This window comes from Canis lupus, chromosome 2 (genome assembly GCF_048164855.1).
Source record: "Canis lupus baileyi chromosome 2, mCanLup2.hap1, whole genome shotgun sequence".
Taxonomy (NCBI): domain Eukaryota; kingdom Metazoa; phylum Chordata; class Mammalia; order Carnivora; family Canidae; genus Canis; species Canis lupus.
This window is the reverse complement of record NC_132839.1, coordinates 11,071,057-11,143,145: the sequence shown is the minus strand read 5'-3', so window position 1 is coordinate 11,143,145 and position 72,089 is coordinate 11,071,057. Positions and strand designations below refer to the sequence as shown.

General features: G+C 35.7%; 1 protein-coding gene across 3 annotated transcripts; it reads left to right on the top strand.

Annotated features, from left to right (window-relative positions):
* Positions 1–31,457: 31,457 nt before the first annotated feature.
* FAM174A (family with sequence similarity 174 member A) lies at positions 31,458–67,063 on the top strand. 3 transcript variants are annotated; one of them, XM_072789532.1, is made up of 3 exons: positions 31,458–32,634; positions 37,584–37,623; positions 54,047–54,185. In XM_072789532.1, exons 1-2 carry the CDS (start codon positions 31,918–31,920, stop codon positions 37,596–37,598), a joined length of 732 nt encoding a protein of 243 aa, XP_072645633.1. In that variant the 5' UTR covers positions 31,458–31,917; the 3' UTR covers positions 37,599–37,623; positions 54,047–54,185. The 3 variants fall into 3 exon arrangements, with proteins under 3 accessions (XP_072645633.1, XP_072645652.1, XP_072645641.1); XM_072789540.1 differs by lacking the exon at positions 37,584–37,623 and adding an exon at positions 66,460–67,063 and having other exon boundaries at positions 32,083–32,634; positions 54,047–54,181; XM_072789551.1 differs by lacking the exon at positions 37,584–37,623 and having other exon boundaries at positions 32,068–32,634.
* The last annotated feature ends 5,026 nt before the right edge of the window (positions 67,064–72,089 follow it).

The following is a 72,089-nucleotide window of genomic DNA, read 5'->3' as shown; positions in this document are numbered from 1 at the left end:
AGTAGGATTCTCATTCTTTTAGGTTAACCCTTGATGCTTCCATTACAGCACAATACGTGGCTGAGAAGAAGTGGTTTATAGTAGACCTCTACAGTATGCTCTTTAGATAAGCTATGCCCAAGGCTTGGGCTTCGACTCATCCAGTAAACACAGATTCAAATCAATATTCCTTAGATTGCAATGTAGATCGTAGAGTCTTACTTAGGACATAAAAAGAAAAATCAATTCCTTTCTGTAGTCTTTTCCCATTCATCAGTACATCCTACCACAATACAGTAAGATAGTCAGTAACCCATTCATCCCAAACGCAACAAAGGAGAAGTACCTATTGTTAACTTACTACAAATCAAGCTTAAGACTAAAAGAAATCAAAATAGGGACCATATAAATGACTGCAATTTTACTGCAATTTTACAATCTTAGCCGTACACGTACATATACAAAATATACTGGTGTGCACTAAAATACTTCTCAAGGCAGAAACTCATAATTATGTTTATAAGTATAAGACATAGCACATAATTTCTAAGTAATATATTCAATTTTGTCAGATTATCTGAATTAGCAAATGTAAAATAGCACATTTACCAAAAACATTGATGCCTAAATATGTTTTTAAACTTAACGGGGAAAAAAAGAGCTTCCCCACTCCACCATTCAAGTTAAAATACTTTGTATTCATTCTTCAGTGTTGGCCCTTTTTTCTTACTACTATATTAAGGATACATTAGTAGCTTTTTAACCTAAATAATAAATATTTACAACAAAAAACTATAAAAGCATGTTGTTACAGAAACCATTTCTGAAAGCATTTCAAAACGATAGACCGCGTGATAGACCGCGTGAAAAAAATGTATTAAACAAACAAAATGATTTATATGCTGCCCAATCACTATTGTTATTTATTTATTCATTTATATTTGTACTCTCGGTGCTTTTGGAAATGATTTAGGGCAACTTATAAAAGTAAATGGTACAACAAAATGCATGAGATAAAGAAGTGAAGAATTTGTGGCAAAGGTGAATCAAGGTAGAAACAAAAGAATAAATGCAAAAGTTATACAAAATACATGCCCTAGAGTACAACAGATAACATCAAGCCTCTAATTTGGCAGTGGAGGAAAAACAATAGATCTTTACAAAAGAGGCAGCGGTGGGGTGCTGGGGTGCGTAGAGACAGAGAGAGACATGGAGAGAATACAAATGACACACACACACAAAATGCCTAATTTCAACAAACAGTTCCTGGGGTCTCCACAAGGCTATTCGGAAATCATACCACTGAATGAACACATAAATAGTGAAAGCTTTAAGGTATGTAGCAAAAATGATAGCAATAATATAATTCTAGAAAAGATGTCAGTTCATTTTAGTCATATTTTTTTATTTTTCAAAAAATTGTGTATCCATGTGCTTAATTCTTCAGAAAAGCACCCACAAATATTTAATGATAAAAGATCATAGTATATATTCCAATAAACATGTCGTTGCTGGATTCAAAGCAGTAAACTGTTGGAAGACATGTACCAAAAGGCAATGTATGCCTTTGGTTTTAGAAGAGCTGATGTGAATTCATTTCTTCTGACATGAATTATCTAATCAATTCAGTTGGCTCCAAATTTAAGAAAATAGATTTCTGTCATTTGCACAGAAGGGAAATGTGTTCTATTCTATCTGTTAAGAACATGCTCAAAAGTGGCAGCAAGTCATGATTTTTCCTAGAAAACACATTTTTATAAAAATGTATTAAACTATGAGTTCTATATAAAAATTAGTAATGAGGTATCTACATTAATTCCAAATAGCTCTCATTTAATTATTGTATAAGTATGAGACAAATTTAGAGATTATGCTGATAAAAACAGACAATAAACCTATCAATTCCTTTTTTTATTACACTATTAAACTGTTCACCTCAACCTAATAGTATGGATACATTATAGCCATACTTGACTCTAAGTCATTGAAATAAAGGACAAGTAAGGTCAACAAAAGTTCCACATTATTTAAAATTCTTGTCAACAGAAATTTCCACAGTGAGGAATAATATAGAGTTCCATAATGAAATAGTTACACTTTAAGCTAGCCTACTCTTCAAATAAAGAAGTTGACATAAAAAGCCCAGACTACAAATTGTGAAGAACAGAGTTTAGTTAATATTTTATATGGAATATCTATGAATAGAACCATAATATACTGAAAGCAGAAGCTTGCTTTAAGAAATGGATAAGTTTGCTAATTCTTTCAAGCAAACTTACTCTGCTTTCCCTTGTTATTGCTACTCATCTTTCTGGTCTATACTTAAATTTCTCTTTTTCAGAAACCTTTCCTTCAACTGACAAAGTAAATCAGGGTGCTGTCATGATTTCTAGTTTTACCTTATACTTTTATATAGCTTTTTACTTTGAATTAAATTTCTGGGGATCCCTGGGTGGCGCAGCGGTTTGGCGCCTGCCTTTGGCTCAGGGCGCGATCCTGGAGACCCGGGATCGAATCCCACATCGGGCTCCCGGTGCATGGAGCCTGCTTCTCCCTCTGCCTGTGTCTCTGCCTCTCTCTCTCTCTCTGTGACTATCATAAATTAAAAAAAAAAAAAAAATTGAATTAAATTTCTGTACCTTTATAGAATCGTTTAACAGCGGCATTCCTCATCCCTAGAAATTGAATCTTGTGAGTGTTGGTTTCTTCTTTCTCTCTTCTTATTAGTTCACCCTTGTGCTTACTCACACTCTCGCTCCCTCTCTTGCTGTCTCTCACTCATGTTGGCTCATGCTTGCTCTCTATCTCTGTCTCATTTGCTCTCTATCTCTGTCTCATGTTTGTTTCCATCATATTCCCAGCATCCAATACAATGTCTGTAACTTGAAGATACTAAATCAATATTTGTTAAATTGATGAATGAATGAATAAATAACTGGACGGAAGAATGGGTAGCTGGTTTAGCATCTATGCACTATCTTCTCCCATTCTGTATGTTGCCTTTTTGTTTTGTTGATTGTTTCCTTCACTGTGCATAAGATTTTTATCTTGATGAAGTCCCACTAGTTCATTCTTGCTTTTGATTCCTTTGCCTCAGGAGATGTGTCTAGTAAGAAGTTGCCATGGCCCATGTTGAAAAGGTTGCTGCCTGTATTCTTCTAGGATTTTGATGGTTTCCTATCTCACCTTAGGTCTTTCATTTTTTTTTTTTTTTAGGTCTTTCATTCAATTTGAATTTAATTTTATGTTCGGTATAAGAAAGTGATCCAGTTTCATTCTTCTGCTGTCCAGTTTTCCCAACACCATTTGTTGAAGAGACTCTCTTTTTTTCCATTGGATATTTTTTCCTGCTTTATGGAAGATTAGTTGACTGTAGAGTTGAGGGCCCATTTCTGGGTTTTCTATTCTGTTGCATTAATCTGTGTGTCTGTTTTTGTTCCAGTACCCTACTGTCTTGATGACTACAGCTTTGTAATATAGCTTGAAATCCAGAATTGTGATGCCTCCACTTTTGATTTCCTTTATCAGAATTGCTTTGGCTATTAAGGGTGTATTGTGGTTCCCTAAAAATTTTGCAACTGTTTTCTCTAGCTCTGTGAAAAATGCTGGTAGTATTTTTTTTGTTTTGTTTTGTTTTTTTTTGCTGGTAGTATTTTGATAGGAATTGGTAAACATGTGTAGTTGCTTTGGGTAGTATAGACATTTTAACAGTGTTTGTTATTTCAATTCATGAGCATGGAATGTTTTTCCATTTCTTTGTGTCCTCTTCAATTTCTTTCATAAGTGTTCTAGCTTTTCAGAGCACAGATATTTAACTTCTTTAGTTAGATTTATTCCTAGGTATCTTATTGTTTTTGGCACAATTGCAAATGGGACTGATTCCTTTATTTCTTTTTCTGCTGCTCTGTTATTGATGTATAGAAATGCAACTGATTTCTGCACATTGATTTCATATCCTATAACTTGCTGAATTGATATTATGATTTATAGCAAATTTTTGGTGGAGTTTTCTGGGTTTTCTACATAGAGTATCATTTCTGCAAAAAGTGAACGTTTGACTTCTTTCTTGCCAATTTAGATGCCTTTATTTTTTTTTTTTATTGTCTGATTGCTGAGGTTAAGCCTTCCAGTACTATATCTTGTCTAATAAGGGAAGAAGATATTTGCAAATGACATACCTGATAAAGGACTGGTATCTGAAATCTGTAAAGAACTTATCAAACTCAACAAACCCCCCCACCCCCACCAAATAATACAGTTAAGAAATGGATAGAAGACATGAATAGATATTTTTCCAAAGACATCCTGGTGGCTAACAGACACATGATAAGATAATCAACATCACTTATCATCAGGGAAATACAAATCTCAACCATATGAGAAACCACCTCACACATGTCAGAATAGCTAAAATTAGCAGCACAGGCAACAAGAGATTTTGGTGAGGATGCAGAGAAAGGGCAACTTCCTGCATTGTCAGTGGGAATGCAAACTGGCACAGTTACTCTGGAGAACAGTTTGAAAGTTCCTCATAAAGTTAAAAATAGAACTACACTACGATCCAGGAATTGCACTACTAGGTATTTGCCCAACGGATACAAAAATACTGATTCGAATGGATACATGCATCCCAAAGTTTACAGCAGAATTATCAACAATAGCCAAACTATGGAGAGACCCCAAATGTCCATGGACTGATGAATGGATAAAGAAGGATAGTGCACATATACTCAGCCATCAAAAAGAATGAAATCTTACCATTTGCAATGATATGATGAAGCTAGAGTGAATTATGCTAAGTGAAGTCAGTCAGAGAAAGTTAAATACTATATGGTCACACTCATATGTGGAATTTAAGAAAGTAAGCGGGTGGACAAATGGGAAATGGGAAAGGAAAAAAAAAGGAGAGAGAGAAACAAGCCGTAAGAGACTCTTAACAGTAGAGAACAAACTGAGGGTTGATGGAGGGAGGTGGGTGGGATATAGGCTAGATGGGTGATGGGTATTAAGGAAGGCACTTATTAGTTCAAGCACTGGGTGTGCTTCAATGAATCAGTGAATTCTACTCCAGAAATCAATATTTCATTGTATGCTAACTACTTAATACTTAAATTAATAATAATAAAAATAATATCCATGCACTGAAAAAATACATATTAATAATTATTTCTCAGTCCCAGGTCCAGAGCCCTGCATTATCAAAATCAAAATCAAAATCAAAATCAAAATCAAGCAATGGTTAAACGGTTTCATTGAATCTTACTGTATACATAACACAAAGCAGGGGTTTATAGATTAGGTGCTTTCAACAAGTCAACTGCTACAGATCACTTTTTTTTTTTTTTTTGTAGACTACATTTTTCCTGTTGTTTGCTCCTAGGCAAATCCTTAAATTTCAGTAGCAAGGAACAAGGTCTGAACTCCCTGGGAGTAAATTACTTGCCAGTCTTATCATTTGTTGAATATAAAATAGAAAGGGAAAATTGCATAGAATTGCTTAGGATTGATGTTGGAGGGATGGGAATAACATTGAGTGTATGCTGTGTGCCAGGCATATTTTATAGTTTCACAATAAATTAGGAGGTGGGGGGAACCCTGGGTGGTGCAGCAGTTTAGCGCCTGCCTTTGGCCCAGGGCGCGATCCTGGAGACCTGGGATCGAATCCCACGTCGGGCTCCCGGTGCATGGAGCCTGCTTCTCCCTCTGCCTGTGTCTCTGCCTCTCTCTCTCTCTCTCTGTGACTATCATAAATAAATAAAAAAAATTAAAAAATAAATTAGGAGGTGGGATTTGTTATCTCCATTTGGTAGAAGAAACCTAATTTAATGTTTAAATAACTCACCCAAATAACTAATCACTAGTTAGTCTGTGTAATTATAGAATGGTGCACAACATTTGTATGTCTAAAAATGCATATATGTATGTGTGTGTGTGTGTGTATATAGCAAAGTTTAAAAATTATGTAAAATTATCTTTATCAGAAATATGTAAGAAATATAAATAGATGTGAGAGGTTTTAGGGGAGGCCAAAAAAATGTGTATTATGTAAAAATGAGTGAAAATTTATAGAGTTACAGAGAAAGACAAACTCTTTTATGAATCTATTTAATAAGTTTATCCAAATAATGTAGTACGCAACACAACAAAAAAAAAGACAAATAGAGTTTCAATAATAGACATGCACATTATCAACTAAGGGAAGGTATGTGTGAGGAGGCAAAGGGAAGAGGCAATGCATCTCTCTCCTCTCTCTGCTATGAAGGCATCCTCAGCCAGACATCTCCTCTATAGCTCTAGCTCCAACCAATCTCTCCCTCCACAATTCCATTTTTTTCCAGGCAAACTGACTAATGTGCACAAATAACAATATCTCAGCCCTTTGTGTTCACCTTAGAAGTGAGAGCAGCTTCCCTCAGTAGCTAATCTCTGGTTGTTTTACCTACCTCTATTTGCCTTTTTAATTCTCTAAAAATTCTCTAAGTAGTTCTCTACTAAGTTCTTTCTATTTAATTTCTTGACATTACATCTGTTTTCTGACTGGATGCTAACTGATGCTCACATCATTTTGTTATCTTAACATCTCTGAAATTGGAATGAATCATATCATTTTTCTTGATGAGCCAGCAAAACTCACTTATCTGCAATTGTCTGTATGTGCATCAAAACTTATATAATGAATGTCAGTGGCTTAAAGGGAGAGCTAAGAGAAAATAATAGAACATTCCTTTAAAATGTTTTTAAAAGATTTTATTTATTAGAACATGCTAACGGAGAAAGGGACACAGAGAAGAGGGAAAGAAAATCTCAGGCAGACTCCCCACTGAGCATGGAGCCCAACACAGGGCTGGATCCCACCACCCTGCAATCACGACCTGAGCCAAAATCAAGAGGCGGAGGTTTAACCAACTGAGCCACTCAGGTGCCCCAAAAGAAATATTTACTTTTCTTAAAGAAATATTTACTTACTTTCTTAAGAAATATTGCATCATATGCCCTTATAGTCCAACGGATATTATGGGTAAAAGTATGTACATGGACCACTCTGAAACAAAAAATGATTCAACAGAATTTGTATTTCACATAAAGACAATTTAGGAGTATCTTAACCAATTTGCTTCACACCTATTTTCTTCCTTCTGCATATACAAGTGTCATCTGTGACTAAAGTTATTTGCTAAATTGCCAAAAAAGACTTTTCAATACATGGAAGTAAAAATGCTATGTCATAGACAAGCATTTTATCATAGTTTTAATTGGAAGCATATCCTTTTTCTTTCTTAGTGGTTCATAACATAATGGAACATCTTAAAATTGATAGTTATCTTTTATTTTTGGAATTTTATGTCTTTTATTTAATTTTTTAAAAAATTTTTATTTATGATAGTCACAGAGAGAGAGAGAGAGAGAGAGAGGCAGAGACACAGGCAGAGGGAGAAGCAGGCTCCATGCAGGAAGCCTGACGTGGGACTCGATCCTGGGTCTCCAGGATCACGCCCTGGGCTGCAGGCGGCGCTAAACCGCTGTGCCACCGGGGCTGCCCTTGACAGTTATCTTAGATGAAATACGTATAGGGCAAGCAACTGGAGAGATTAATTCCAAGTTCAGTTTAGGGACTTTTAGTTCCTTTATAACTTTGTTTCCTTAATTTCTAAGTTATTATGTTAAAATATTTTTTTAAAATAAGAAAAATCTATACTTTTCAGTAAGGATATATGTCAAAATCAGTATTACAGGGATCCCTGGATGGCTCAGCGGTTTAGTGCCTGCCTTCAACCCAGGGTGTGATCCTGGAGACCTGGGATCAAGTCCCACATCAGGCTCCCTGCATGGAGCCTGCTTCTCTCACTGCCTGTGTCTCTGCCTCTCATTCTCTCTCTCTGTGTCTCTCATGAATAAATAAATAAAATCTGTTTAAAAAAATCAGTATTATAGCTACATTCTGGACTCTGTGCTTAGGCGGCTGAGTCTGAATTCAAACCTAGTTTCCTAATATTTCTCTGTTACTCTCTTAGGTTAACTGACACTGTAGAGCTTAAATCAACTGGTGATTCCCTTTCTTATTAAAGGGACAATGATTATTGCCATTTCCTTGTAATGTTAAACTGAGATGAACTCTCATTTAAAATTTGAATATTTAAATTTAAATTTGAATATTATCCGACAAATTCAAATTTAGTAGCAAATCCAACAAATTGATCCTGGCATAAGGATGGACCCCAAATCTGGAGTGTTAAAGTACTCTCTCAAGAAACACGAAGATCTTGATAATGCAGAAGAATACATTCTAGGACAACAAACTCTGGATGAGAAATGAGTATCACAGGCTGAGATTTTCCTAATAATATGTCTGTTTGTCAGGATGATGAGATGGAGATAACACAAGAATGTGCACATATATAGTAATTATGAAATTTCAGGCACTGTTTGAAGTACTTTACATATATTACTCATTTTATCTAACTATCCAGTACTATTATCATCCTCAACTTATACATATAGTACATATAGTACAAGAAGCCAGAATTACCTGGAGAAAGGAAAATAAAAATATTTAATAGCAGAAGATAAACCTTTACAGTTTTTACAGAGATTGACCCTAATCTTAGTGCCTGCTATGTATCCTAGACACCATGAACTAAATAAGATTATCAAAATTATGGAAAGAAGAATAGGACCTTTTTTCTTTTAAATTTCCTGGATCATAGTTACTGAAAGGGTATAGTCCCACTCTATGAATGACAAACATAAAATGAAAGAATATTTGTCATCATTTATTTTAAAGAAATCATTTCATAAAGGAAAAGCTTACGTTCCATTGTAGATGAAAACAACCAGGGTATCGAACTACTGCTGCATAAACAAATTACTGCAAAATTTAGTGGCGTAAGACAAGAAACTTGATAACGTCACAGTTTCAGAAGGTCAGGAATCCAGAAATAGCTCAGCCATGTGTTTATGGCTCAGGGTATCTCATGAGACTGCAATCAAGTTGTTGGCTGATCTGCATCTCTATGAATGGAACTGGAGGATCTGTGTCCTAGCCCACTCATGTGGCTAAAAAGAGGTTTCAGTTCCTCACCATGTGGGCCTCTATCGGGCTTTCCCCAAATGGAATGATGTGAGAGAGAAATCAAAAGACTGACAGAACAAAGAAGTTGGTGGCTGTCATCTCTTATAATTTAAACTCAGAAGTGACATACCATCCCTTTTGCCATATTTGATTCACCAAACAGATCCACTCTAGTACAATTCAGGCCAGGAGGCATTAGGGGCCATCTTTAAGGCTGGCTATGCAAAGCCTTTGCTTTGGAATCCAAAGATTCAATAGAATCATTTGGGTAGTAGGGGAGGATGAAACCTCTTCTCCTATCTTCCCCCAAATGTCTATTATTAGAAAAGATGACCCTTGCTCTTCCCTTAGAGGTCCTGGATATACTGCTGATTTTGTCTAATCCTTGGGAGACAGAGTGTATTTGATAAATGAAGTGTTGCACTTAATGCTCTCCAAAAATCTTGAATTCCAATTTTTATGCATTCTCTAGTTAAAGTAATGAATTTACTAGAGATTGTTAATCAGAAGGGGGAAGCAGTTTTCTTAATGGGAGCAACTGAACAGAATAACAAAGCAATTGCACCTTTGAGATGCTATATTCTTCATTCTTGTCAAAGTTCCCATCTATCCTCGTGGCATCCACAAAATAGTTTTTAGCTCTTTGAGGACTTATGAATTCCTCTTTGATGTTTGCCTGAAAAGTTTTCTATATGCTTCAAGACGGAACACTGAATTAAGTTAGCCTCAAGGTGAACCTACACTCTAGGCTGAGAATTCACAGTCTGTTCTTTATTCAGTCTTAATTAGGCTAGTAGGAGTGATGTAGTCTAGAATGACAATAAGGTGTATGGCTTACCATTGTATAGAGAGGGTTTTATAAATGTAACCTTGCTTAAGTTTGCCTCTTTAAACAGAATTTTTAATAAGACATACATTTTTCAACGTAATATCAGGTATGCCAATGTATGCAATTTTAGATTCACAATCAAGAAGAATTAGGAAGGCAACAAGTATTTTTGGGCTAAGCTTCATTGCTCAGAGTGACTACTTCCATGGAACAAATGTAGTTCAAACATCAGCCTGTCTCTTCTTCATTCATTTTAAGAGAGAGGCTCTTTTTTCCCCTTATTGATTTTTCTCTGCTCATTACGGATCATTTCATCTCCCTTTGATTTGTTTCTCTTACCGATTTGGTACTTCTGTAGGTGCTTCACTTCTCACTAATGGCAATTGCTGCCAATTGACCAAATATGACAGGACTACTGAATCGAAACTTTTTACATCATTATAGCTCAATACTGGTAAATGCAGTTTTATATGCTCCAAATTAGCAATTACAATACTATTAAAAAATGTAGAGGTCACCAAGGACAAAATCATAATAAAAATGTCCAACAATGAAATCAGTTTAGATTTATCCTGATACTGTAAGATAAAATAAGTTTGCCTATCTAGAATCAGGTAAAGAAGATTCCACAAACTCCCCTGTACTTACTGAATATCTATGTTCATTCACTGGGATTTTTATTCCATATGGTAACAGAACAGCAAAAATTAAATTATTCCTATATGGTAATTATTTGGCTGTTGAATGAATGAATGAATGAATGAATGAATAAATCACTGATTTTTTTTTTCTTTTTTAGATGCTGCATTTGACAAATCCAACTTTCTCAAAGTCCATAATTGCTAACTTAGCCATCTTGTCAGTATGGAGTGATAGAAAACAGATGATTACACCCACTGTTTTCTAACCTGTTTCTATGGCTTATCAGAATTGCTGACTCTTCACTTTTTCCCAAAGTTGCATTTGTAATGTAACATTCTACAGAATATGTGCCTGTAGCAGAAAATGGAAATACATTCCTTTGAGATACGTGCATGTTTTGGAAACACAGAGAGTCAGATATAGGAAGGATGAAGCATAAGAAATGGTAAGAGGGAAGAAACTAAAAAACTAAAAAATGAAATGGTATCGTGTGTTTTTTGCCATACTTATGAGGGCCCTAGAAATGACACATACATCTTTTAATAGGACACACTAATAGAAACTGAAGAAAATATAAGATGCAGAGCTGTGTGAGATTTTATTTGAACTCTTTTTTGAACACTGACCTTTTTCTTTTTCTACTTGAGCGTAAAAGTACATGATCATTTATATGAATGAGGTAAGTCAACACCTTCTTATTGACTTCTTTTCCCATTCTTCTCACTTATTTTGCTGTACTTTTCTACTCTCCTTGAATCCTTAGCCTGCTTCTTAATTGACACTCTCATGCTGGCTGCAATATGTTCAGTCCTTTCCATTCCTTCCAAAAAAATGGACAAAATTATCAATGTATTTCAGCTTCCACTTCTTTCTCTTTTTCTGACATAGGCTCTCAAGAGGGATCTACATCCACTTTTTTTTTTTTTTTTCATTCTTCTGCCTCTCAGTGAGGCTTGAATTCATTGCACTGTTTTTGTTTTTGTTTTTGTTTTTGTTTGTTTGTTTTCCCTACCACTCCACTGAAACACCTGAAATTGACTCCTGGATTGTGAAATAGACTTCACTTTTCACCTGCTTTGTTTTCCTTTGTGATATCTATCTTCCTAGATATTCTCTCCTCTTTTAGCTTGACGGGCAGTACTATTTGATTTTCCTTTTTAACACTTAAAATTATTTATCTGGCTGGCTTAGCATTAGTTTTTCATCTGCTCTCTTGCTCATAGATGACCATTTTTGTTCCTGTTATGGTTTTATACAGTCCCTTCCATGATGTACACTATATAAAATTTTTTCTCCAGTATTAAACTTTCTCCTGAATACAAGGCTCATTTTAGTTGACCTACTAAACTCTGAACATCTATACAGTTCTCCAATAAAAATCTCAAGTATATTATGTACAAAAATAGTAATATTAGTATTATATTGTTATGATAGAAATAGTAATACATTTCATATACAATATCTGTTTTAATTTATATAATAATCCATTCAAAGTAATTACTCTACATCTTTTATCATGAACAAAACTAAGAATGATTAAGTAATGTACACAATGTCAAAAACCAGTAAAAGCAAGTGCAGTGATTTGAAATTCGCTATTTCATTAGAATTTGATCGCTAAATTCTACTGCATACCAAAATAATTTTATTGAAACCTGCTTGACCATCTTGTTTAAAGCTCAGTTAATAGCTGTATCATCCAACAATCATTCATATGTGAAATTTAATTTTTATTTATTTATGATAGTCACAGAGAGAGAGAGAGAGAGAGAGAGGCAGAGACACAGGCAGAGGGAGAAGCAGGCTCCATGCACCAGGAGCCCGACGTGGGATTCGATCCCGGGTCTCCAAGATCGCACCCTGGGCCAAAGGCAGGCGCCAAACCGCTGCGCCACCCAGGGATCCCCCATATGTGAAATTTAAGAGATAATTCTGACCACTGTATCTCCAATAATACCCACATGCAATTTATATATGAATTTTGATAAACTGGTGCCAAAAATGTCTTTACATTAAGTTATCTTTTTCTTCCCTAACCTTGTTCACAGACTTTCTATCTCAGTTCTAAGTCATTTTCCACTCATTACCTGAATTATTCTTAAACTTAAGGCTTTTCATATCATTTCCTTGAACAAAAGCTTTCAATTATTCTAATTGCATACAGTTTAAAGTTCATACTCCCAACCCTCATATTCGCATATCCATTATCATTTTTAGTTAGATCCCATGCCACTCAGTCCCATGCCTTTTTGCATTTAGATTCACTCTATCATTGTTTAGTGGGTGAACATGCCAATCATTTCACAACTTCTTATTCTTTTGCTAAGTTCTTCCTTCTGTCCTTATTTTCTTCCCTGACACAAGTTCATCTCTATTCATTACTGATATATTTGGATTTGAATAAGTTGGTCATATATGTATCTTCCAAAATAAACTGACAAGTTTTCAGGGCAAGAGTCAGCTATTCATTTTCATAGATCCGTTCTTTTTCCTCTAGAGACTCCATTGTCTAGAATTTCTTGGACATAAAAGCTCAGACTGAAATCACTGTTTCACAGCTACAGTGGGATAATAAGAAAAAGTTTCAACATTCATATATGAAGTTTTGAGACCCTAGGAAGAATATAAAAGTGCGAATAATCATAACTTTTCAATAAATTACAATGTGACAATGATATATGCAAAAATCTCACCATTACATGGGAACATTTCAGAACAGTTATAACATGGAATTAATCTTTGAACATTTTTTAAATAGAAAAACAGATTATACATAATGGAGATAAGGGAAGCATCACAATTCTTGAAATCTATCTATCATCTATCTATCTATCTATCTATCTATCTATCTATCTATCTATTTTTTTTTTTTTTTGAGAGAGAGAGAGAAAAAAAAAAGCATGAGCAGGGGAAAGGTTAAAGAGAGAGGGAGAGAGAGAATATTAAGCAGGTTCCATGCTCAGTGCAGAACCATTGCAGGGCTCAATCTCAAGAGTCTGATGCCTAACTGACTGAGCTACACAGGTGTTGCACTATAATTTTTTTTTTTAATTAAGGATACCCCCTACAAAAGTATAAATTTGACACAAAAACAGTCCAATCATGCAAGGAAAAAATGGAATGAATAAAAAAGTCTTAATTTTAGCAAAATTCATAAAAAAAACCCATAAGAAACATAATAACAGAATATAAAATCGACTAAGATAAATAAGAGCTTAGTATAGTAGTTGTAAATAAAGATTAAAAACCTTTTACATATTATTAAAGAAAAAAGGAAAGTAAAATGCAAATATAGGTAGTTATACCCTAGAAAAACTAAAACGAAGCCAATAAATTATACATAGGTAAAATATAAAATAAAGGCAGATAAAAATATTTTAAGGTGGCCATTTTATATTAAATGACACAGTATTCAAGAAAAATGTCTTAAATTGTATTAATGGGACAAATGTCAATCTTGTACAATGAGAAAAGTTATAAAATTCTGAGCATTTATTTATTTAATATTTTAATTATTTATTTATGAGGGACAGAGAGAGAGAGAGAGAAAGAGAGAGAGAGAGAGGCAGAGACACAGGAAGAGGGAGAAACAGGCTCCATGCAGGGAGCCCAATGTAGTACTTGATCCTGGGACTCCAAGGTCACGCCCTGGGCCAAAGACAGGCGCTAAACCGCTGAGCCACCCAGGGATCCAATTCTGAGCATTTATAAACACACATTCCTTTAATGTAGAAACAAAATATATAAAGCAAGAGTAGTAGAAACAAAAATTGTCACCTCTCTCCCTTCTATAACAGATTAATGTTAGGAGACAATAACTTATTTACCTCAGAGTTCTATAGCTTTAGGAGTCAAAGAAATGATAGAAGAGTTATCAATCTTCTATCAACCAATATCAACCTAGATTTCCCTAGACTTTTATACCATAACCTGTATATTGTTTTTAATTTACAAATATTACTTATAAAATCAGCTCTATCTTTTCCACAAAGAAAACGTCAGTAAATTTCCAAATAGTGACTATAAAGGCAACATTCTTTAACTTTAATGCAATCAAAACTATTTTTAAAGTTAATATAAAACAGGAAATTTTAAAAAAATCAATCTTTGAGTAATTTTTCCTAAAAGGAGAAACTATATTTAAAAATGTGCCTTAAATTAATACTGATGAAAAAAACATTACATTCATGGAATACCTGCAGGATTCAAAGCCATACACAGTAAAATGAAAATATGCATCTTAACATCTTTTATAAGAAAGAGACTATATGGAAAATAAATTATGTATTTAGTGTAGATAAAAAGTAGTAAAATATATCAAATGAATTTAGATAGATATTAAAGTGGATTTTTTTAAACTAACATCATTTGTTTTTGGTTTTATGCAAATTCAAGTTAGTTAACATGAAGCGCATTATTAATTTGGGGGTAGAATTTAATGTTTCATCAGTTGCAATATAACACTGAGTTCTTATTATATCAAGTGCCTTCCTTCTTCCCCATCCTCCATTAGGTCATCCCTTCACCAACCTCCCCTACAGCAACCCTCAGTGTGTTCTCTATAGTTAAGTGTCTCTTAGTGGTTTGTCTCCATCTCGTTTTTATCCTATTTTATTTTTCCTTCCCTTCTTAAAAGTAAAACCCTCAAAAAGTTATGTGGTCCCACTTGTTTATCTTCATTTTTGTTGCCTGTTCTTTTGATGCCATATCCACAAAACCACTGCCAAGATCAATGTCATGAAGGTTTCCCTTCTGTTTTCTTCTAGGAGTTTTACAATTTCATGTTTTATGTTCAAATATTTGACCTATTTTGAGTTGATTTTTGTGTATTGTCTACAATAAGGGTCCAATTTCATTGTTTTATATATGGATATTCAGTTTTCCCAGCACATTTGTTAAAGTGACTATCCTTTTTTCCTTGTGTATTTTTGGTGCCCCTGTCAAAGATCAAGTGATCTTATATGTGTGCATTTACTTCTAGGTCCCCTATTCTTTTGTATTAGTCTGTATGTCTGTCTTTATGTCAGTACTATACTGTTTTGATTAATGTAACTTGATAATATATTTTGAAATCAGGAAATATGATGCTTCTAGCTTTGTTCAAGATCAATTTAACTCTTTGAAATATTTTGTGGTTCCATATGAGTTGCAGAACTGTTTTTTTTTAATTCTGTAAAAAAATTACTTTCAGATTTTAATTACATTGAACTTAAAAAACTTCTGCAAAGTAAATAATCAAGATTTGAAAGGTAACTATTGATTGGGAAAAATATTTTGAAATTACGTATCTGATAAGGGGTTAATATCCTAAATATATAAACTCCTACAATATAGTAACCCAAAAGTAGTAACCTGAATAAAAAATGGGCTAAAGATTTGAATAGACATTTTTCTAAAGAAGATACACGAATGACTAAAAGGTTTATGAAAAACCGTTCATTGTCACTAATCAAAGAAATCCAAATCAAAACCCCATTGAGATATCACCTTACACCTGTCAAAATAGCTATTATAAAAAACAAACAAACAACAAAACAAAACAAAGCAAAACAAAAAATAAAAGACAAAAGTTGGGCGAGGATGTGGAAGCCTTGCACACTGTTGGTGGGAGTGCAAAAAGGTGCACCTACTATGGAAAAGAGTAGGAGGCTCCTTAAAAATTAAAAAAAAAATAGAACTATCATATTATCTAGCAATATCATGTCTGGATACGTATCCAAAAGAAACTGAAGTCAAGAACTCAGAGAGGTATTAGCACGTCTATGTTCATTGCCGTACTACTCACAATAATAGCTAAGATGTGGAGATCTTAAATGTTCATGGATAGATGAATAACTAAAAAAATGTGGTAACTGCACAAGGGAATATTATTTGGCCTTAAAAAAAGACATTACTGTAATACATGACAATACACAAAAACCTAGAGGACATAAAGTTAATTGAAATGTCAGACCCAGAAAGATAAATGCTGTGTGATTCTACTTATGTGAGATATCTAAAACAGTAAGATGCATAAAATCAAAGACTAGAATGGTGGTTATCAGGACCTCAGGGGTATTAGGAAATGTGGAGCAATTAATCAAAAGGTATAGTTTCAGTTAAGATGAATAAACTCTAGAGATTTGCTGTAAAACAATGTACCTACATTCGATGATAATTTATATATACTTAAAATTTGTTAAGATTTATCATCTTAATATATATATCAGGTTAAGTATTTCTATCACATTAAGAAAAGTTAGCATGATTAATAAGACTAAGAGCTGGGATTTTATAATGACCAACAGAACAAACTTCTAGGAAGCCTGATTAAAAAAAAAATCAAAGAGAAATAAAAAATAAACATCAGAATACAAATATAATGACAAATAAAAGTTAGATTAAAAATGTAACAGAGCAAAAAGATAGTGTTAAATTTAAGGATACTTTTAGTCATTCATTTATTGTAGACATTTTTACAAGAAATATATGGTATCAGAAACTATCAGAGCTGATTCAAAATGTAAGAAACCCAAATAAACCGAATTCTATAAAATAAATGGAAAAGCAAGTCAATGATCTACTTTCTTATTGTTATTTAAAATATTTAAGAACATAGATTTTTAAAAACAAATTGCTTTCCAATTTATTTAGAAATCTAACTATACCCTGACACTTAACACTGACGAACAGCACAAAAACAGAAAATCATACTCATTTCATTTATAAATATGCAATAGATTTGTATTTTATGAGATAATTGGGTTCTGAAACCTAAGGTGAAACTTTAATATTTGAAAGTACTCCCTAAAAGTCCTTAAAATACTCATAACAACATAATATGTTGTTTTGTGTTTGCAAAACAAGGCAATACTACTCTGTATATACACCAGATTACAACAGATTAAATATTCACTGCATTTAAGAGCCCCATTGGTTTAAAAATACATACTTTTAAACACTAAACTAAAAAGTCATCTTACAAGTCTTCCACAATGAGAGGCAAACAGGAACTGTGTTTATCTGAATAGAGATTTCTGTCTTCCTACATCACCCTATTTCAGAGGATGTATGCATTGGGTAGAAGGGCAGAAAGAAAGTGCCCTTACTAGTTAAGATTTACTATCTAGCAATTTTGAATCTGAAGGAAGCATACTTAGCATGATAAAACTATACTCAGAAAACAAATGTACACTCTGTGTATTTACAAGTAAAACACTACAACCAATTCCATTTAAGAGAGAGGAGGAGGATAAGGATGTCCACTAACATCACTAGAATTCCAGAATTTGACATTGTATTAGAGGTCACAATTGGAGCAATGTATCAACTGAAATAAATGTTTAAAATTTCAAAATAATGAGGCAACTTTCCATTATTTCCAAGAATATAATACTTAATTAGAAAAGTAATATTAGGGACATCTGGGTGGCTCAGCAGTTGAGCACCTGCCTTTGGCCCAGGGCGTGATCCTGGAGTCCTGGGATAGAGTCCCACACTGGGCTCCCTATCAGGAGCCTCTCTCTCTCTCTCTCTCACTGGGCTCCCTACCAGGAGCCTCTCTCTCTCTCTCTCTCTCTCTCTCTGTGTCTCTGATGAATAAATAAATAAAATCTTTTTTTTAAAGTAATATTGTATTAAGAAAAAAATACTATTAGATATTCTAGGAGAGTTTAGTGAAGTGCCAGGTGAATACTGATATACTGAAATTAATATCTTTCATATACTAAATCTTTTTGAAAGTGAAAAAAATAATTCAAATTTACAATAATAGCAAAAACTATAAAATACATAAGCATAAACCAAACAAGAAATATGTAAACCTATAAAAAAACTGCAAATCTTTGCTTAAATAAATAAAAGTTAAGGGAAATATATACTATACTTTTAGATGAAAAGATTCCATATCATAAAAACAAAATGATTCAGCAGTAAATGCCAAACTCAATAAAATTCTCAGAGGGTTCTTTGGGGGAGACGACAACAAATTTATTCTACAGTTTTTTTCTGCATGAGTAAATGTTAAAGAATATCCAGGAGAATTTTGAAAAGGAAGAAAATTAGAATAAGGCTGAAATATTTTTAAAATATGGTATTGATGCAATAATGGACAAAGAGGTCAAAAGAATCAAGTTGAGGAGTTAAGGAAAAAACACGAATATTTAAGGGAAAGTTGTATATGAAAACAAGAAAATTTCACTTTATTTTTTTTTTAATATTTTACTTATTTATTCATGAGAGACATAGAGAGAGAGGCAGAGACACAAGCAGAGAGAGAAGCAGGCTCCATGCAGGGAGCCTGATGTGGGACTTGATCCCAGGACTCCGGGATCATGCCCTGGGCTGAAGGCAGCACTAAAAATACTGAGCCACCTGGGCTGCCCAGAAAATTTCACTTTAACAGGGAATAAATAAGACAGGGATAATCCCAGTCTTCTGCCATAATAAAAACAATAAACTCTAAATAACTAGGCAATTTAAATTTTTATATAAAACATATAGTATAAGAAAAAAAATGTTTTTTAATGTGCCTAAGACTTTTCTAATCATGATATGAACAAGATGCCACAGAAGACAGATTTGACATTAAAACTATAAACTTCTGTGTATTACCAGGCCTATTCACAAAACAAAAAGAAGTGACACAAGACAAAAATATTTTCAACATATGTAAGAGTTAATATCCATAATACATAAAAAGTTCCCACAAGTCATAGTAGAACAGGTTGTTTTAGAATCTAAAACCAACTTTCACACAGGGTGCAAAGATGAAAGTACAAGAATGCTTATTACTGCAGTGTTTCTAATGATAAAATATTAGAAACCCACCAAATGTTCATGAGTCAGAGAATTTAAATATATTTATCATAGTAAGAGTGTTTTATAGTTTAAATTTTATGAAAGATCAGTTTGTTTCATATCCTTTCCAAAACTTTTTAAAAGTCAGTCTCTTTAATTTTAGCTATTTGGGGGATATATAGGGTTACCTCATTATTGTTTCAACATGCATACCTTTTATAACTATGAGGGTGAGCACTTTTTCATATGCTTATTGGTCATATTGTATACTCTCTTTTGTCAAGAAGCTATTTAAATTCTGCTCATTTTCCCAGGTTATCTCTTCCTTACAGATTCTTAATTATTTTATTTATTTATTCAGGAGAGATAGAGAGGCAGAGACATAGGCAGAGGGAGAAGCAGGCTCCTTGAGGGGAGCCTGATGTGGGACTCAATCCAGGGACCCCGGGATCACGACCTGAGCTGAAGGAAGACCCTCAACCACTGAGCCACCCAGGCATCCCTCTTCCTTACAGATTTATAGAAGCTGCCTCTATATATTTAGATACAAATTCCTTGATGAATGTATGCATTGAAATATTTTCTTTCATAGTATACCTTGCTTTTTCACTCTCTCAGTGGGGTCTTTTCCTAATAGAAGTTCTTAGATATAATGAATACCAACATCAACAAATATTAACACTAACATCAACAGAAATTAGTACATGTCCAGAATGATATGTACAAAAACAGTCATATTAGCTTTATTCATAATTGTCAAATTTAGAAACCATTCAAATGTCCATCAATATAACAATAAATTAAATTGTAAACAATAAAATGGTACATTGGGGCACCTGAGTGGCTCAGTGGTTGAGCATCTGCCTGTGGCTCAGTTCATGGTCCTGGGGTCATGGGATCGAGTCCTGGAACAGGCTCCCCACCAGGAGCCTGCTTCTCCCTCTGCCTATGTCTCGGCCTCTCTTTCTCTCTCTCATGAATAAAATAAAGTATTTAAAAAGATAAATAAAATGGTGCATCAATAAAAAAGGAAATATAGCTGCCTGCAATGACACAGCTCAATCTCACAACCATAGTCAAAACAGCATCTACTATAACAGCATAGATATGTAGGTCTATACTCAAGGAAGTGATGGATTGAACAAAGACAGGGAAAAAATGCATATCATCTAATTCCATGTATGTGAAATTCAACAATAGGCAAAATTAATCAGTGGTAAAAGAAGCCAGAATAGTGTTTACCAGTGGTTGTCAACTAAGAGTGTTTACATCCTCCCAGGGACATACGACAATGTCCCTACTGCCATCTAGGATTAATGGGCAAGGATGCTGTCTATTTAGATATTGTCTTTCATTTTCTTACTTTGTCTGCCTTGGATGGATACCTAAGAAGCAAGAGTGAATTATTAGTTTAATTTAATCCATTAATGTCTCCAAAACAAGCATCAAAATTGGGAATGGAAAGAAGAAAAAAAAAAACTCTAAAACAAGGCAGAACTAAAACTTTCATATTATTACGAGGGAATACAGGCATTGATAGGGAGACTAGAAGGAGGCCAGAGCCACTTAATTTTTTTAGACTTAGTACTTCTGCTTCATTTTTCATGATAATTTTTGTCCTAACCTTTAGGATACCAATCTTGTCTGTTTTCTGAGGATATTTATTACACTTAAATTATTGAAACATTTTATTAATTCTGTTTTGTGTAAGCTGTGATGTTTTCTTGCAGAGCTGTATTCTTCAGATTTCTGGTTATTTCTTTCTTTCCCTGTAAACTGTAGTAGTTGGAGAAAAAAAATTAGGGATGTATTAACTTTGGCCATTCAAGACCCCTTGAATGATATGGAAAACCCAAGACAGAGGGTGTTTATGGTATCTCTGTGTTCAGGCACCTCCATTTGCTATCCCATCAAAAAGTGGCCGTAATGGTTAGCAAATATCTTTATAGTTCTTACAGGGTGCTATCCTTCCAAGAGATCACTATGTAAATACAGTGGTTCTTAAAATGGACTGAACACTGTAATACCGGGGATGCTTTACTAAATATGCCTAAGTCCCAGAGAATCTCACTTACTTGGTATTTTTGTCCGTCACATCAGAATTTTTTAAAGTTCCCTACCTACATGATTCTAACGATAGCCAAGATTGAAACTAATTTTACAATCAGAAGATTCAATTTACAAAGAAGAACTCATCATATCAATCTGTTTTAATCTTTTCCTAGTAGCCTATTGTAGCGGTTCTTAAACTATAGCATGTTTCCAGATTATGTAGTGGCTTGTAAAATTACAGATTGCTGGGCTCGGCCCAAAGTTCCTGATTCAATAGCTTAAACTGGCACCTGAGAACTTTCATTTCTAACAAGTCTCATAGCTGATGCTATGGCCTCCACTCTCTAAGAGAACAATTGTCCTACTGTTGATTATTTATACTTATCCCTAACTTATAAAAAAAAAGTACATTAATATGTTGCTAGCAATTACCTTATCACTTTCTAAACAAAATTATTCATGTAAGTACAACATGAACATTAAGTAAAAATAATTTTAAGTTTATTGAATTAAATTTTTTGTTTAAGAAAATGATTTGAAACTTTAGGGCACTCACGGAATTAAGTAGAAAAATCTCGGAATGTTGAAGAAGTCACATTGGAAGTTACTGTTCTGACCTGAAAATTTGGAAACTATAAATAAAATTATTAACCTTTGTAATGATCTAAAAGTTTTTCTATTTTTTTGTAACTTTAAACATGCTATAGTAATAGTAACAGACTAAACTATTAGATTTTGATCTACTGTCTTATTGAATAAATCAAACAAAATAATCACTTTGGAGAATGTTTTGTGAGGAGTCCATCTGAAACAACATACACTGAGAGTTTATTACACTATCTTGAAGATGTAGGATAATTATGTGTCCTGTTATAGCATAACTCTCTAATAATGCTAAGCCATAAATTGACTTAAGTACTTGGGAAGTTCAAATCATATAATATAGATACATGTGATGTCCTTTAACACTGTATATTGTTTTTCAGAGCTAAAAGCTAAAAAAAAATGCTAATGGTTATTAAATACTTTTTTAATTTGTTTAAGATTTTTATTTATTCATGAGAGACACAGAGAGAAGCAGAGACCTAAGCAGAGGAAGCAAGCTTCCTGTGGGGAGCCTGATGTGAGGCTTGATCCCAGGACCTCTGGATCAACACCTGAGTTGAAGGTAGATGCTTAATCATGGAGCCACTCAGGTACCTTGAATAATGAATATTTTAGATATGACTACTGTGTCCTCACCTAATGATTTATGTTTTTTTAAGCTTTGTAAGACAGAAGCTACAAAGATACAACCTATAAAATTTTCACTTTCCAAAGGGAATTCTGATGTAAGTCAACCTTACATGGAAGTCTAAGTAACTTCATGGCATTATGCAGCTGCTGATCCTGTCTTTCAAGGAGGCCGTCCAAAAATGGTAAGATTGAAGTGCTAACACAACCATTTTACTGAATCTATACTTAGTGGGCTAGCAACATGTGGTGGTTTTATTTTTTCCTGTTCTTTGCCTCCAACTAGCCTCTATCAACTCTCTTTTTCTTTATTTTTCTTCTTAAGAAGATCTTTGAATCCCTAGTAAGAGAAAAGGGATATTGTCCTTTAAACTATAAGGAGTGTCTGGTCGACATGTGTCCCCAGCTTTCCTTAAAACACATCTCTTTGTCCCCAGTTTTGGTTCCTAGTTACCAATTTCCAGGTACAGGAAAGACCAGTTCACCACCCTGTTATACCAGTTTTAGAAAACCAAGCATGTTAACTTCAGAGCATGAAATGTTAATACAATTCTTTTTTTCTTTCTTTCTTTCTCTTTCTTTCTTTCTTTCTTTCTTTCTTTCTTTCTTTCTTTCTTTCTTTCTTTTTCTTTCTTTCTTCTTTCTTTCTTTCTTTCTTTCTTTCTTTCTTTCTTTCTTTCTTTCTTTCTTTCTTTCTTTCTTTCTAATGAATATCCTTCAGATTCAATCAAATATTTTTCTGAACTACACCTATTTAAAGTTCAAAGTCAGTTGCTCTTAAATATATGAATTGATCAACCTGCACAATTAAAATATCATTTAGAAAAAAATATTATTTAAATCTACTAGATTGGAGGCATTAAAGAACTGCAGAATTAGGGCATTTAAATCTCCCACACATCCATCACAGTTATCAAGATTCTTTATCCTAAAAATCAATCAGAAAAAAAAAAAAAGGAAAAATAAGGCAGTTTACCTTAAAATCGGATGCTTTCACCAAATCTTTGCTCTTCTGTAGAGCCATCTTAATGACAGAAACTTAAATAGTATATTTGACTTTAAACACTATATAATGAACTTTCAGAAGAGGTGTGAGGATGACCTAAATACACTAATACAGGACAAGGTAGTGTATGCTTCTATTTACATTCTGAAGAGTTAAAATAATAAAAGTTGAGCAAGTAATGTAAGTTGACTAAAGGCTAATCAGGGAAAATACACTAGAGAAAAAAATGCTTTAAATTAGATTCTGAGGGAGGAAGAGGTCCATGGAAAAAATTAAATATGGTGTGCTCTCTTTGGAGAGTACAAAAAAGGGAAGAGTATATGAGAATTGACACAGTAAATATTGCGGTAAAAGGAAGGTCTAGACATAAAATCTCTTAATTTCTCAGGTTGGCCACTAACAACTCATTTCCCTGGTGTCTCCTCCCAGTTTCAGTGGTATTACTTCTAAAATCAAATTATTTCTTTTCCTGAACATGTTGCGGGATGGAGGTTGGGGAGAATGAGAGTACCTTGAGTATGGAAGACTTATGGATGCAAAGGGGAAATGGGTTTGTTTGGGGCTCAATGGTAGTTCCCAAGCTCTTGAGACCCAAGAAGACTAATGTCCCAATGTCTGCTCTAGATTTTCTCTACACTTTAGTATGAAAAATGATTTTTTTTAGCTTATCAGAGAAATAGGAAACATCCATGCACTATGTATATTTCTTAAACTGCTTGTCCCTTAGTAACTCAGTTTTTAAATTAACATTTAAAAATGGAAATCAGTTAATACACATTTTCACCATTTCCCAAATCCTTTTGTGACAAGCAATTTTCATCATTGGCATTCTGATTTCAAGAGTGGTCCAACATCGAATTCTGAAATTCTCCTCATGTATCTACTAGACATACACCTTCACTTTTAATAAAAGACCACTCTCTAGTGACCAGAGATGAATGTCTAATACTCGCTTTAATTTGAACAAGCTAAGAACCTGCAGTTTGCAGACACTTATCTGCCATTTCAAAATATAAATCTGCAAAATTATTTTCCAGAATGAGATTAAATTTCCTAGACTTCACTACCACACTTCAATATAGTAGTCCTCAGAATGACTTTTCATCACTAGGGTATACAAATATCTTTCAACCCATTCTGTGCTACGAAAACAAAACAAAGCAACAACAAAAATCTTAGTAGTTTTTTCAGATTCAAGTATTTTGAAACCCAGCTTAACTTGAAGCTGCATTGAATCTCACAGGCATTCTTATATGAATCTTCTTTCAGTAGCTTCTCTTTCAATTTAAGACTCTTAAAAGCAGAGAATCTTAGAAACATTAAAATCTTGCTCATATAACACTGCCCCATTTTGGTAGAGCTGTTTTGTGAGGACAATAGTTTTGTGTAAAATGTCATAAAAAGTCCCTGATTTGTTATTGCATAATACATACAGATGACTCCTGCACAATTAGGCATTCTTGTTTTACTTGTTCGAGGGAATTTTTTTTAATCTCCCCCGAGGGAATTGTTTAAAGGATAAATTTATGTTAGATAGATGGAATCCAGAAAAAATCCAGAAAAAATCCAGAAAAATTAAGATCATGAATTCTTGCAGTAACTTACTATTTTTTATTTTTATAGCATTGGTGATTTTCTACCCTTACCATATGTAAACTCATCCATTGTTCTTACTTTTTTTTTTTTTTTTTTTTTTAAAAAGCTTAATGGAGAAGTTAGATATCCCAATTTGGGTCCAATAAAAACCAGTGACGTAGTTGAGGTTAACTTGTGCAGATTATAACACACGGAATAGCTTTGTGTTATTTAGTTCTATGGATAAATAGATTAAAAATGCATTTTGCTTAAGGGGTAATCACTAATTTTATATTAATATTTGTAAAATTTTTACCCAATGTTCTACAACAGCATCTATATTTCATTTGCCTGAAAATATCTTTATTTTCATATTTAATAGGCAATTCATTAATTAAATTAACAGCTTTTTTATTTCTTTTAGCATCTTGAAGATGCCATTGCATTGTCTTCTGGTCTCCATTGTTTCTATGGAAACACATGCCTTCATTTCCATCTTTTTTTTTTTTTTTTTTGTATGTAATGCATTTTTTTTTCCGTATCTCTTTTCAAGATTTTCTATTTTGGGGCACCTGGGTGGCTCAGTTGGTTAAGCATCTGCCTTCGGCTCAGGCCATGATCCTAGGATCCTGGGATCAAGTCCTGCATCAGGCTCCCTGCTCAGCGAGGAGTTTGCTTCTCCCTCTATGTTTCCCCCTGCTTGTGATCTCTTTCATGCTCTCAAATAAGTAAATAAATAAATAAATAAATAAATAAATAAATAAATAAATAAATAAAATCTTTATTAAACAGATTTTCTATTTTGGACACTGCTATTTGTGACCATGTAACTGTGATACACCTAAATGTGGTTTTCTTTGAATTTACCTTGGTTATTGCTCTGATCTTCCTGGCACTGTAAGTTAAAGTTTTTCATCTTTCAAAAATATTTTACTGCCACACTATATTCTGATTTCACTTTTGGAGCTCCAACACATATACTAAACTGTAATATTGCCCCATGAGGTCATGAAGTTCTGTTTTTTTCTTGAATCTTTCTGCTTCTGAGACTATTTCTGGGTTCCAAGTTCCTCTAGACTGGAGAAGTTTAATCTCCAAACTGTCTCCTCTAAGACTTTTATTAGAGCTTGATTTTAAGCTTTGCTAAAGTGGGTTTAGAGGGGCCTTTCTCTGGGTGTGGCCTTTACCAAACAGCACTGGTTTGGCCTGATTTCCCTTGTTGTTAGGTGTTGAAGTGTTAAAGTCTGTCTATTCAGTATGTCTGGGTTAAAATTCTAAAGTCCCCAGCACTCTTTCATATTTTAACATCCTTGTTCTGCTCTCACCTCTGTAGAAGTTACTCTAAGACTTGAGTGGCCATGCCTATGGTTGTCCAGCCCAGTCATTGGTTAAGGACTTGTAGGAAATTCCCATAGGAGTTGCAGGACTTCTATAGACTCCTTTTCTTCATATCCTGCCCCATAGTTTCCAATCACTTCAAATGTCCAGAACTCTCATCTCTGCCTCCTTAGATGAGAGATACTTCCATATTCTGAATGAATTTCAGGTCACTGCACTGGATCTAGGAAAATTTCCTTAAGCAGAGGTCCAGAGCAACTGTGGGCTCACCTCTTTCTTTCCTCTCAGGAACCATAGCCCATTTCTGCGGTCATCTTCTTTTAGATATTTAATTCTAACATTTGTTCATGTTCCTTTTTGGTTACACAGTGCCTACCCCAACAGCATTGTTCTCTTAAACTGTTGTTCTTTAGCTGACATTCCAGTTTTGCCTTCATATTCTAACTTTCACTATATTCTCTTGGCCTCCTGGTTACATAATTGGTTTATATTCCGTTTCTGGATTATTGAACTCTGCTTCCTTTTGGATTTCAGGATATAGGCAATCCCCTGATATGGAAGCTTCTGACCTTTAAAATATAAGATACTTTATCATATATGGCTATGAATTACTATTACAGTTGAACCACCCTCCTTCCTTGTCTCATCTTTAATGGACAAGTAAGAGGATTTTGACACCAGGGAACACTTATTGAACCCTATTTGCTATTCAACTGAACTAAAAATAAAATGCTTATCAAATTCTCCTCTTTTTCTTTGCTAACAAGTACAATTTAGCTAGACTAGAATATGTCCATTTAAATATTAAAATTCCCAGATTCCTGAAAGCCAGAAGTGGCCAGAGAACACATTTCCCCCCAGTGAAATGCATGTCAAGGGCATCAGGTAGGATTTTGGGACAACCAGTTGTTTCGTTAAGAAAATAAAAAGAAAAGATACACATGAATCCCATTGCCTTTCTACTTACACACTCTGCTTTATGAAGTTCTGGTCTTAGACCTGAGAAGAACATCACCCAGAAAGCCATGAGATCCCAAAGAATGAGAAGCTCCTGTAGTAAAACTGAACCTAATCTGTGGCCTCGAACCCACTCTCTACAAAGCCAGCTTATATCAGTCAACCTCAGCTTTTCCAAAGTTGTGAGATGTAAATGCTTATTTTGCCATATGCCAGTGAGATCTTTTCGCTATTGGTTATGCAGCCCTGATTCTGGCAAAGCTGGCTGAGACGTAAGTTAGACTCAAATCCTGGAAACTCTTAATTAGGAGAAGATAAAAATGTAGGAGGAAGTAGCCCACCTCTCCTGCTAGACTGCCTGTGTTCACTGCCCAACTCTATTTTCAATCAGATTTTCACCCAACTGACTATCCTTGTGTCTCAGGTTCCTTAATTACAAAGCAGGAATAACAATGTTTTTTTGTGAGGATTAAAGAGATAACAGTTTAACATTAGATAATATGAAATCTATTACATAAAATGATTATTAAGTACTCAGAATTATTAGTTAGTACCAGACTTAAAGGGTGAGATTTTACTCAGCCGGCCAGTGGTTTTTAACTCTATTTTCATGGAAGACTAGTTTGCCAGCTAAAGTGTTCCTTAATAAATCAGAATAATAGTGGCCTTTCCCGTGTGTACATTAAGTAAATTTATATAAATTCCTTGTTATAAGAATTTTTCTCCCCTAATTTTCCTCTTCTTTTGGTTGGCACGATTTGTTTGCAAGCCAAATGAAAACAAGTAAAGGAGTGAAAAGTATTAATAGAAATAATTCAGAAACATTAACCATACCTAATTTGATAATGGGTTTTTTAAAAAGACATGTGTGGCCCAAATTGTGATTTTATACTATGCAGCAAAATACAGTATTTTCTCCTAGGAAACTTGTTCCAAGTTCCTGTGATGAAATTGGAATTTTTTTTTCATTATAATTTGCAAATACAGTGTTCTTCCCAAAACAATAATTTGTAGGTGCTTTGCGTGCATAAGATCTGTTGTTGAGGACTCAAAATCTCTGGGGAAAAATCTACTTGGTGTTGTTTTTCTATTTTAAGAGAGAGCTGTACTTGAAGGTTTACCCTGACAGTAATATATAAAGTTTAATTGAAGGTGGAAAGGGCTGGGACCCAAGCTAAAGGATAGCCACAGCAAGATTAAAAAAAAAAAAAAAAAAATCCTTGTCAGGAGCATAGAACAGGAAAGAGTTAATTAATGAAAAAGATGCTAGGAAAGTGGATAATCTGACATCATCAGGTGCAGTGGCAAGGGAAAGGAAAGAGATCCTTAAACTTTAGCGCAAATGATAATCCCTCGGAGAGCTGTGTAAAAATGCAGAGATAGCCCTTGTCTCCATTCCCAAGAGTTCTAGCTCAGAATTTCTGGAATAGTGACCTAGAACCTACAGTTTAAACACATTCCATTTCTGATTCTGATTCAGGTAGCTGAGCGTCACATTTGGAGAAAAGTCAGAACATGATATACTTAATCATTTGGAAGCATTAGATGGACTCTGCTAATTCAATTATTCAGCACTTTGCACGTCAGTTACCCGCAAGGACTGATGCAGATGGTAGACCAATGGTAAAGGAGGACTCCAAGATTCTATGCTTATGCATCTGACAGAATAATGCCATCAACGAAGATGAAGTACATACTGGTAAAATGATATATTGTAAGGAAGGAAAGATGATTCTTTTTTTTTTTTTTCATGTGTTGTATCCTGGATTTTTTTTTTCAAAAGGTAGAGGGGAGCATTAAATACCCACCCTCTTCCATAGACGGTTCTGAAGAAACTTGTGAGTAAGGGAGATAGAGAATCCACACAGCCATTTTATTACTGATAAAGGCCAGGCTGGAAGCTAGAGTTCGGGTGTGTCACTCACGCTCTTCCTTACACTGCAACCCAGCATGACGATGCCGCCTCCCTTCAATTTTACCAGGCAGGAGCAACACAGCATTACTGTTACTTCCAAGCAGCGAAAAGATATTATCTGAACTACAGTAGCCCTTTATCAAAGCTTTACTGGGGGCCCTGTACTAGTCATTTATGACACACACTTCAGAATCCAGGACGAAGGCAGCCCGGATGGCTCAATGGTTAAGCACCTGCCTTCGGCTCAGGGTGTGATTCTGGAGTCCCTGGATCGAGTCCCACGTCCGGCTCCCTGCATGGAGCCTGCTTCTCCCTCTGCCTGCGTCTCTGCCTCTGTCTCCAAGAAGTAAAAATAAATAAATAAAATCTTAAAAAAAAAAAAAATCCAGAACGGGTGCAACCCCTCACTGTGTTATCTCTATTCGCACCTAAGTGCCATAAAAGCGAGGACCAGGGATCCCTGGGTGGCGCAGCGGTTTAGCGCCTGCCTTTGGCCCAGGGCGCGATCCTGGAGGCCCCGGGATCGAATCCCACGTCCGGCTCCCGGTGCATGGAGCCTGCTTCTCCCTCTGCCTGTGTCTCTGCCTCTCTCTCTCTCTCTCTCTGTGACTATCATGAATAAATAAATAAAATCTTTAAAAAAAAAAAAAAAAAAAAAAAGGCGAGGACCACATCTTATTTGCCTACCGTCTCATACTCCTCATTTTCGCACACTGCTAAGCAAGGGGTAGAAATTCTAATCAACTTGTTGAATGGATAATTTAAAGGAAAAAAAAAAGAAAAAAAAAAAGAACAAATGTTAACTTCGGCTGCCAACCGGACGTTTTCCGTTACAAGTTCCGTGTTAGTGACGTCAGAGTCAAGGAGGTGAGCAAGGTTTTACTCGAGATTATCTCAATCGAGGAGAGGCCGCAACTCTCTTCCAGCGCCAAGTCCTGGTAAATAGCTGGAGATGATACAAACTGGGGTGGGGGTGGGGAGTAACACCACTGACCACCCATATTTACTGACTGACCTTCCCCAAAGGTAATACTCCATGCACCCCCCCCCCCAACATGTGTGACACAAGGTAGTGGGCCGCCCGGGGGGCCCAGCGGTTTAGCACCACCTTTGGCCCAGGGCGAGACCCCAGAGACCTGGATCCAGTCCCGCGTCGGGCTCTCTGCATGGAGCCTGCTTCTCCCTCTGCCTGTGTCTCTGCCTCTCTCTCTCTGTCTTTCATGAATAAATAAAATCTTTAAAAAAAAAATAATTGATTTGGGGGGCAGCCCGAGTGGCTCAGCGGTTGTGCGCCTGCCTTCGGCCCAGGGCGTGATCCTGGAGACCAGGAATCGAGTCCCACTGCAGGGAGCCTGCTTCTCCCTCTGCCTGTGTCTCTGCCTCTCTCTCTCTCTGTCTCAAAAAAATAAATAAATAAATAAATAAATATATATATATATATAAAATCTTAAAAAAAGAATCCAGAACGCGTGCAACCCCTCACTGTGTTATCTCTATTCGCACCTAAGTGCCATAAGAGCCAGGACCACATCTTATTTGCCTACCGTCTCATACTCCTCATTTTCGCACCCTGCTAAGCAAGGGGTAGAAATTCTAATCAACCTGTTGAATGTATAATTTAAAGGAAAAAAAAAAAAAGAACAAATGTTAACTTCGGCTGCCGATCGGACGTTTTCCAAGTTCCGTGTTAGTGACGTCAGAGTCAAGGAGGTGAGCAAGGTTTTACTCGAGATTATCTCAATCGAGGAGACAGGCCGCGACTCTCTTCAGCGCCAAGTCCTGGGAAACAGCTGGAGATGATACAGGCTGGGGTGGGGGTGGGGGGTAACACCACTGACCACCTGTATTTACTGACTGGCCTTCCCCGAAGGGATACTCCGCGCCCCGCCCCCCCCCCCCCCCCACGTGTGACAGAAGGTAGTGGGCCGCCGGGGGAGCCCAGCGGTTTGGCACCACCTTCGGCCCAGGGCGTGACCCCGGGGTCACGGGATCGAGTCCCGCGTCCGGCTCCCTGCGTGGAGCCTGCTTCTCCCTCTGCCTGGGTGTCTGCCTCTCTCTCTCTCTCTCTGTGTCTCTCTCATGAATAAGTAAATGAAATAAAAAAAAAAATGCTTAAAAAAAAAAAAAGGTAGTCTCACAACTTGGCCCAGGGGCCGGCCTGCGTCGGGCTCTCCCCCCTTCCGCAGAGACGGCGGCACGGCCGGGTAGCCGCCTTCCTCGAGGACGTTCCCCCAAAGGCGTTCCTTTCAAGAGGCCGCCCCTGGTTGCAGAACTGCCACGAACTTCTCAGGGGCCTCGCATCTCAGGAACCCACAATCGTCCGGTGCGTGAGGCAGATGCTCCCAGGAGAGAGAGCCCCGGGTCCCGGGGGCGGCCAAGAGCACGCCCGTCAGGTGCGCTGTCCCTGAGCTGAGGGGAAAGTGTAGCTCGTCTGGACCGACGCTTAGCCGTGCCGCCGCAGCTCTGCTCCAAGGGGACTCCACGAGGAGCTTCCAGGCGCTCCCGGCTCGCTTTCTCCCTTCGGGCCGAGACGGGCAGAGAGCATGCGCACTCGGCGGAGCGCGCCTGACGTCATCGAAGGCGCCTGCCGCTCCTCGTTAGCAACCGAAAGCGTCCGTAGTACCGCGGGCGGCGGAGATGTACGGACTTCCGGTTCTCCGGGCAGCTGCCGCGGCCGCCGCCGCTGCCCCTGCCACCTGCCCCCGCCGGGCCGCGGTCCAGGGGTGGGTCGCCGCTTCTGCGTTCGCCGCGGCGCCCATGGTCCCTCGTGGAGCCAGGGCGGCGGGCCCGGCGGCTCCCGCGCGCTGAGAGGGCGCTCCGGGGACGATGAAGGGCTCGCGCTGCGGCCGCGGCGTCAGCCCGCTCTTGGCCGCCGCCCTGCTGCTGCTGCTGCTGCTGCCGCCGCCGCCGCCGGGCCCGGGGGGCGCTTGGGCCTCGCTGCTGCGGGCGGCCGCGCCGGGCCCCGCGGCCCCGGGGACCTCGCCGCCCCTGCGTCCCGGCCCCACCGCCGCCGGGTCGCCGGGCCGGGCGCCCGCAGACGCCGCGGGGCCGCGGGGCGCGGAGGGCGGCAACGGCAGCAGCCCCCGGGCGGGGCTGGCCGCGGACGACTCCGGCGGGAAGGCCCGGGAGGAAGACTCGGCGGGCGGGAGCCTGGCCGTGAGCCCCAACCCCGGCGACAAGCCGATGACCCAGCGGGCCCTGACCGTGCTGATGGTGGTGAGCGGCGCGGTGCTGGTGTACTTCGTCGTCAGGACCGTCAGGTGAGGCGGGGCCTCGGCGAGGTGGGCTGCCGGGTGACCTTGCTTGCAGCCGGGCAGCGACCTGGCGTTGCACCTGCTAGCCCCGGTTACCCACCACCTGCCTGCGCGGGTGGCCATGGCGACGCGCGGGGGCACCGCTGCGAGACCTGAGGCCCCCAAGCACTTACCCTCTTCCGTTCATGAATCATACATTGCTACGTGCTCGAAGGGCGCACTCTCCTTGAAGAGCAAGGAGTCTTTTATCTATTTTGTTTTGTTTTATTTAAGATTTTATTGACTTATTCATGAGAGGCACAGAGAGAGAGAGAGAGGCAGAGACACAGGCAGAGGGAGGAGCAGGCTCTCTGCACGGAGCCCGACGTGGGACCCCATCCCGGGACCCCGGGGTCACGCCCTGGGCCCAAGGTAGATGCTCAACCGCTGAGCCAGCCGGGGATCCCCGGAAATCTTTTACTGACCGCACTAAGACTCCTCTCTATGTGTTGTCGTGTACTCTCTCGTTTTGCCTATTCGGGTGTAGACTTCTAGCAGGGCCAGGATTCCGGAATAGTAGTAGCACCTGTGAGCTCTGGAGTTCTTTGCACAACGCCGTCCCTTACTAGGAAATTGTTAGTATTATTGGATTCATACTAGTGCAGAAAGACCTTGTGAGTATTTTATTTTATAAAATATATTTCTTTAAAAAAAATATTTATTTATTTATTTATGATACACGTAGAGAGAGGCAGAGACACAGGCAGAGGGAGAAGCAGGCACCATGCAGGGAGCCCGACGTGGGACTCGATCCCAGGACCCCAGGATCATGCCCTGGGCTGAAGGCGGCACTAAACCGCTGAGCCACCCGGGCTGCCCTATTTTATAAAATTTAAAAGGAAAGTTACTGCTTGCCAGCATGTTCTCATATTGGTGTTTAATCTGCCACTTAATTCATTAGATTATACTATATGAAGTTTCCTACATTCCTCTTGTTTTTGGCCAGGAAAAGCAACAGTTTTGTACGGTCCAGTCTATGCCATGTGCCTCATTAATCAGAAGTGTTTAGCACTCACTTGACATGGCACAAGGTATCTCAGTGCAAAGTGTTACCAATTGGCATGATAGAAAACCTATGCAGCCAAAGGAAAAAGAATGTCCAACATACTCAGGTTTTAATATTAGAGCAAATATTTAATACTTAATAAAACTAAATCTGACTTCGAATTTATTGAATTTTGAATTCGTGAATGGATACATTTGATACTTCACCTTCCAAAACAGCCTTTCTAAAATGAATTCGTCTGTGAATAATCTAAGTCATTCAAAAGTTTAAATTTACAAAATAAATAATCTTGTGTCCATTCTTACTGCAGAATGCTAGATTATGGAATTCTTTAAATTCCAGCTTTGGAACATATATGATGACTTAAATGGCACCTTTCCCCCCCTTAACTGTGATTTATCTGGTGTCTCATGGGGTTTAAGTAATCTATAATTGTAAATTCCACTGTTTGTTTGAATTTTTTCCCCTTAGCGAGATGTCTAGGTGGATTTAGTAGACCAGGTCATTATGTTGTTTAAGTACCAGATTATGAATACAAGTAGATGATTGGGGATCCCTGGGTGGTGCAGTGGTTTAGCCCCTGCCTTTGGCCCAGGGCGCGATCCTGGAGACCCGGGATCGAATCCCACGTCGGGCTCCCGGTGCATGGAGCCTGCTTCTCCCTCTGCCTATGTCTCTGCCTCTCTCTCTCTCTCTCTCTCTCTGTGTGACTATCATTAAAAAAAAAAAAAAAAAAAGTAGATGATTGATTGTCACTTATTATTCTACTTAATCCCTTATAAAGTAGAAAAGGAATTATGTAATTAAATTGGTGACATTATTATCAGTCACCTTCGTTTGATACATCTTTTTATTGCTGAAGTTAAATTGTTTAATGGCATCAATTGTGATATTTAAATATACCATATAACAAGATTGACTTGGAAGAAATCTATAATAAGAGTATAAGATGGAAAAATCTAAAGGTTATTATTTCAGTGGCTTAGTTGGCGACTATCTGAAGAGCTGACATATAGAGTTAAGATGTCACTTTCTGAAGGATTCAGCCAAGAAAAGAGCCGAAGGAACACCATCTAACTAGTTTTTACGTCCTGTGGAGTTTTGGTGTAGTATTAAAGAAAAAGAAACACTAGTATTAAAAAAAAGAGAAGTCAGTTACCTTGCTCCTCCCTTTTCCAAGTTCATACATATGTGGGAACCTGGATTTTCTTTCTTTATTTCAACCAAACACACATTGCAAATGATTGAATGCAGGAGAAAATCTCAAAACCTGGCTGTTTTTTTTTTTTTTCTATCTAGTTCTATTTGTTTAAGCCAGACATTAAAGGGATTTGAGAAAATCTGTATCAGTGCCGTTTTTCATTAGTTTTCTTCTTGACGATTACATTTTTCATAAAAAAAGATATGTCAACATGTAATGGATTTATTATTTTAAATAATAAAGCTTTATATTTATTTTAAATGATAAATATAAAACTTATTAGGTTTAATATATTAAGTATTGATATGTGTAATCCACATAAACATAAATTCTTTGGAGTACCGAATAATCTTTAAGAATGTAAAGGAATCCCAAGACCAAAACATTTGAGAACCACTGTTGTAAACAGCATTATCTGAGCAAGATATTGCTATTGATAAAGCCAGCAAATCCAGGTCCACTTTTCTGTTGAGGGAAAAGTGAGAACATGTTCATGAGGTGTTAAAGACATAGGACCACCAAACTCGGGGCAGCCCGCGTGGTTCAGCGGTTTAGCACAGCCTTAAGCTCAGGGCGTGATCCTGGAGACTTGGGATCGAGTCCCGCGTTGGGCTCCCTGCATGGAGCTTGCTTGTGTCTCTGCCTGTGTCTCTGCCTCTCTCTCTCCCTCTCTCTCTCTCTCTGTGTGTCTTTCATGAATAAATGAATACAATCTTTAATTAAAAAAAAAAAAAAAGATCTTCTCATGTAAAGTGGGGAAAGAAAGCTATTTTATAAGGTGCAGATGAACCTGAAATTTCATGTACCAGCTCATTCAGGGTAGTCAGTATTTATTCAGCTGCTCAGAACTGGGCACTGAGGTTCCAGTGTGAGTGAAATAGGCATTTCTTCCCCCAAGCACTTAGAGACTAGAGGAGCAGAGAGACACTAATCAAACAGTCATACAGATAATAAAGAATATATAGGATGCTCTGGAAAAGTAAAAAAGGCAGGTCTTACTAATACTTAGTGCCTAGTAAATACACAATATTAATTTAATTTTAATGGTTCATATACCTATAAGGTAAGGCACTAAATTAGTTTTCTTTAAAAGTCTTTACTTTGTAACTGAAACCTTATTTTTGAAATTTTATTTATCATCCTGACATCTAACATTTGTTAGTTATTTATGTACCAGATACAATGCCACACACTTCATAGGCATTTTCCATTTTAGTACCTGCAAATACCTTCAAACTAAATAACCACTATTCTTGTACAGGTAAAGAAATTGAGGTTAAATAACTTGCCTAAGGGACACATATATAGACTATAGCAGAACTGCATTGAAACCCAGGCCTGTCTGAACTTTTCCAACATACGTAGCTACCATACTGCTTCCTGTGATTACTTAAAGTAACCAATTTAAAGTGATTTTGCAAATATGAACGGCTGGCTTATCTTAGGACAAATGTTTAAACGAGTATTGTATGCACAGTACTTTTCTATTTAAAAATAATAGCTTTTGTGAATATTAAAAACCCTAAATTTTATTTTTAAAAAGTTGCGTTGACCTTAGCATTTATTGATTATTATATCTGTGCCAACCTGAAATAATTTGGTATTGTACCTCAGCCACCTACTATTCTTTCCTCCGCCAAAGGTTTTTTGATTTGCTAGACACAGGGAGTAGTGATATTTTACAGCAATTTCTATTATTAATCTGATCGTACATAATTCTACCTCAATTCCCTCTGGAGCTATTCATTATTGAATTATAAATGTGGGATTGATAAAGGTATCTTTCCCATCTGGTTACTCAACAGGAATCTGACTTATAGAATTTATTTTCTTATACTCCCAGAGGACATATGGTTTCAGCACTACATATAAAATCATAAGATATCAATAGATATCACTCACTTTAGGCAGAAATAGGGAATACTTCGACTATTTAACATTTATGTGTTTATTCACTGTCATTTATTCAGTAAATACTCTTGAGCACTGACAGTGTGACAGTGGTAGGCCCTGTAGTGAGAATCAGCAGTGCTCAAGATAAGAAAAGCCCCTGTCTTAAATTCCATGTATTGATACATTCTGGGAAAGTGGAGTTTTCTCAACAAGTATAAATTCTCCTGGTTTGTCATCATTTGTTCAACTAGGTAGGATATATTGAATGTTATAGAGACTCAAAGCTTAGAAATATATTTAACAAGTATACGTTCCTAAAGAATTGATATTCTCTGCAGCGATGAAACTTCTTTTCCCAAAACGTTTAGTCATAGTCTTAAAATACTGTAAAATGCTAATGTGGCTTTGTGGTCAAATACCAAAATGTCAAGGTGATTATGTATCAGTTGTACAGCAGTCTGATACGTCCAGAGTCACTGTGAAATGAGAAGACTCAGAAACCGGATGAGAACAGAAGCCATTTATTTCTTCTTCTACTTTTTTTAATCCAGGAGTAAATGCAGTGTTTGCACCCATATATCTAGTAAGTGAAGTAGGTGGCCAGACAGAAAAAAGAAATATTTAGGTAGGGAAAGTAGTTTACTAGATTTTTCAAAAGAAATAAGAACCCCTCTTACATCTCTTGTATACTTTTTATTTCCTGCTTACTTCTAATAGTAAAGGATTACGTTACTGCTTGTATCACTCACTATTTTGGTTAAACACATTAAACAGTCCTGGCTAACTTAAACTAAAGGGGATTTTTTTAAATTTCAGAAAGTCAAAGACTAACCGAAGAATCGTGTTTTGATAACAGGTAGGAATTAAAGCAGTTTAGGAGGTAAGAAACCAAAACAGAAGTTTCTTTCCACTAGATAGATATGAAGTGGTTTTCAGTCTCTTTGTCCCTCAGCTCAGGAATTGACTCTTATGGAAGGGGAAATAAATTTGCCCCACCTCTTGGCAGGGATGGTTACAATCCTAATTATTACCTCATCAGACTATGTTTATTGTGGTAGAGTTGCTACCAATAAAGGAATGTCCCTGCAAACAGAAAAAGGATATAGTCACCACAAGCAAGAGATGTTTATCTCCCTACTCCACCTTTGCTCCAGGTTTCAAGGAGGAATATAAATTATTCATACCCATCTTGCCAGATATTTTTTTATAATCCAGCCATTTAAAATACAAGTTCCAGGCAACCCCGGGTGGCTCAGTGGTTTAGCGCCGCCTTCAGCCCAGGGCCTGATCCTGGAGAACTAGGATCGAGTCCCATGTCACCCATGTCACGCTCCCTGCATGGAGCCTGCTTCTCCCTCTGCCTGTGTCTCTGCCTCTCTCTGTGTGTCTCTCATGAATAAATAAATAAAAACCTTTTAAATAAATAAAATAATAAAATAAAATAATAAATAAAATAAAATAAATAAAATAAAACAAAATACAAGTTCCTATGACCAGTTTAAACAGTGTACTGCAATTTGACCACCAGTCTGTAATCACCTTCAAATTACCAAGTGTTCTTGATTCTACCAGAAGACTCATGATTCTGAATGTTGCTTATCATTTAATACTTGAGTTATTTTTCTTGCCTTGACCCCTGTTTCATTAAGCTGTCCTGATCTCATTTCAGTGTAGTCTGATGAGAAGTCAGATTTTTTGAGTTCTAATCATAGCTTTTCAGGAGAGTATAATTGTTGTATGTATCCTTGGGTTAAATGGCAGATCTATGGTTCAGCTCAGGTTTTGTAAAATAGAGAAAATGATAGGATTTACCAGAAAGGATTGTTTCAAGAACCTATATAAAATACTTAGCACAGTTCCTGGCACATAATTGTTCAGTGAATTTTAGTAGTAATAATGACGGTTATTTTTCTTCTTTCATTACTCTTTTCTGATCTCTTCCACTGGTCTTATCTCTTTTCTCCTGTAGTTATCTTGGTGGAGTCCTGTTAAAGCTATCTCTTCACTCTGTTTTTCTACATATGATAATAGGATTCTCTCTACTTAAGTAGTTTTCCATCAGGTGGGCAGTCCTGGGAGATAGAAGTAATGAGGTTAATTTATTAGGCCCAGGGCACACTTCCCAACCTTTTCCATGTCATCCCACACTTAGAAATTGATATCCATGTGGGATGAATGCTTGAGTCTATTTACTCTGATCTCTGTCTACCTTGGGCCCTGTTAGCAACTCAAAAGCTGAGGGGATTTTTGTTTTGGCATATCAGTAAACCATTCGCAATTATGGCGCAGTGGTTGGAGAATGTTTGTAAAATGGTGCTGAATGTGAACTATGCAAAGAAGTCGTTGGGGAATTTATTGTGTTGACTACTTTAAATTCAGTCCAAACATTTCATGATAAGTTTGAGTGACTTGTGTTACTTAATAAACTGTTCTGGGTATTGCATAAGTTTGAGTGACATAACAGTCTGGTTATAGTAACTTAGAAGGATAATTAATATGTCATATTTTTCCTCAAGGAGCTTAACAGCTAGTGAAAGAGTATCACTGCTTTTTGTGATAATGGATTGAACTTTGAGGAATACAGTAGCAAGAGATTAAGCTAGTTGGGGGAGGCTGCTTAGGAGATAGACAAGGCTATTTGGACAGTTAATACAGCAAAAACTATTAAATTTGTATCAAAGGCTGGAATCTCTATTTCTTATCAACATGAATGATCTAATAACTTTTCCTATAACTGAAGTCTACTTTTCAGTTGGCCTTTTCTCCTCGGATATGTTTTGGTCACTCTTAACAATCTTGGCTATTTTGTCAGGGAGAAGTATTGAATGGGGAGGAGGTGTTCATTTAAGAATATAATATTGGAGTATATTCAAATGTTAGTAGTAGGAAAAGAGCCAATAGACAAAGAAATATTGAAGTTAAAGGAAAGGAAGGTCCTTGAGAAGACATGGAAAGAGAGATTCTAAATAAAGCCCATGTGGTGGCAATAGCATGGATGACAGGGGAGAGATGTCCTCCACTGAAATACTCCCTATTTCCATACCTTCCATTTGCTCCTCTGGTTGTTGTAGTCTGCTCTCTACTTCTACTGTTCTAAAAGTGCCCTTGCAGGAGATAATTAATAACTTTATCCCATCAATTTCATGGACACTTTCCTGTCTTTCCTGTAGCAATCAATATTTTATTTATTTCGACTTCAGATTTTCTTAACTCTTTCATTATTTATTCTCCAGGTTATTCATGAACTTCTTTCCCTCATGGACTACTCTTCCTACTACTAGAATTCTTTTATACCTCTAACCTCCTAGAGAAGAGAATCTGCATTGTATTCATCTTTGGTCCCTGCCACATTCCTAGAAGACAACGCCTTCATTAAATGTTTGTGGAGGGGAATGACTTTTACCTCTTCTGTATTTGGATATTCTATGGGTCCTTTCCTTAACTCTGCAGTTTGACTGTCCATATATTCTGAGTGAGCCATCCAAAATTCACTTCTTTGATTACCATCTCTAAGCTATTGATTGCCTTCTGAGTTTCCATTATGTATTGCCAGCCAACTTTTATGGATATATGATTCAAACTCATGAAACTCAACCTTGAAACCATCATTTTTGTTTCCAAACCTTCCTTGCGCTCTTCTGTAAAGGTAAATGGTATCACCTTATACACGGTTTCTTGAATGGAAACCTGAGCCACCCCAAGTGTCCCTTTTGTTTACCATCTATATCCATTCATACAGTTTCATTTCATAAATAGCTCTTGACTACATTACCACTTGGCCAGCTCCTTTGATATCACATTCCTTTAGGCTCACATCATTTGGCTACTGTGTTACCATTCAGATTTGTTTCTTCACTTCCAAGTGTGTCCCTCTTTCAGCCTACCTTCCTCACTAAACAGCTATTGTTCCTTCTAAAATTTAAATCTGATCATTTTCTGTACTTACAGTTGTGCTTTATGGCTGTACAATATGGTAGCCAACTAGCTACATGTAGCTTTTTAAAAACTGCAGTAAGTTAAAATTAAATTCAGCTTCTTACGTGCACTAGCCACATTTCAATAGCTCAGTAATCACTTGAGTCTACTGGTCGGCTGCCAATATTGGACCGCACAGTATAGACTATTTCCATTCTGGCAGAAGATTCGTTGGGCAGTGTTATTCTAAGGCATTTGGTGGGATAAGGTTCATATTCCTTAGCTTAACATTTAAGGTCCTCCTTAATCTAACTTTTTTTCATCATTTCCCATATTTATCTTATGTTCAAGCGTGCCATATATTTATGGAAGAGCATTTTTCAAGCAGAGGGATTACACGCATTTTTTTTTTTTAAATCAAACTCCTAGTTGTCTTTGAAGATGAAAATAAAAAATCAGCTGTATCAAAAAACCTCTGTGATCCCAGACCACCTTGTTGTCTTGGTTCATTTAGGGTGCTATAACAAAAGTACTGCAGACTAACTAGTTGATTTATAAACAATATAAATTTACTTCTCACAGTTCTTGAGACTGGCGAGTCCAACGTTATGATACTGGCAGATTTGGTGTCTGGTGAGAGCTTACTTTTTGATTCATAAATAGTGTCTCCTAGCTGTAACCTCACATGGTGGATGGGTAGGGGGGATTGATTACTGGGGCTCCTTTTATAAGGGCACTAATTCTATTTATGAAGGCTCCACTCTCATGACTGGTTCACCTCCCAAAGACCTGACTTCCTAATGCCATCACCTTGGTGGTTAGATTTCAACATGAATGTCGGAGGGACACAAACATTCAGGCACAGCATCAGTATAATGGCAGTATTTCCAGTCAATAATAGTTGTAATGATAGTTCACTTGTCTGCCTTCTCTATACTATTTATTCCTTAGAACTTTTTCTAAAATAGATATTCAGATGTTTTCTAAATAAATAGCAGAAGGACATAGGAAGAATGTATGGGAAAAACTAAAGCAAAGTGTAGAAATGATTAGAAATGTGAGGTAGTTGTGCAACAGGTGTTAACATTAACTAATAATCGAGTCATTTTAACTTACTTCACGTGCTTTCTATACTTGAAGAGCTATGGACTCATGTTCTGTGGCTGTGCAGAAAAGTCAACTGGGACTATTTAAAATATATAAATTATTTGCAGATATTTATCCAAGATAACATACATTATGGTTATCTAAAATAACTGCAGTAATCGGGATGAATTGTAATAAGTATAACTGGGAGATGCGTTTGCTGGTGACTAAAAAGGTTAGATTTGGGACAGATAGGATAAACTGGAATGAGATGCATCTGGTTAGTTATTACCGAGTTTTCCTGAAAATAAAATAATCAACAAATGTGAATTATGAGATTTTAGTACTAATACTCAGATGGTATATACCAGTACACTGTACCAGTACACTTGGGCCAGTTGTTTCAGCTAGCATCTGTCTTGATCAGTTGATTCTTACATCTTACGGTTTGTTAATTAGCTGAATATCTTGAATATGATCTCTGCTTATCCTACTCTTCAAAGTTTGAGTTGTTTTGTCATGGTCTCCGTTGCCCATGTTGCTATTTATCTTTTATATTAAAAAAATTGGCCTTTAATTTTATTTTTGGTAAAGAAACTCAAATCTATATTTTTAAAATTACTTAAGCTCTGTCTTTTCTCAAATATGAAAAACAGAAAGTTAAAATTGGATGGAAAAGTACATTTTGATAAGTTGCATTGCTTAGTATAATATAAAGTGGCATGAAAAATACTAAATCATAAATTTGGAATCAAAGTCATTTTCTTAAGAAATCATTTAGGCTTTTCCTAATTATTTTTCAGAGATCTTTACTGTTATTTTAATACTGGCTTTTTTTTTTTCTTTTCTATAATAAGAAATAGGCAGGAGCTTGACAGTTCTCAGAATAACATGAAGATACTGAATCTTCTTAGATTTTGGTTAGCACGTGATGTTATTCCTTCTATTTAGCCAAACTTATATTTTTCTAAAGTAAAAATATCAAAATATACTGTAACTTGTCTCTATATTGTAATTTTTTTTCTATATTGTAATTTTATTTGTTCTCTTTTTTTTCTTGCATTTGAGTTTTCTCAGTATTATGACTAAAGATTGAAAGGATAAAAATAAACTTTTTGTACTAGTTGATTTACATGCAGATGTGTACGTGTTATACTATTCCGTGTAGACTTATTTTCCTCCAGTTGACATAATAGTTTTAGTTTTAATTTTCTTTTATTATGCAGGTCTATGAATGTCACTACATGTTAGCAACATATTATATTTTGAATAATTATAACCTTATGGTATCATTTATATATCTTTCTTTTCACTAGGTATATTAGACAACCTTTAATTTATATAGATTTATATAGAACTTTTATAAAGTTTTTTTTTAAGATTTTATTTATTTGTGAGAGACACTACTTTTTTTTTTTCTTGCATTTGACTAGCTTACTTGTTCACTGTGTATATCTTTTTCTATTTCATAGGTTCTGGCTCCTGCTTGTACTTTTTACTCTCTTAATAAAAATTAAGTAATTTTTTCTTGCAGGGAACCAGATATGGGACTCGATCCCAGGACCCTGGGATCAAGCCCTGAGCTGAAGGCAGATGCTCAATGACTGAGCCTCCCAGGCACCCCTATAAGCTTTTTTTTTTTTTTTCTTTAACATTATGTTACTTTATTCTCATCTATGAGGTAAATTATTTTATAGTTATTGGGATGGATGTGAGTGTCTGAGGTAATAAACTCAATCTCAATGGCTTAATGCAGTAAAGTTTATTTCTCCTTTATGAAAATTCAGCTGCAGGCTTGGATTGTCCTCTAGGACAGTTGCCCCAGGACGGCAACTCAGCAGTTTGGCTGACCTTGATCTTAGGATTTTGACATTTCAACCTAAGCCCTCCACAGTTGTCAGAGCTTGGTAGAAGAGACGAAAGGATGTTATAGGGGCTTTTGACTGCTTCAGCCTAAAAAGGAGACTAATTGTATGAAAAGCTGGGAAGTGAGAGAGAGAGTTCTACATTAGGTGAGCACTAGTAATGTCTGCTATAAAAAGAGATACATCAAAGGTCATATAGCTGGAAAATGTCCAAGCCCCTGCAGAACCCAGAGTTTAAATTTGACTCATATTTCTTTGATATTGTTCAGTGAGTTCTCAAAGTGATTGATCATATTTTTACTTTTTCATTTGGATGAATTTACATTTTACAGAATAATAAAACAAATTCTTAATGATACTAAAAATAATAAGCAAATAATGCTTTTGCAGTTACCTTAGTCTGTACTGTGTCTTACAAACTACTCATTATAATGGAGGCACATTGATACCCATTGGAAAACTGTCCTACTCTTGAAAAAAATTATATGGCTATATAAAATTAACAGAATTTATCTACACTTTAATTACCTTCTCTCTTTTTTTTTTCTTGCATTTGACTAGCTTACTCATTTACTGTGTTTATCTATGCTTTAATTATCTTCTCTTTTTTTTCTTGCATTTAACTAGCTTAGTCATTCACTGTGTATATCTTTTTCTACTTCATAGGTTCTAGCTCCTGCTCGTACTTTTTACTTTCTTAATAAAAATTAAGTAATTTAGTAAGTTAGGGCTACTGTGACCCATTATTTCCTTTATTCCATGTGCCTTGCAGTCTCTCCATGAGTTTGTTAATCTCCAACACAGCCTCAGATTGCCTCATGTTCTTATTTGCACCTATGTGCATGTGTTTTCTTCTGTATTGACTTCCTAAGGTAGATATTCTGATTGGCTTATTTTTATAGAGGCCACATCATCGGTCACCATCCAGTCTAGAGATTGACAACCCTTAGAAAAAGTGCCCATTGGAGGGTGATATTAGTTGTGGCTTAGAATAGGGGATTTTGCACAGTCGATTACTTCATTAACTGCCTTTACCCATTCAAAAGAGCTTATAGGCATAGTAATTTCCTAGAGAGGATAGAGCCAGTAGACCTGACAGGTCCCATGATAGCAGGCCTTGTGCATTGTTCTAATGTTAGAGTTCCATCTTTTTTAGTGATAGAGACTGGCTACCTTTCCACTGAAATGTAGGACTCTGAGGAGTCCAGTTTAAAAACAGTTGTGTCCATAAATTTGGGGTACTGAATCTGAGGAGAGAAAAAAAATGGAAAGGTTATGATCTAGATGGAGGTGAGACTACTGAGTCACTGAAAAAGCAAGTGTGGGATCAAACTGAAAAGTTTTAGTGGACTTTTCTGTGGCACTGCATTTTTTATTGAAAAATGCTAAGAAAAATAAAGTGATTATTTAGAATGGAGGGATTGGTAATACCAACCTGCCTAAGAGGTTCTTAAAAAAATTAGAACAAATGCACATCTGAGTGATGGAAGATTGGCAACCTAACTCAAAGAAGCTGATAAGTCCCCTCTTCAGTTGGGAAGTTTACCTATAAGTAGTACAGTATCCAATTAAAAGTGACTTTAACATAAGGGCATATTTTGTTGTTGTTGTTACTTACTTATCACGAATATGGGCAGGCTCCGACTTGGTTCAGCAATTTAGTGAGGTTACCAAGAATTGATTTTTTCCATCCTTGTCCCTCCATAAGATGGCTACCTCAGCTTTAAGGATTCGGTTCTCACAAAGTAGTGTCTCAAACAGGAAAGAGGGCCTGAAGAGAGGCCTCTCTTCCTATATTCTTTATCAGGGAGAAAAGTCTTTCCCAAAAACTGCACTGCTGGAGTTATCCCATTCTACCTCATTTGTCTGAACTGCTTTATCTGCTCAGCCTTAGACCATGACTGGCAAAAGGAAAATTATATTTTCATGATTGGTTTACACCAATTATTATGATCATTATCTATCTCTTAGGGCTGGGTCCAATTGCTCTCTAAACAAAATCATGATACTGTTAAAGCAGAATAAGGTTTCCTTTTGGATATACAAGAAGCAGATTCTTGTATACTACTGTGATCAAAACTAAGAGATGGCTTAATTAGAACATAAATATACTTGTTAATGCAAGTAGCTACCAGGTTACTACTTTTTACTATGAAAGGGTGAACCAGAAAACATAGTTCATAGAATATTATATTCATTTTGGTATAATGTAAGATTGTTGTATTGGGGATCAAAATACTGTTTTGGTAGCTGATTTTGTGACCTTGATTAAAATTACTTCGATTCATTGGGAAGACAGTCTCGCTTAATGTTTAAGATCCCAGACTCAGGAGTCAAGTACTTGTGTTTGAATCCTAGCTCTACCATATACTGTCTCAAGTTTATTTTTTTTTCCAACCTTGCCTTTCTATGTGTAAAATTGTGATTGTTGTGAGGATTATATTATATAATGCTTGTAAGCTGATTGGTTCAGTGCCTGACATATGTGCACACTAGGTAAATATTAACATTATTAGTAATTTTGTATGTCTAGAGTTGCATTTGTAATATATTTTGGGGGTTTTACTGAATTTTTTGATGCCTCCTCACACCTAACTCTCTGTATGTAGTATTGGACTTCTGAAAATGGTTGTAATCAGTGAGACAGTAGGTTTGACAAGGTTAGATACAGGGTGAGAGCTGGGGAGATTGTAAGAGAAATCTGTCGGGGGGATTGGTCATAGATTAAGAAGTGAGGTAGAATGAACTTTGGAAATTTGTAAACAGGACTTTAAAGTTGGTTGGAAAATAATTCCATGCTGAACTCATTTAGAAATGTAGATCAGAGAGTTTTCAAGCCTTACATCTCAAGCTTTAGTGCCTGAAAAAGAACAGTAGGAAATCCATGTAAAAACCAAGAGAGAGGTGAACAAAGGAGTTGTATGCAGGACACTTCCTAGCTAAGCTAAGTAATATTTATTTAGGATTTACTTTACCTGGGGTTGTCTACCAGTATACTATCAAATAGATAAGTTTAAACACAGGAACTCATTGTATGTATTAAATTACAGGGAGTGGGTGAGAAAAGGGCTATATCAGAAAACAACATTACAGTATTAAATATAGATGAACATACATTTGATTTTTTTTTTTTTTTTTGACTTTTGAGTGTTAGCAGTGAACATTTTACTGGAGATAAACAGTGACAGGATACTTTATTGGGGGAGTCTTCTAGTTAGTATTGCACTTGGTCAAGGTCATGATCGTGACAGAGCTTGGTCGCTGAAGGCCAGTAGAGAGGACCCAAGAATAATTATGAAGAGAAGCCAAAGGAATTTTTAGAAAGCACAGTAGTCTGAAAACTTCAACATGGGGTCAACAGTTCCCAAGAGCATTATTGTTTTACATCAAAGTGGAATAACAATAATAATCTTGAGACGTCAAAAAGAGTAGAATTAGGTGCCTGGGTGGCTCAGTCTCTTAAGTGTCTGTCTTTAGCTCAGGTCATGATCCTGGAGTCCTGGGATCCAGCCCCCTGCCCATTGGGCTCCCTGCTCAGCGGGAAGTCTGTTTCCCCCTCTGCCCCTCACCTTGTTCCCCTGCTCATGCTCTCTCTCTTTCTCTCTCTCTAATAAATAAATAAATAAAATCTCAATAGCAAAATAAATAAAAATTTAAAAGTAGAATTAACTCATTTACCCGTCTAGTAAAGCAGGGATATCTTTAGCATTGGATATAGTTCCATATAGAATGCTGAGAATTTAAAAGGTTAAAAAAAAAAAAGTCACTTTGGCTTTTGAACAGATAAACTTCAATTATTTAGAGTGTAAATGAAGTGTATATATGTTACAATATGGTAATTGTACATTTCCAAAAAGAGTTTAGAGTGCAAGCTGAATATTGGTGGTTCTAATTTGAGAAGTGTATGAGAATCACCTGGGCTTGACCTAAAATATACTAAATGAGTAAGAAGTCCTGGGGTGAGTGCATGTTTAATATGTTTATTCTAGTCTTTTTTTTTTTTTTTTTGTCCCAAGAGAAGATAGTTATCCATATTATGATTTAAAAATTGGTTAGCTTCGGTTAAGTTTTGCTGTGGTATATTTTTGGAAATGATATTCTCTTATCCCAGAGGTGCTGATTAACATATAGAATTGTAGGTTTCATTGTTATACATAGAAAATGCAATATAGTCACTCCATATATTTTAGTTTATTTAACAGATAGTAGGTGTTACTAGGGTTATAGTGCTGAGCAAAAACAGATATACTTCCTGCCCCTATGAAACTAAGTCTAGTGGGGGAAGACAAATAGCTTACACAAAAAAGTATACAAGAGTGTCATTAATATGTACTTTAAAGGAGATGTACAGAGGTGCTATGGGAGCCAATACTAGGTGTTTATTTGTAACCTAGCTAGGTAGATTAGGGGAAGCTTCTCTAAGGAAGCTAGAGCTGAAAGATGAGCTAGAGCTGAAGGATGAATAGGCATTAACACAGCAGTACTGTGGTATGTGGGGAAAAGTGTGAGGCCAATGACAGAGACCACATGGCCATTTTAAGGAAATATGAGTTACAAGGTTTTTTGACTAGAGCATAGAAGGTGAAGCAGAATGTAGAGTAAACAGCAAAGTGAGGCTAGCAAGGTAAGTATGAGCTATCCTAAGTTGAACTTTTTAGGCCGTATTATATAATTGTTACTCCTGACCAATAGGAAACCATTGGAGATTTTAGAGGATGGAGGGGAGGTTAGTGGATGACCAGAGCAGATAGAGGTACACAGGTATTTAAACTATATTAATAGTCAAGGCAATTAGATAGCAGTGGTGAACACTATAACTGAATTTCATGATTCTCAGGAAGTACAATCAATAGGACTTTGTGATTGTTATAGCCACGGAGGTAGGTACACTGATTAGACTTCCCTTTAAGAGACCCTGCAGCAGGAAACATAGTTGACTGTCAGTCTCCTGATGCCACAGCTTTGGATCTATCATTGCCTCCAGGCCAGGGCCATAACTCTTAGGTCTTTTCCATCCGATGACCAAGTGTGGCCAAACCTGGCCATCCTGATTAACAGAGGACTCCCTCTTCTAATAGGCAACCTTAGCTTAAGGATATCCTGTTGGCCTAGTCAAAACTTACTCAGAACTGCATTGGGGTCTGTGGCTCTTCCTACCCAACCATCCTTCCTTTCTACTCTTTTTCACAGGTCTTAGGCCTGCATTAACCTTTGTAGGATCTCTTCTCCTTTTCCCTCCCTTTGTCGTTTGGAGGCCTCCTCTCTAATACAGACCCTATGATCTATAGTTCGCCAGGGCTGCCTGCTTTAACAAAGTATTGCAAACTGAGTGACTTAAACAACAAAAAATTTTCACTTCACAATTTTAGAGGCTAGACAATGGAAATCGAGATATTGGCAAACTTGGTTCCTTCTGAAGGCTATGAGGGAGTGTTCTAGAATGAATGTTTAGGTTCCCTCCCAAATTTGTATGTGACTATATTTGAAGATAGGACTTGTAAGAAATGATAAGTGTCAAATGAGGTCTTAAGGGCAATGTCCTCATCTAATAGGGCTGGAGCATCCTATTAAAAAAAAAGAGATCAGAGCTCTTTCCCTGCACACACCAAGAAGAGGTCATATGAGCAAACAGTGAAGTGGTGGCTGCTTACAAACCAAGAGAAGCCTCAGAATGAAACCTGGTCCCTTGATCTTGGACTTTCTAGCCTCCAGAATAGTAACAAATACATTTCCATTTTTTTAGCAGCCAGTTTTATGGTATTTTGTTATGGCAACGAGCAGACTAATACTTGGAAGGTTCTGTTCCAGATGTCTCTCCTTGGCTTGAAGATAGTGATCTTCTCACTTGGTATTCTTCCTGTATGTGTGTCTATCTGCAAATTTTCTTTTTTTGACTTCATACTGGATTAGGGCCCATTTTAATGATTTTATATTAACTTGATTATGTTAAGACTCAGCTTCAAATAAGATCACAGTCTGAGGAGCTTGAAGATAGGACTTCAACATATGAATTTGAGGGAGACACAATTCAACCCATAACATAATCTTATTTCTTTATTGGTGTCTGCTTCTTCAAGGACTTGAAGTGATAACTGATGATTTGGGTTTTGGCAATGGGGAATGAAGATGAGAGAGATGTCAGATAAAAGTATTTTATATGTGTGTATTTAGTTGAGTTGGATCTCTTGTTAAATCGTAGTCAACTAAAATTGTGGCTCACTAATTTTTATTTGTATTATGTTATAATGGCAAAATGATTAGTTTCAAAATCATTCTCGGTCACTATTTTGCTTTTTGCTAAAAATAACCAAGACAAAAAAATTTGTATCAATAGTTGTACATTGAATTATTAAGAATTATCTGCTTTATCATTTTGTCTTTCAGAGGAGTGTGTATAAAATACTATATTTCTCACGTATTTTTGAATATATCGTAGAAGAAATTAAGGAATATTACTTACATCTTTCCATACTTATTAATACCCTACAGACTTTCATTTAAAAGAAAACAAAAGAATAAAACCAGATGGATACAGCAAGTTACATTGATCAGTTTTCTCTTTCATAGAGTAGTAAAATGCAATTTTATTCTCTTGTGTTTATTTTATGTGGCCTCATACATTTTTACATAAAATTTTATCAAGCTTACTTTAGTAGTTCAGTTTTATTTTTATACTGTAGTTTTTACATGCTATTTAAACAGAAATAATTCTTACCAACCTGAGTATAAATGGAACATTGAGGAATCTACAATTATATTAGACAGCTGTTTGAATGATAACTTCATTGCCTGGAATGGATATGATCAAGATCATTTACCTGTGCATGCCATGTGATGAATGAGTATCATTCAATATAATCAACCATATAGCTATTGTCTTTTGCCTTTTTAATCTTCCATGTTTTCCTATACACATTTATAAAGTCCCTATTTGTTAAAAGCCAACAAAATTTTTCATACTGCAATATGCATTTTCTTTGTCTAATAGAAAAGTGTCATATCTGTAATTATATTGTGTACTTATCAACACACAGACAAGACTGGATGTCATGAACTTAATGAAAGCATTCATTTGAAAAAAAAAAACTACAGCTGTTAAAATTACATGAGTTTTAAAGTCCTTTTACATTTTTGTTTAAGGCACACAGCATATTAAATGATAAAAGTAGCCTTTTTACTTAAAATTTCAATAAACTTTTATTATGTGTATTTATGTTTTATGTTTAATATTTATTATTATTTTAAGTAGATGGCTCATTGAATAAGCTCAATAACTTTCAAGCTTTAGAGTTGTTTTTGACCTTCCCTGAGGAAAATCACTACATATGGATATGTTTAATGTCTGTACCCATGTTGCTGTCACAACTATGTAGCCATCAGTGCCCAGATCTTTGGATTTAAGGAATACTTTTTTTTTTCTTTTGAGAAATTGCATTTCAACTTTAAATTCTGTTTAAAAATATGCAGGTTTTTTGTTTTTGTTTTTTTTGCTTATTCTTGTTTTAATTAGTAACATTTACTAATGCTAACATTTACTAAAATGCTAACTTCATTTAAATTGAACTGCATTCCCCCATTTATTTGATGCCTAACAATGTACTTCCTGCATATATGAACTAGGTTCTTGTTTTGAAAGAGCTTGAATTCATGTTTGGAAGATAACATTTATATAAATGATGAAAAGACACTGCAAGCTAGAATAAATAACAAAGTGCTCACACTAATGAAGTCAAACATTTACATTCTACAAAGATAGAGAAAATAGCATTGTTACTAGATTAATTTAGCCACTCATTGAAAGATTGGGGATTCATTCAACAGATGATAAAGACCTTGGGAGTGGAGAAGAGTGTCAGCTGAGATAAAATTTCAAAAGTCCTTAAGGTCTCTGTATCCTTCCCTTTTTTAAAGACTTGCCAGGGTATCCTGTGACTGGCAATGATAAAGTTATTGATGTATTGAATATTTGTTATGTAATATACGACCTGGAAGGATCGTGTTTGTTTCCAAAATCATTCACATGACATTAATTTCTTCTTTGTTTACTGAAAATGCCAGAATGTTTGAAAAGCCATATATGGTGTAGAAACTTGAGCAAAAGCCTGGCAAAGGGGAAGAGGAGAAATTCTAACTCTGAATATTCTTAACTTACACTGCCAAGTAGCTTCACTTAGTCTTGTGTATTCACTTTTTTTAAACCAAAGGAATGCATGAAAATGTTATTCACATATGTGGTTCAAAAAGTCCAATGATAAACTATAATTCCCATTGGACTGTTCTATTCCTACTTCAAGAGTCAGTATTTTTATGCTCTTAGTTTTTCTGTGTTTTCATAAGTCTAAATCACACTTGGTACACTGTGGCCCATCAGCCAGATCTGGTTCCTGACCTACTTTTTTAAGACCTACGAACCAAGAATTTTTTTCTTTTTCTTTTTTTTTTTTTTTTTTTTACATTTTTAAAGGGTTGTAAAAAATCAAACAAAAAATTAAGATGGATATATGATAAAAGACCATATGTGGTCTATAGAGTTTATAATATTTACTATTTGATCCTTTACCGAAAAATTTAGATCTCTGATCTACATAGGGTGTATGTGTGAATGTGCATGCATACACATACATACATACAAACACGTACACATATATGTACTTGTTAACAACCTACACATTTACGATAAACTGGCTTATACCTCTTATCATTTTTTTTTTTTTTAGTCTTAACATTAGTATTCTCTTATATTGGTTACACTTTTTTAAAAGATTTTATTTATTTATTTATGAGAGACAAAGAGGAGAGAGGCAGAGACAGAGGCAGAGGGAGAAGCAGGCTCCATGCAGGGACCCCAATGTGGGACTCGATCTTGGGACTCTGGGATCATGCCCTGAGCTGAAGGCAGACAGTCAACCGCTGAGCCACCCAGGGGTCCCACATTGGTTACATTTGTAAAATACCATACTTAAAATACTTGTTTCTTGTTCCAGCACCTTTGGGTAGGCATATAGATAGATCTGTAGTCAGTGACTAGTGGAAACTTTCTTGATATTTATCCAGGCTTAGTATTATTTTCTAAATTTTCATGACTGAGACCAGGCACTTTACACTCAGAAGCTAGCATAATGCCCGATGCTTAATGAAACTCAAATGTTTCTTGAATATGTATTTGTATGTATGTGTGTATTATATGTATGTGTGTGTAAGACAGTTTATCTCCCGGGGGATCCCCACAGTCGGGTTTGCAGAAGCTTGTATAGTTCCTCACAGTTGGCCCTGTAGTCTTGGTATTTATTTTCACACTTGTCACTTTAAATAAAGTGACTCAGAAACTTATACACTTAAGTAAACTTTTAGGTTGTTACTGAAATATCTTCTATTTTGTTCTTCATTCCCCATCACTAGTGTAAAACGTTTTCTTGTGTGTGGATTTGAGGTTATTGTATTGGAGGTGACTTAGGCATTAATTGTAGGGTCAGATTTATTTATTTTTTTTAGGGTCAGATTTAGATCCCTGAACTAGAATATTATATCATTCAGACCCTGAATAAATGTTTAAAGAGCATCTTAATCAGACCCTTAGTTAAAGAGACTTTCATATGTATTCAAATAATGATAAATGTTTAGCACCCTAGAATATTTTCAGTCCTCTAGAGCAGTGGTTCTGAGACTTTAGCATGCATCATACTGACAAGAAGTGTTTGTTAAAATACCGGTTTCTGGGCCCCAAGTTCAAGGTTTCTTGCTTACTAGGTCTGAGAAGGCATGAGAATTTGCATTTCTAATAAATTCCTAGATGATTGTGATTCCTGTGATCCAGGAAACCATACTTTGAGAACCCCTGACCCAAGATAGTGGTTTTCAGCACACTGGAATAACTTGTAGAACTTTAACAAAATCTTGATGGTTTGTGCCTTCTTCTTGGAAATTTTGACATAATTATGTGGAGATAAGGACTAAGTATGAAGCTTTTAAAAATACCCAGAGTGGTTCTGATGTACAGCTACTTAGGTGTAGAATTTGAATATGTATATACATAACGGTTCTTAGTCGGGCAGAAAGTACCTAATCCTGCACAATGGTAAGAAGGCATGGGGAAGGTAGGGAAAAGGCCAAAATAGAAGGCTTCAGTAAACCTATGGTACCTGAAGGTTTATCTGTCTATATCATAAGCTCATAGAGAAGAGAGTAGGTTGGACAGAAGAAATGGTATGCAACATGTAGGATAGATTTTTGTTTCATAAATAATCCTAGGTAGTAAATTGTTTACATTTCTGAAATGTAGCCATTCTGATACTGAGTGCTTCCAATGCCAGCAACAGAGGGATAATTTTTTTTAGTTTACAAATAGATATAAAGTAAGCGTCGTTTATGCCATATTCAAATAACTTTTATTTATTAATATGTTCTGTTTAATAGGATGAGAAGAAGAAACCGAAAGACTAGGAGATACGGAGTTTTGGACACTAACATAGAAAACATGGAGTTGACACCTTTAGAACAAGATGATGAGGATGATGATAACACTTTGTTTGATGCCAATCATCCTCGAAGGTAAGTGTTGGGCAGTTTCATTCCATGAATTAGGGAGGCAAGCCCTTGTTAAGTAAATTGAAAAAATAAAGTAGAAAAAATACAGTATTTAATTTAGCGGTTTTTATGATAACAGATTTTATTTGGTTATATTTGATGAAGTTCTTTTTTTTTAAGATTTTATTTATTTATTCATGAGAGAAAGAGAGAGAGAGAGAGAGAGAGAGGCAGAGACCCACGCAGAGGGAGAAGCAGGCTCCAAGCAGGGAGCCCGACGTGGGACTCAATTCTGGGTCTCCAGGATCACGCCCTGGGCTGAGGGCAGCACTAAACCGCTGAGCCACTCGGGCTGCCCTGATGAAGTTCTTTATACTACCCCACAATAGCTCACATGCACATGGCTTTGCTAAAATAGGTAGAAATAATACCATTCCAAAAAAAAAATCTATATTATATATCTCCTTCCAGAGCTTTGTCCTTTGAACTGCTACATACTGATAAGTAATATGTAGTAAGTCTGTGTGTGTTTGTGTGTATGAGAGAGAGGCAGAAAGATAAATATTAGTAAACTTGATTTTTCTTTTTGCATTCTGAAGATATTTTGATTTTGGTCTGTGCTCTTCTATTTGTAAATCATGCTTTCACTCAAAATTGTGGGACTAATGGTCTACTAGTGTAGCTGCAACATTTATTCTTATAGATCTGTTCTTGCTGAGTGTTAAGACCTTTCCTAAGAGATTTGTATAAGCAAAATTACATGGTTATAAACTTAGTTCCCAAGCAAATGGAATGGTGAAAGGAGGTAGTAAAGATTCCATTCAGTAGGGAAAGACATGTTGAAATACAGGGGAGATTATTTGGCCAAAGGAAAACTAGAGTCCACAATTAGGTACAAATACCATGAGTACAGAAATCTTGTTTTTTTTTTTTTTTGTTTTTTGTTTTTAAGATTTTATTTATTTATTCATGAGAGACACAGAACGAGAAGCAGAGACATAGGCAGAGGGAGAAGCAGGCTCTCTGCAAGGAACCCGATCCAAGACTCCATCCCAGGACCCCGAGATCATGCCCTGAGATGAAGGCAGATCCTCAACCACTGAGCCACCCAGGTGTCTCAATCTTGGATTTTTATACAGGCAAAGTTGGGAGGACCAACTTTGGCAGGACATAGGGATGTGCCACAGGTTGTTTTTGTTTTTGTTTTGTTTCCTTTTTTGTTTTGAGAGAAATAGGTAGAGTTTTAGAATCTGCTAAAGAATTTGGTACTATCCTGCTGTTATTGCAAAACTATTGGTCTTGTTTGTGTGGAGTGTATATATTCATATAATCAGATTTGTGTTGTGAAGTAATACCTTTTGTAGTGATGGGGAAGGTGGCTTAGAAGAGACGAAGGATGGAGAAGGACAGAGGACAGACCAGGGTACATAGAAGGCACATAAAGAAGAGAATGGTTTCCATGAGATATAATTACCTCTAGTTATCTTTTATTTTATGGCCTGCCTCATCACAGATCTTTCTCCAATATTTATCCCTCTTTTGCCCCACTTTTCATGAATTTTGCATTCTAATAGGGAGCTAGACATTAATCAGAGCTACATAAACAGATTAAGTACAGGGTGATATGTGAACTTGTAGTGAGAGCATAGAACAAATAACCAAAAACTAATGGTCCAGAAAAGCCTCCTGGACAAGAAACATTAATGGAGACCTGAAAAAATGAGTAGAAGTTAGACTAAAATGAAAAGTGGTTACAGGGGTAAGGATTGGAGAGAAAACAGCAGGCACAAAGCACCAGAGGCAAAAGAGAATGTAGAGTATCCAAGGAAGTAAAAGAAGCTAAATAGATGCTATATTAATATGTATGAGAATAAATGAAGGAGTGAATAAATAATCTTTGAGCTTTGAATGCAAAAGTAAGAGTGATGGATAAGACAGAACAAAGAATCAAAAGCCAGATCATGATCCATGGCAGTCAGTGAGAAGTTACTCTACAGGTTATAAAAAAGCCACTTGGGAAATTTAAGATGGGGGAAAATATAATCAAAGTTGTGTTTTGAAAATTACATAGATTGTAGAGAAGCAAGGTAAGAAGTAAGGCAACCAGGAAGACCAGTTAGATAGTACAAGTACATGAGGTGGCCGGTACCAGAATGATAGCAAGAGAAACAGAAAGGGGTAAATTATTCAAGAAACTTTAAAAGGTATTATGAGCAAAATTTAGGAAATGTGTTTGGAGAGTAAAGGAGAGAGAAATTATTATAATAATGGAAAAGCATGTTTCAGGGGTAATGATAATTGTCAATGATAATTGATAATGGCATCATCTTCAGATTTTTAGTAGTATGTCCCCATATATTTGAAAAAAAGACTTAGAAAAAACTTTTGTATAGATATGTTTAAAGTAAGGAGAACAGCAAATAAACAGTGCTTACCTGTTCATTCGCAGATTCATTCATTCATCCAAAAAATGAATGATGGAGCAGCTATATATACATATATATAGGTGCTGTTTAATGCCTGGGACTGATCTGGCCACTTGGGACTGACAGTAATAAAGCTGACAGTTTCAGAATCACTTTGCCTATGGCCCTAAAATAAACAAAGCTTCTAAGAAGGTTTAGGATTTGTTAGTTTTCTCTTCACAACCCCATCTTGCCCAAGACTGAGAGTATATAGTTAGATATGTGATTTGTCATAGTTTTTTCCTCCTCCCCTCTTCAGTGTGTTTATCATAATCGCTTGAAATATAATTGAACTCATTTGAACTTGTGTTCAAATTTAGATTCCCTCTTCCCATTTTCATTGTCATTTTTAATATGAAAAATACTAACATGCTTCCAAAAATAAAAACTACACACATTTTTTGAAGAATACACACAAAGAAGTATCACAATTATTTTGTAATTATAAATTATACTACAGTTAATAACGTTGTACATATGTATTTTTGTGTTGTTGCAGGTGCATTTTCAGGGTAAATTTCTAGAACTGGAATTAAAGTTCAAAGGGTATGAAATCAATTTTAACCATGAAAATTAGAAGGGACTATGAAATATCCCCATGGACATAGCAAATTACATGAATTCATTTTTTTTCTATTAAAAGCAGTGATAAACTGCCTATTATTTGTCCCCAGTTACTCTACTAAGCTATGGGAATATGGTAGTGAACAAAATTGGACAAATTTCCCATCCTCGTTTTAGTTAACAATCTAGTAGATGTACATAAGCTAGAAATACACAACAAAGATGTCTTGGCTAGACTTGAGATTTTCCTTTACTGGTTTTTGACATTGCCAAAATCAGGGTAATGGTCTTCTCTAAAGCAGACCTACTTTTGCCTCTTTTAAAATGATCATTGAGATGGATATTTCACTGCACCAAGAAGCGAAGAGCAAACAGTTTTTCTGTGTTCTCCATTTTTATTTTTCAAACAATATTAAACATCAATTAAATAACATCTGCACTGATTCTAGGCCTCTGCTTTGATTTTTTTTTCATACTCTGTGTGGTTACAGACCCCCTTTTCTGTCTCTCACTTAGGGGAAAGTAGACACTTTTCTTTTCTACTACAGTTTTGTAGTAAGAAACAATAGTTTTCTGTGGCTGACAAGTTTTGTAGAGGTGTGTTTATATTCCTATTACCTTCTGTAGCTTAGAGATTATTGTCTGCGATGTGATGTACTGTTCAAACTCTGCTACTTCATTTGAAGCTGATTCACTGGGTAAGACTCTCTCTGATCTTCTAATGTTAATATTAAAAATTAAACATATTATGCTATCAATTTAGTAAACAATTCAAATTTATCTTGTGGGAAAGATATATATATATATAGATCTTAATTGTGACTGACTTAAGTAACATTATCAGGGTTAACGCTGTTTGTTTCTCCCGTTAGTAATGGGGGGAAATCAATACTTAGATGGAGATTATATTGTGAGGTACTTTTAGGGCCTGAAAGAGGACTTTTACCTAAGACTTCCCAGTGGTCCTACCATATAAATGGTAGAAGAAGCCAAGGGAATGGATGATAATATTGGTAGAGATGTCTTTACAGGGATAAGATCAGGGATCTTATCACTGAGCCCAATGGGGCACCCTGGGCAGAGCAGTAACAGAACTACAATAGGAGCAATTATAATAGTCACTTGTTAGGTATCTACTTGGGTGCAGGATATACAGACACTGTACTAAGCTCTTTACATATATTATGGAACCATCAAGACAATCTTGTAAAATAGTTCCTTTTGGTCTTATTTTAAAGATAAAAAATCCGAGGCTCAGAGAGTTTAATTTAGGCTTCTCTTCCTACTGTAACTTAATCCCATTTTTAAAATACGTATTTGATTTATACCTTTATAAAGAGAATAATTGTTAGTTCTCTTCATTCTGTCTTCTATATCAACACTTGCTTTTACTTTTTATTTTGCAAATGAGGACCCTAAAAATGAAGAATGTAAATATTATGATGTGCCTACCTTGCCAACTGCAATGCAGAATCCTATTAGTCTACAGTATAACTGCTGGTAATTCTTGTGGGATCAGCCTTACTGATGCTGCCTTCATTGTTTAAGTGCTTTCTAAAATTAGTTCCTCTTTATTTTCCAGATCCTATCCACAGAATAACAGGAAGCAAGTTATTTCCAGAGAGACAAATGAATTTCCTTGCTTATAATTTTATCACGGCATAAAACTATCCTTTTGTAGCCAGCTCTTTCTGAGAGGAGTTTTTATTGTGGTTTTTAATATATCAGAATTTTAATGATTGCTGTTGGTAGTTAGAATTTGGGGTAATTATTTTCACTGTTTCTTTGTATTAGATGAAACCATATGAAACTGCCAAAATGTGGTTTAATATAACTTTCCTCAAGGAAATTTATTACTTCCTATAATAGTATATCACACATAGGGCAGACTCCAAATACAGTGCATCATGGCTCTGGCTCCTTTTCTTTGCCGTCTCTTGGTTCTGTTGGATCTGCACATCTTCATGTGTTGGCCTCATTTTTAGGTGCATCCCAGCATTTCCTATAATCATACCTAGAGTGGTAACTTTCAGTGGAATTTAGGGACTTGCTTTCTTCTGTCTCTTCCTCAGGAATGAGGAAAGTTTCCCCCAAAACTCTAAACAGATCTGTTTTTTTGTTTTGTTTTGTTTTGTTTTGTTTTTGCTTTCTATATTATTGGTTGTGTGGCCATTTCTAAACTAAACCCCAGGAAGAAAAGTGGAAGTACTGTGATTAGCTCAGAATTATCATTTTTATTTGAACGGATATTGAGATGTTAACCACCATTACCACTATACCTAGAACTTTTAACTGTTGAAGTTAATACAAATTGGGAAATTGTAGGAATGTGAAAAAAAATAATTTGAGCAACTTGGTTAATCTAATTTCTTTTTTAATTTTCTAATTTCTTTTGAAGTGCTTATTGATACTCTAATTTGGTTTATTAGAAGTAATATTTTTATGTTTAGTTACTTGAAACATTTTACACAAAGATATTAGAAAACTAAAACGCAAATGTCAATTCTATAATTGTAAGATGTGTCAGCCCACTTGGATAGAAAAACTGTTGAGGAATTAGGTAGCTTATACTGACTAAAAATTACCTTCATTTTTCTCAAAGAAAAATATTGGAAACAAATACTCATAAACAGTCCCCCAAAAAAGTTTAAAATACTGCTTTACTACACAACAAATGAAAACAGTACTTTCTTACCTTGTGTTTGATTTCTACTGAACATTAAAATTATTAGTATTTTATGATGACATACATACACTACAAGACCTTTTTACCATTCTTGGTAGCAGCTTCTAAAAGCTGGCACTTACATCACTTCAAGGCTATTTCAGTAGTTTTTGTCAAGTATGTAATTTTTAAAACCCTAAATTTGCTTTTTAGCTACTTCTGTTTTGCTTCAATAAATTTAATATTGTATGGCTTCATTACATTTGCGCTCAATGGTATTGACCACAAAATATTTTCTGGTTATTAACATTAGCATATCAGAATTAGAAAGCAGATTTGATATAAGTATTTAACCAGAAACACTCATTAAGAAGATCTTATTCAGTTACCAGTTTGAAAATGGTTCTGATTTCTAAAACACTACTTTCAATGAAAAACATATTATCAGAATAAACACTAAGATAATTAAAAGTAAATAGAATAGAGGAATGTGTCAATTACTAATATTTATGTTAGATAAAAATTGGTATTTTAGGATCTTTAGTGGTATGACTAGTAGGATCATCTGTACTTTCTGCACTTAATGGGTTCTATGCTGTCTTTGCCATTACTTAAATAAGATTAATAAGTAATAAAAGGTAATAAGAGAACCCTCATGTTCTTCTTCTTTCAGTATGTTTTACTTTCCTGTGGACACTGAGCCTTAGAAGAAAATTTGCCTTATCCCATTAATAATTAGACATCACAGTGTGCTTATTGGTTAAAAACATGAATCATTTGTATATTATTTTAACAAATGTTACATCAGATTTTATTTGGTAATGCTGTTTTCTCATATCATTGCATGGTCTAGAATTGTCCTATATAATTTGATAGCCATTAGCCACATGTGGCTCTTGAGGATATGAAATGTGACTAGTGTGATTGAGGAACTGAAATTTTAATTTTATTAAAATTTACTATAAATTGCCAGATGTGGCTAGTAGCTCTTGTGTTAGAACAGACCTAGAGCAAAAGTATTTGACTGATTTGGTTTAAATTAATACTATTAAATGAAAACTTATACAACAGTTAAATGACAAATTTCTATTTATATAGCAGGTGATCCATTTAATGAAATGTTTACAGCTTTTGTTCAGGATTTAAATTCTCCTCTGATTATTTGAATTGCAGTCTGTCTAAGGTGAGATAGATGAATATGCATAACTACCATGAAGCTGATATGCATGAATGGTGTTAAAGGCAATACAGGGACAAAGATCTCAAGTTTATGAAAAATTAAAACACAAGTTATTAAAACCTTTCCCAGTGTTCTCAGTTAGTAGTCATTCTTTAGAAGCCACAGATACTGTATCTTTAAAAGAACTTGAGAGAGAGAGAAAAAAAAAAAAAAACTCCAGGAATCTAATATTTGCAAATATATTTAAGTGAATAAAGAGTAACAATACTCTGGACTCCATTAGGACAGTTTTGTTTTGTTTTGTTTCTGAACCTGATGTAGATTTGTAACTGTTGAGATAGTTTAAGATTTTCAGTTAGCTTTTAGGTTGTCCTTGAAAATAGTGTCTTTTCTTTTAATCATTGTTTCATTATATAATATGAAAAGACAGGACATTCTTGAAGTTTGAAAAGTACTCAAACTGAGGTTTCCATAAGATTTATTAACATTCTCTTTATCTCATAGAAAACCATGATGATTTTTCTTTATTGGGTTAAGAATACTTAACAATGCTGTAGAACAAATTTCTAGAACTTACTCATCTTGCATAACTCAAACTTTATAACCATTGAGTAGCAACTCCCCATTTCACTCTCCTCTCAATCCCCAGAAACCACTTTTGTACTCTCTATTTCTCTAAGATTGGCTGCTTTATTTCCATATTTACTTTTGTCTATTTTAATAAAGAACATAGAATTACAGAAGTTTTTTTCTGAATTCAGGAGTTTTTCTCATGTCATAAGAAGTCTGTAGTAATTGAATCCTGGTATCAGTTCAGTAGCTGTTCGATCATAATGTTTACATTTATTCAGTTTTCTCCATCCTTTCCTCATGCTTATTTTATCCAGCTTCTATGGCTGCTATTATTTTAGCCATCGCGTCTGTTTCAGGCAACAAAAGGGTAAGAAGCAAGAACCCACCTCAAATCAGTCTCTTTATCAGGAAATCAAAATTTCTCAGAACTATCCTCTTCTTTCTAACAGTCTTCTACTCCTCTTTGCTAGCAAAACCAAAAACATAAAGAAAGTCAATATTTTTATTAGCAAACCAAAAGAGATAGTTAAGTGTTGAATAGATAGCTTATAATATTTCACCCTGACTGTTCAGAATGTTTTCTAAAGGTTAAATTTGGCAACTGGTAAGAGAAATATTTGCCTTTGGTGGTCACTGAATAAAGGTATGAGTTCTAGGGAATTATTGTTCATGAGTAGCAGTTTTGCAGAGCAGTAATAGGAATTTAACATCATAAACAGATTAGCTTTTTTTTTTTTTTAATACAGCTGTAAATGGTAGAACAATAGAGCATTTGACATTGCATCTAATCTTTAGACTTAAGTGACTAAATACTCATGACTGAGAAGTGCTGTGGTAAAATTAGGAGCACCAGAAGGTGATTATGTAGACTCAAGTGCTTCTTGAGCTTCTGTCATTGATAACTGAATATCCTTACTTCAGTCTCCTGAATCTTGTTTCTATTTCCTTACCAAGTCACCTGACAAGTAGTGTGACTGGACTGCATCTCTAAATGTTATTCCAGCTCTTGGGCTTTGTAATGGTTTCTGTTTTCATCCAGAAGAGTTCCATAAAAAGACATCCTTAATCACTTGGAAACTGTTTTATCCCATTCTTACAAAGAATAACTTATCCAGTAAATAATGGACCAAGATGCCAATAGAATTCAGGCTTACTTTCTAGGCTGAGGTTGTTTTTTGTCCTCTAAGTAATTTCCATGCTGTATTTGTGAGTCTGTAATAAGAGAGAATTATGTTAATTCTTCTTTTTTTTTTTTTTTTTCTTTTTTTGTCATCACCATCTTCCCAGTATCAAGCAATTTTCCTGGCAGATGATAGTTCAGTGTATGTTTGGTGATTAAATGAATGTCATTTTAGAAAAAAAAAAAATGTATGTATTAAATTTAGTAGCACACACAAACCAATAGGTTGCATACCCTATTTTAAATAAATCAAGGCATTAGGTATTGTGGTTACTGATACCTGTCTTCACATGAGACTATATTTGAAATAAATTTGTCTGTACTTGTTCTACATGTCACTGCCATAGAATGTGGTTTAGCAAGGATATAATGTTCTTAGGGTTTTTTAGATCTTAAATTCTAACTTAAATTTGTTAATTTCAGTAGTTATTTACAGCTTAAAAATTGTCAATTCAAAATTTAAACGGTATTAATTGAAGAATCTCTATACCTCCCTTCATGCTAAGGTAACATAAGTTTTATGGAGATTTTTACCATTATTCATTTAATCTAGACATTATTAATTTTAAGCTGTAACACTAAGAAAGAAGTCAATTTAATTATGAAATAATATGATATTTTTGTGTAATAGTGGAATTGTGCACACCAGCTTCTTAATACTTTTGCATTCTTCCTCCCTTCTAAAGAATTCGGCAATTGCTCTTGCCTTCGGGTGTATTTCTTGGTTTGTAATAGTTTTTCAGAACAGAAATTAGCAAAGGTTCGTCTACTTGGGATATTGGGACATCTTCCCATTTTTAAAGTCACGGTTGTTTCTTGGCAAAAATATGGAATTCTCACCATTATTTCGGTAGTAAACATTTGCTTCCCCAATAATAAACTATAGTTTACTACTTTCATTTGTTATACACATACAGTAACTTTTGCTTCAGTAATAATTCATGATATTATCTTTTTAAAGGCATTCAAGACATTAAACTCATTCTCTATAATACCAACAATGCATGTAATTCTATTGAAGTGACAAAGAACAAAGAGCCGGATCAGCTTTGTGCACATATAGGCAGTGGCAACTACATAGTAACCACCACCTGTCTGATCACATTTCTAAGATGCCTTCCATCAGCTGGAAGATGCATCTCAGGGTCAGAGATGTTAAAATATGAAAAATGTGTTTTAGAAACTGTGAAATCTAGTCATCCCTGCGAGAAGGTAGCCTTACTGTTCTGCTTGGTTTTGGGGCTTGAACCTCTAGTCCTGCCACTTTCTGGCCAAAAGAACATGTTGTTAACAAGTCCACACAGATTATATTATGTATTCCTCATTCTGTGTCTAAGCTTGAACCTTCAGTCTGCCTTGTACAACTTTGCCTCACCAGATACTGGAAACTCTTGGTTATTTTCCTGATGCCATACATACTAAGGCTTCACATTTTTAAATTGCTGTGAGATCTCTGAGAAACTGCGTTTGGGGTGGAAAATAGGAGAGTTCACTGAGGAGGTGATAAATTTAAGTTGCAGCTATTTTCGAAACTAGTAAGTTATTCTAATAAGAGCCTTATGAAAAAAGAAAGTTGCTTTTCAACTGAAAGCATGTGTCAAGGGATGCCGTGTATGAGAGTGTGTGCATTTGGCATGTTGTGAGCCCCTTTAACATAGGATATATCCTAGGATCATGGAAAATCAGTCAGATTTGGGGCCAGATCAAGAAGGCCATGTTAAATATACATAACTAAATATATATTAAGGATTTCGATTTTACTATTTGTGAAAGTGGTCATAAATCATTAACTGCTTTGGTGTGGAGTGATACTATGAGATACATGTTCTAGGAAAAGGATCTTGGTGACCTTATTAAAAAAAAAATGAGTTGGAAAGAAACTAAGGTCTAATTTTTTGAAGCTATTTCAGTTATTCAGTTGAGAAGTATAAAAAACAGAAGCAAAAGCTAGTTTAGGAGATGAAGGAAATGAAAACATTTGACAAGGCAGTAATACTCAATAGGATGTAGGGCATGAGTAGTAGTCAGAGGGCCTTGGTGCCCCCACTGGTGGAATGGTGACTAGATAGGTTGTGTTACCATTGTATGTGTTAAGAGGGTGAGAGGAAGGCCAGGTTTAAGGCTAGAAGATGACAGGTTTGATTCTTAATAGGTTAAAAATATTTCCTATGGGGCATGTAGAAAAAACATCTTCATTATTATTTGGTCTTTAGTGTAGTCGTGCCAGAGAAACTAGAGAATAGTGGTTCTACATAGCACATTGTAAGTGCTAGACAGGATGAAACATCTAGAATGGAATTCTGAGGCAATCCCAATTCAAGGAATGCAATGAGAAAACAGGTTGTACAGTCTGGAAAATAAAAAGATAAGATAAATAAGATAAATCTTATCTTCTGGAAAATAAAAAGATAAGATCAGAAGATAAATCTTCTCTTCAATAAGATTTGGATATATGCAAAATAATAGGTATGCATGTTCACATATGTTTTGGGATTGATTATGAATCTTAAAATGCATTTCTGAAACTGTACAATAAGAGATTCTTCGTGTACTAGGTACTTCTTGATCCCAAAACATCTTACAGTGTCATCATTAAATGTTGCTTAGATTCTGATAAGTAGCCTGAGTTCAAAAGGCTATTTAATGCTACAGTTGGGAATTAGGTACTTGTCATCTTATGTTTTTACTCTGCTAAATGGAACTGCAAGATTTATTCATCTGATTTTTTTCATAGTCCACAAATTCATTATCAAAACGATCAAGAGTTTCAGGCATGCAAAGGATAAGAGTTGTGTAAAAATGAGGACTAGGTTACATTGTTTTTTAATAGCCTTCAGTATCTTTGTTAAAAAGCTTAAATTTATCCTCAAATTAAAATATATTAAAAGTTCATTAGCTTTAGATTGTTTACTGAAGATTCAGATAAAATAATAAATTGGAAGAGAGTATAGTCATTCATATTTCCAATGAATTTTTAAATGTTGCTGGTGATTGTAAAGAAAGACTTATTAAGTTAGTAAGATCTGCACACCCTTGGCTGTTCTTTTACTCCAAATACTTTTTGGTTGTAATGGTCTTACCCGCAGAAATTTCTTGAAAGCAGTGGGTTTAGATTAATAGTACATCCTGGTGTAGAATTAGAGTTAAGGCCTAAAAAAGATGTATGTGATAAAAATGTAAACTCATACTACCAAAACTAGTCAGTAAAATAAGAAAATAGGCAACCTTATGGAAAAGTTCTATATGGATACACTTTGTAACTGAATTATAAATATTAAAAACATTTTTTGAGTGGCATCTGGGTGGCTCAGTAGGTTTGGCATCTGACTCTTGATTTCAGCTCAGATCATAATCTCTGGGGTCATGAGATCAAGCCCTGGGTTGAGACTTCATGCAGAGTCTGCTTGGGATTCTTTCTCCCTCTCCCCCTGCCCCTCCTACTGGTGCTTCCATACACACACACTCTCTTTCAAGTAAATAAAACAAACACATTTTTTTTGTTTCAGAGTATACTTAGGCATGTAGCTTCAGTTATATCCTCATTTCTGAAGGTTTAGAAGTAAAGAATTGTATTTACAGAAACTATAGAAACAAATAACTTTGGGAATATTTTGAAATGTTTTTGAATTGTTCCAGGATGAGCATTTAAAGTTTTGTTTTTTGTTTTTCTTGCAGATAAGAATGTGCCTTTTAATGAGAGGACTTCATCTTTCTACAATGAAGAGCAGAATTTCTATGTTTAAGGAATAAGAAGCCACTTTATCACTGGGGGAGGGGGGTATTTAAGTTACATATATTATGACAAATTTTAATTTGTTGCAATAAATACTGTATCGTTTTGTTATGTCTTTGTATGTATAGAAGTGCTCTTAATGGGCTCAGAGTTGTTGGGAGGGAACTGCACTATAATAGAAATCTGTATGAAAATTACTTTAAGCAAGGTGTTTTCTGATCAGTTACTATTGCTTACCATATTGTAAAAAGTTTTATATATTAATCAGTTAATGTTATTTTGTTTGGGGGTTTTATTTTATTATTGTTATTATTATTATTTTTTTTTTGGTGATTGCCCATTAGTTGCTTTTCCCCCCCATTAATTGTTTTTTGCTAAAACTATAAATCCCAGCAACAAACTGGTGTGTAAAAATAATTTAAGATTTCTTTACAGAGATGTATTCCCCATTTTTGTGGGAAAAAAGCCAAGTTTACTTTGCATTTGATTTTTTTAAATATTAATAAATGAGTTGTATGCAAAAAAATAAATATGATTTAAAAATTATTTTAAAGTGGTACAGAAAGAATATTTACAAAATAAACCCAAATATAGAATTATATAACATAAGTATTTTATATGATTTCTAGAAAAATCTTTCAAAAAATGTAACCATTCATATTTAGCAATTTGTTAAATTAAGATAGCTACTTTGATTAGATAATTTAGAAAACAATACATTTCAAAGCCATTTTATTTATTTACAGCATCGTGAGAGAAGTAATGGCAAAACATTCCAGTCATATATTAAGATGCAGGAGAGTAAGAAAGTAAGTGTGTAGACTTTGGCAGAGACTTAATAGCTCTGAACAAATTATGTAACTCTGTTGAGCTTCAATTTTTCACATTCTAAAATTAGGAGGGAATTTACGGGAAAAGCATGGGTCACAAGTTTCGTTGCTCATAGGGACCAGGGAGGAAATGTAAATATGTGGTGTCTGTCAGGATAGTCTAAGTCAGATAGTAGTAACAGATGGTCCCCAAATCACATGGGTTATAACAAAGATTTATTTCTCACTCATGCTACCCATTTGTTATGGACTGTGATTCTGCTCTCCGTTGTCTTTTCTTCAGGGTCAAGGCTGATGGAAAAACTTCTGCTTGGGATATTGCCTCATAGCTAGATGTCCAGACGTGTGAACTGCATGCTAGTTCATAAGCTTCTGCCCTAAAGTGATACATTTTATTTCCATCTACATTTTATTGGCCAAAACAAACTCTAAGGCTACTCCAGAGTCCAACAAGGCAAGGATAGGTAATCTGCTAGCAATGAGGTAAGTTGAAGTATTTGGCCACCCAAAATGCCAACTTAGTTTTACCAAGTATGCTAACTGGCTTAACCACAATGAGTCAGGTTCCCCTAATGTCATTGTATTTTTGTATGTTGTGTAATCAGGGACTTAAAGTTAAAATACATTTCCTACAAAAAATAAATAAATAAATAAAATAAATTTCTTCTTCTAAAAGGGTCAACTTCTGTTTCGCTCCCACAAATAGTTACTCTGAGGAACACTTGCCCAGTGCTACTAAGTCATGATATTGTTTTCCAAGGAAAACTAAGACTCCAGATTTCTTGTATAAAGTTTTCTCATTTTGAAATATTATTAGAACACTTTTCTGGATTTAAGTTTAGCCCCATACCTACCATTTTGTGATATTTGAAAATCCTATACAGTAGTATCTTAGAAATAATGGTAATTAATTTACTGACTGCTGTTATTTATAGACCGACTTTTACACTGAAACTAAATGGAGGTAAGAATCAAATCCACCCTAGAATAAGAATTCTGTTTAAGATAAAGTAATGATAATTTTAATAAATGATCTCCAAGTTAGTTTTTTTTTTTTTTTCCAAGTTAGGTTTAAAGATGTTACCAAAATGCCTTAAGTAGCAGCAATAACTTTATTAGAAATACACAATTTCTCTAGGTGACTATTTTAAAGAGATATCCTTAACTGAATATGGAAACTCTGGCATGTTTGTTAAAAATGCTCTTATTTCATTACATTTATTTTTTATTTTTATTTTTTTTAAGATTTTATTTACTTATTCATGAGAGACACAGAGAGAGAGAGAGAGAGAGAGAGAGAGGCAGAGGCAGACACACAGGCAGAGGGAGAAGCAGGCTCCATCAGGGAGCCTGATGTGGGACTCGATCCCAGGACTCCAGGATCACGCCCTGGGCTGAAGGCAGGCACTAAACTGCTGAGCCACCCAGGGATCCCCTCATTACATTATATAGTCATTCCTGAACTGCACATCTACTGATAAATAATCATCATAATAAGCCACACTCTGATTAACTTGCCAGATAGTATGCCAAAGTTTAGCTTCATTAGATATGTAACAAGCATGCTGATAAAATTGTTAGTATTTTCATCTCAAAGCTGTACATTATAAAATAGCTGGGGATACTTAGATGTTGTGAAAACCTGTTACTATTCTTCTTTCCCATTTTATACTTCTTTGTGGCTATTTTGTTGATGAGAACCTAACCTAGGAATTAGAGATCAATAGAGTGTAATATAATTGTGGTCGTAGCTTAGAATTAGAGTAAATTAGAGAAAGGATAAGTTTGGAGTAATTTATAGATGTTGTACACTTGAACTGACCAACTACTACATGAAGCTAGAAAATTAAGTAGCTTCTTTCTGCCTAATTTCTTGTAATTATTAGGTAGATAACCACTTCAGTCCAGTGAAAAGAAGCCCCTGGGCTTGGACTCAAACTGCACCCAGTCAGCTTCTAGGCGATTACTGACTTTAGTTGCCTTACTGAAGGTATAATCTATTACCTTGTATCACTTATGCTTTTCTCTTTTCTTTTTTTTTTTTAACTACTTTAGTTTTAATTTTATTCATTTTTTTCTTATATAATATAGTTTTACCTCATTTATACCTCTAAGTGAAACAATAAAGGAAAGATAGTTTGTTTTTCTCATGTTGGGAGGTAAAAAGAACTTAAAAAAAGATTGAAGGGATGACTCTAGCCAAATAATCAAATGATCTGTTCCATAAACATTTAGAATACTTCCCTGAATATTCCCCTGGCTACCCCACCAAGGCTACCCAAGTCAAAAATGACTTCCATAAACACCATCAGCGACCTGTTAGAATCAAGCAAAAATTACTCAATATCAAAATTATTGATATTTTCTCTCATTTGCACTATTAGTCCTATATCAGAAGTTGAGCATTTTAAATCTACAGACTCCAATATATTTTATCTGCCCCTTCTGCCCCCTGGCAATAGTATGTTACAAAGCAAGAAATAAAGATAGAAGGGAAGAAATTAGAGGTCGAGGAGTGGGTCTTCCTCATAACTTTCATGAGAAGCTGCTTGAGAAACCCTGAATGCTGTGTATTCATTCTATCATAAGATTCTAAAATAGAGCCACAGTGTAGGATGTATGGGCAGGTGTCTGACTTTGTTTTTGCGTATGTTTCTAAGTTTGTGTGTTTTTATTTGGATTTCTCTTTATTCTTATTATACAGGTTCCTTTAGTACTCATGCCATATCATTCAGGGATAAGGCAAAATTACTCAGTCCATTTTTGTCAAATAGGCTTTTGAACCAAAGTGAGGCAAACGTCTCTGATAGTTATTTCTGTTAACCTGCCATGGTCCTTTTTGGAACAACTTGGATCCCCACCTACTGTCATTACCTAAGAAGGATTAGGAATTCATTTCATCCTTTGACTCTACTCATCCCCTTGCCTGAAGAAAGTTCTTGAAATAGAGTGTAGCTTGGGCTATGTTTGTTTGTTTGTATCTCCAAAACTAGAAGGGTAGTAAACTTCAGACTTTAACTTTTCTCCCCTTATTTTATGTATTTTTTTCCACTGAATCTGTCGTTACTCGTCATCTATTCATTGTCTAATCTCCTTTTCTAAAATTCTTATTTTACTCGGGAAGTTTTGCATGCGCTATTAGCTTCTTCTGGGTAAATCATCTAAATTTTAGGTATACTAGTACCAGGGAAGTGAGGGAGAGTCAGAAAGCCTGCACATTAACTTGCTTCCAATCAAAAGGTATGTGACCTTTGAGTAGTTGCTGTTGATTTGTCCAATATGCAATACACCATACCCAAAGCTATGGGTTTAACAAATCCTAAAATATTAGGCAAAATCAATGGGTATGGTCTTTCAGAAAAGACAAATTCTATATCATTTCTGCTGATGATTATTTCTTTCTTGAAATATGGCAAGGTAGGCTCCAAAAGTAATCATCTCAATTCTTCGGCTTATCCTTTTAATGAATTTCAATATGTTGTTTTCAGGATATAGATAAATGAATTTTATTTCACAATATTCCATTGTTTGGGGTCTTTTTTTCTTCTCTTTGATTTTCTGTGATAAAGTAGACTTTGACAGATAGGAGTAGGTTAATCAAACTTATTTCTTATGCCCATAGGGGTCCATTGCTTATTGCTTCTGATTTAGTTGTCTGTCAAGGTATTCAACATTATTCCCATCAAAATCACCTACTCGGGGTATCTGCTCACAGTTTTATTTACTTTTAACTTCTTTACGTTGTACATGCTTTAAAAAACAATTATATCTGGGGACCTGAAAGCCAAAACTTTTAGTAGGAACAATGGGCCTTTTCATAGAAGTATTGAAGAACATAATTTCTTTTCTACAGGAAGTGTGATGGTTCCTGGCCTTTGGCAGGGGAATGGTTGGTGGGGGGTGGTGGGGGGTGGTTGGGGGGAGGGGCATATTTAAATACACATATGCTGATTCCACACTCAAAAATTCATGTTATACTGGCATAGGTAGTGGCTTAAACATCTGTACAATTAGAAAGCTACATAAGCAATTATTTTGTAAAGTCAGATTGAGATCCTTTTCTAAAGATTAACTGCATTATGATTGAGAGCAGAGCTTCAGAGTCTAACAGACCTGTACTGATTACTGGCTTCATCATTTTCCTCTTAGTATTTTCAATATTTCTTTTTTCGCAGGCTCCTACTCTCCACATATAACGAATAGTTCAGACTAACTGAACACTAGAGTGTTAAATGCGTTGGATTTGTTCATTCATTCAATCCTCACACTAACACTTTGAGAGAGAGAGATTATTATCCTCACTTTGCAGATAAGGATACTGAGGCTCAGAAAGATTGGAGAATCTGTTTCAGGCCCAATAGCTAGAAAGAAGCTAGAATTCAATGGCCTATTGAATATGAGTTGAGGAAATTTGTTTTTACTAATGGAAGTCTCACTTTGTTTCCAAATTAAGGATAAGATTGTTTATAAATGTACATACAGCAAAAAGATACAGTTTGTGGAGGTGAGGAAATTGAGGCACAGGAAAAGAAAGAACAAGTAGGAAAATAAAGTCATAATGTGATTTTATTTTATGCTATGAAATTCCCTACATTTGCTATATGCATGCCATAAGTGTTACTGAAGAGACCAGCAAAGCTATTCAGTTATTGCTGGTACAGGGATGAGAGGGAAATTTTTCCTGGGTTCTCAAGTAGTAATGTAATGAAGGCCCTCTGGGATACAGTGATGAACTCTTTCCT

Coding starts and splice junctions, on each gene's coding strand:
- FAM174A (XM_072789532.1), top strand. CDS start 31,918: ATGCGCACTCGGCGGAGCGCGCCTGACGTCATCGAAGGCGCCTGCCGC.